Source organism: Gossypium hirsutum, chromosome A07 (genome assembly GCF_007990345.1).
Source record: "Gossypium hirsutum isolate 1008001.06 chromosome A07, Gossypium_hirsutum_v2.1, whole genome shotgun sequence".
Taxonomy (NCBI): Eukaryota; Viridiplantae; Streptophyta; class Magnoliopsida; order Malvales; family Malvaceae; genus Gossypium; species Gossypium hirsutum.
Genome location: NC_053430.1, coordinates 9,715,194 through 9,787,282, shown reverse-complemented (window position 1 = coordinate 9,787,282; position 72,089 = coordinate 9,715,194). Strand labels below are relative to the sequence as shown.

Below are 72,089 nucleotides of genomic sequence, written 5' to 3'. Positions count from 1 at the left end.
GTTCAACTGGTGATAATCAATGCACATCCGCATCGTACCATCCTTCTTTTTCACGAATAGCACCGGTGCTCCCCATGGAGACACGCTTGGCCTAATGAAGCCCATATCCAACAACTCTTGAATTTGAGCCTTTAACTCCACTAACTCCTTCGGTGCCATCCTATACGGTGCGATGGACACGGGCGCCGTTCCAAGTAACAAATCTATTCCAAACTCAACTTCTCGGTTCGGAGGCAATCCTGGAAGCTCCTCCAGAAAAACATCTTGGAACTCCTTTACAGTCCTAACTGTCGAAACCATTCTTTTGAAAACGGGGATCGACTTTGTTTGAAAGTGAAAATTAAAACGGGAGTCGCCACCAATCTTTTATCAGGTGTGATCGGATCACCTTTGTTTTAATAAATCAATTTTAGTTTACTAAAACAGGGCCTTTGGTCTACGAAACTTGAGAAAATGAGTTCGGGAGTCGGTTACGTGCGAGGAAGGATTAGCACCCTCGACACGCCCAAAAAATTGGTACCGAATTGATTAGTTAGTGTCTTAATGTCGAAAATTAAAAATCGGGAAGGGACTTGAAATACGATCTTTTCTATTAATACTGATTTTAAAATTCTTGAATTAGCTTAAAGATTTCCTTATCTCAAGATATCGGAGTATCACATCCCGTAAGTTAGGACACAATACCATGAATTCCCGAGCACAAGGTCGTCTTTTGATTTAAATTGGAAATCCGTGCATTTAAAAACTCAAAAGGATATTTAGCTATTTAGAACCAACAAGAGAACCGAAACCCCGTAAGTTAGGGCACAATTCTTCGATGTTCCAAAATGCGAAACATTGCCTTATTTATTGAAATTAGTAAAAACATAATAAAAATCTTTAAAGTAATGAACAACAGAATGATATAAAATAGGCGGGAGACAAAAATAAACGAGTTAGAAATACATTGAAACAAATAATAAATATGACAACAATATTAAAACAATAACAATGCATGTGATATATTAAACGTAATAATAGTATCCAATGTGAAATAAAAACAACGAATATATACATAATAAAGATATTAAGAGTATGTATGTAAAATATATATATTTATAAATAGTAATATTGTTAGAAATATACTATATATAGTGTTTGAAGTATATACATAAAATAGTGAAAATATAACTAGTAATGTTAAGATATATATAATATATACATATGTATAAAATAGATATAAAAAAAAATATGTACATAACATATATGAATATATATAATAATATTAAAATAAATTAATAAGTGATAATAGTGAAAATAATAGGTATAATAATAAATATGATAATGTATGAAAATAATACTATATATAAAAGTATATATATACTCATATAATAAAATATATGTACTAGTATTAACAATAAATATAATAGGAATAAAAATAGATATAATAATAATACGTACAAAATATGGTATTAAAAAGCATATTACATATATGTATATAACATAATATTTATTTATGTACATAAGATGATATAAAAAATATATACATGGAACAGCATAAGAATTATATGTAACTAATAACATTAAAATATATATAATATATAAAATACATATAATATATACATTAGAAATGATAATAATATAAAAACTATTCATACGCTATATAAATACATACATATATATAAATAATAATGATGTTAGAAATATACAATGATATTAGAAATATATATAAAATAGTGTAAAAGATGTATAACTAATAATGTTAAAATATATACACAATAATATATATAACATACAATATTGAAAACATATATACATAATATATACGAAAAATATATAGATATACATAATATAATATTAAAATATTTACATAATACATAATTATTAGGGATAAAAACGGCTAATAATAATGCTACATAAGTATATACATAAATATATTAAAAACATATACATATATATATAAAAATAAAAAAATATACACTAATATATAGTAATCATGATAATAATAATATTAAAATATAAAAAGTAAATATAATAAAGATATTAAAATAAAGTAATAAATTAACAACATATATAAATATATATACATATACGTATGTAAAATATACATTACTACATAGTAATATTAATAATAGTAATAGATTGATATTAGTAACAATAATAATAATAGGAAACAGCAGTATAAATAATAGTAAAAATGATAAAATTAACTAATTTAATGACAAAATAGCTAAACCATAAAAAAAAGAGTAAATCGAAATTAAAACAGAAAGTTTGGGGCGAATTCGCAATAAAAACAAAAAAGAAAGGACTTGATTGGACGCGCACAAAACAAATGAGGGCTAAAAACACAATTATTCCTCCCCTCAAAATAGAACACAACAAAAGGGACTGAATCACAAAGCGTTACATACTTTGTGGCCAAATTAAAAAAACTGAAAAAGTACTTTATTGTAGAAGCATGAAAAAGCGGAGGGACTAAAAATGCAATTAGCCCCTCCAATGAAAAACATGCGGATCCTTGGAGCAGGCGGGGTCAATAAACGGGTTAGGCCAAAACGACGTCGTTTTGGGGTTTAAAGGCCAACCCCAAAACGACGTCGTTTTGGGGAGCTATAAAAGGGCTAAAATTTGCAAAAAAAAAAATCATTTGGTGAGGAGAGAAAGAAAAAAAAAGAGAGAAAAGGAATAGAGAAGGGAGGGGGAAGGAGATTTCCGGCCATGGGCCGGTCACCGGCCGATCGTCGGACCACCGTCGCCGGCGCCGGCCACGGCCACCGTACACGATGGCCGGAAAAGGTAATTTTTCCTCTTTTTTTTTATGTTTGAAAATATTATTTTTATTTCTATTTATGTATTTAGATAGGAAAGAAAAAAAGATTCGAAAATGAACAAAAAATAAAAATAAAAAAATAGTAGATTCACCTTAGGGTTTGATCTGATTCGATGATATTGCACTGTTTTGGTATTTTGGAATTATTCTTGTATTTTAACCTACTAGTATTGATGCAAAAAAAAAATCCTCTTTGAATTGATAGCCAAAAATTCTTTTCTCTTTTTTTTTACATGATTTTTGAATGGCTTTTTATAGCCATCTTTTACATAATTTTCTGTTATTTCTTTTTCTATTTCTTTTGTAGGTGATGGTGGCAGACAATGGATATCAAAAATGGGAGGAAAATGGGGCAAGTGGGAAAGTGGTTAGGTGGCTAAGGTTTTTTCCTTTCTCTTTTTGGTGGAAAATGTTTAGTACTAGTGGGCTAGGTTTAGGGTTTGTGAGTTGGGTATGTAATGGACCATTGGGTTTGGGCTGTTTAACAATTGGGTTATTTGTAAATGGACTGGGCCAAAATTGGCCTATAACAGCTGCCTCTCTTTGCTCATTATCGTGTAACGGGAATAGAGCAAAGACATAAAGAAAGGCCAATTTTGCCCGGTCTTGCCAAGTATTGATTTCTCTGGTGCTCTTCTTGTTCAGGTAGTCTCATACTAGTCCACCGCATCTTGTAGCTTTGGTTCAATCCATTGCATCTTCTGACATATGCCTTATAGCTTCAACCTATTCCAATGTAGTTTTAAGGGTATGAAATTTGTGGCTTCGATCTGCTTCACTGTAACTTCTGAAAGGTGAGATCTACAACTTTAGTCTGCTCTTCTATCGCTTCAGTGAGATAAGGTTTGTGGTCTTTTCTTCTGCGACTTCAAGGGAACAAAATCTGATGTCTTCAATCAGCTCCAATCTTTATTCTTTACTTAGCATGTGATCCTGATCTCAACTCATTTCTTGCAATAGAATTGATTCCGTAGAAATAGTCATTAAAAACAGAAATTGAAAAAAATGGCTCAGCACGTGAGCAAAGGCTCAACTCACTTCTCGCAATATGAGTTGATTTTTGAAAATAGAATTTGCAAAATAGATTTTGAAAATACCTCGGCATGTGACCTGAGGCTAAACTCACCTCTCGTAATATGAGTTGATTTTTGAAAAGCATAAATTTAAAAAAACATTAATTGAAAATATCTCAGCGTGCCCCGAGGCTCAACTCACCTCTCGCAATATGAGTTGATTTTTTGAAAAACATAAATTGAACAGAAATTGAAAATACCTCAACGTGTCTTGAGGCTCAACTCATTTCTCGCAATATGAGTTGAGTTTTGAAACAAAAATTAACAATACCTCAGCGTGTCCCGAGGCTCAACTCACCTCTCGCAATATGAGTTGATTTTTTTGAAAAGCATAAATTAAAAAACATTAATTGAAAATACCTCCGCATGTGATCCTGAGGCTCAATTCACTTCTAGCACTATGAATTGATTTTTGAAAAACATAAATTGAAAAGCAGAAATTGTAAATACCTCGACATGTGACCTGAGGTTCAACTCACCTCTCATAATATGAGTTGATTTTTTTGATGAACAGAAATTAAAACTACCTCAGTGTGTCCTGAGGTTCAACTCACCTCTCGCAATATAAGTTGATTTTTTTGAAAAAATAGATTGAAAATACCTCAACGTGTCTTGAGGCTCAACGCACCTCTCGCAATATGAGTTGATTTTTTTTGAAACAGAAATAAAAAATATCAAAATACCAAAAGATGTCAACTGGTGGAACTCAGGTGTCTTTTCCTTTGATTCAGTACAGCTATCATCACATCCTCTCGCTCTACTAGAGTACCTGTAGATGTCATGCATAACATTATCATGATATGCATATATTTGTCTTAAATGCCTTTATGCCTACATGATTATGCTATGCGCCTTTGGCATGTTTGTCTTATGTCCTCTTTCGTCATGATTTTTGATGATCTGTGTTCATTGCTTTGACTCTTGACTTTTTATTTAGGCCCTGTACACATCCTCAAGCTTCATGAGTAATCTACATTTCTCAGATATCACTCTTTTGCCCCTGGTTGAACTTTGTCCTTGCGTTGAGGCTCTTGTACTTATCAAGTTCTTATCCAGGTAATGCTTAACATTTCTTTTGTTTAGAGTATGTCATTTCACTATTTATCATGAAAATAAATGACATAATGAGATGCATGAAAATGGTCAGGTAGGGACAAAGGGATACCTCACATTTATTTATTTCAAACGTGGCAAACAAAGAAAATTAACCAATGATAATGAGAAAGTGTCATAAAAAGAAAACAGATCGCATTCAATGGATACAGATACTCTAGATATTCAACACACGAACTCTTCCACGTTTCTTATCAAGAATCTTTTCTAGCATGGCTTCTTGCGTAGAAGATTTCGAGCTACTGAAAAATGCTTCAAATGTTGTAGTTTCGCTGTTTAACCCACCGTTCAACCGCCTTGCTCTTTAAGCCCGGGTTTTCTTCATTAGAATGCCCTTTTGGGTTTTCATCCTAATCTTTTGTGTTAATCAGGATGCCCTTTTTGGGTTTTCACCTTGATCCCTTTTTTTTATTTTTTCTTTTTTTTAGGCATAATATTTCTTCACAGCATCTGAATTCACTGGATTAGGTAACTCCTTCCCATCCATCTCAATGAGAATCAAAGCTCCGCCCGAGAATGCCTTCTTTACGACATATGGTCCTTCCCAATTTGGTGCCCATTTTCCTCGTAAGTCCTTTTGTATTGGAAGAATCTTTCTCAGCACGAGTTTTTTTCGTGGAATTCTCTTGGCCGTATTTTCTTGTCATGGGCCACGATCATTCTCTTTTGGTACATCTGTCTGTAACAAATTGCATTTAAACATTTTTATTCGATGAGGTTTAACTGGTCATATCGAACTCGAACCCATTCTGCCTCCTCTAGTTTCGAATCCATTAAGACTCGTAAAGAAGGGATCTCAACTTCGATAGGTAGCACAGCTTCTATTCCATAAACCAGAGAGAAAGGAGTTGCCCCCGTAGATGTCTGTACAGATGTGCGATATGCATACAAAGCAAATGGTAGCTTCTCGTGCCAATATTTATATGTCTCAGTCATTTTCCCAATAATCTTCTTAATATTCTTGTGGGCTGCTTCAACAGCTCCGTTCATTTTCGGGCGATAGGGTGACGAGTTATGATGCTTTATTTGAAACTGCTCACACACTTCCTTCATCATCTTGTTGTTGAGATTCAAGGAGTTATCTGAAATGATTCTCTCAGGCAAACCATATCGACAAATGATTTCCTTTTTCAAAAATCTGCAAACTGTAGTCTTTGTCACATTGGCAAACGAAGCAGCTTCTATCCATTTTGTGAAGTAATCAATAACCACAAAAATGAACCGGTGTCCATTAGAAGCTTTTGGGGAAATTGGCCCTATAACATCCATGCCCCACATAGAAAAGGGCCACGGAGAAGTTATGACATGAAGGGGCAAAGGGGCTACATGAATCTTATCGCCATAAATTTGACATTTGTGGCATTTTCTTGCAAAAATAATGCAGTCGCTTTCCATCGTCAGCCAGTAGTAACTGAGTCTTATAATCTTCCTAGCCATAGTGAAACCATTGGCATGTGTCCCACAAATTCCCTCGCGGACATCTTCAAGTATTTTTCTGGCTTCAACAGCATCTACGCATCTTAAGAGCACCTGATCTTTTCTTCTTTTGTACAGGATATCCCCATCAAGAACGAATCCCGCTGCCATTCTTCTGATTGTTCTTTTGTCATTCTCATTTGCTTGTTCGGGATACTTTTGATTCTTAATATATTCTAAAACATCATGGAACCATGGTCGTCCCTCTGGCTCTTTTTCAATGCTGAAACAATGTGCAGGGACTTCATATATGCTCATTTGAAGAGGCATTATTTCTGTTTCTATGTTTGCTTTGAACGTTGAAGCCAAAGTGGCCAGGGCATCAGCCAATTGGTTTTCTTCTCGTGGGTGGTAATTAAAAGTTATTTCTTCAAATTCTTTAATCAGCTCTGCCACTAGATCACTGTATTTGACCAGTTTCAAATCTCTCACTTCCCAATCTCCACGGATTTGGTATATCACCAAGGCTGAGTCTCCGTATACCTCTAAAGTTTTGATGTTTCGTCCAATTGCTGCACGAAGTCCTATGATACAAGCCTCATATTCTGCTATGTTATTGGTATAGAAAAAGTTCAGCCTGGCAGTGAGTGGGTAATGGTTCCCTTCTAGTGATATTAAGATTGCTCCAATCCCATGCCCCAATGCATTCGATGCACCATCAAAGCTCATCTTTCATGACTTCTTTTTGATGACTCGTATTCTTTTTCTGCAATGCACATCAAGTCTTCATCTAGGAAATCAAATCTCAAGGGCTCATATTCTTTTGTCGTTCGAGCAGCTAAGAAATCAGCTATTGCGCTCCCTTTTATCGACTTCTGACTTACATAGGCAATGTCGTATTCCGATAGGAGGATCTACCATCGTGCTATTCTTCCTGAGAGTGCCGGTGATTCCATCATGTACTTTATTGGATCCAGCTTTGAAATTAACCATGTTGTATAATACAACATGTATTGCCTGAGTCTCCGAGCTACCCAAACCAGAGCGCAACAGTATTTTTCAATGGATGAATACTTTGCCTCATATTCAGTGAACTTTTTTATTGAGGTAGTAGATCGCATTTTCTTTCTTTCCTGACTCGTCGTGTTGCCCCAATACGTAACCCATTGAATTTTCGAACACAATCAAATACAATATCAATGGTCTTCCCGGAGTTGGCGGTACTAGCACTGGAGGACTAGACAAATATTGTTTTATCTTATCAAATGCCACCTGGCATTCCTCATCCATTCTTCCGGGTTATATTTTCGAAGAAGCCGAAAGATTGGGTCGCATTGGTTGGTAAGTTGAGCGATGAATCGGGCGATGTAGTTTAACCTCCCTAAAAATCCTCTGACTTCTTTTTGCGTGCGCGGAGGTGGTAATTCTTGAATGGCTTTTATTTTATCCGGATCAACCTCGATACCTCTTTCACTGACAATAAAGCCTAGCAACTTTCCCGAGGTAGCCCCAAACATACATTTGGTTGGATTAAATTTTAGCTGAAACTTTCTCAGCCTTCCGAACATCTTCTTGAGGTTCACCACATGTTCTTCTTCCCCTCAGGACTTAGCGATCATATCGTCGACATAGACCTCTATTTCTTTATGCATTATGTCATGAAATAACGTCACCATAGCCCTCTGATATGTTGCCCCAGCATTTTTTAGCCTAAATGGCATCACCTTGTAGTAGAATGTTCCCCACATTGTTACGAAGGTAGTTTTCTCCATATCCTCATGAAAACAATGAATGTTTTGCTGTGTTATCTACCAACGTATCAATGTGCGGTAAGGGAAAATTATCTTTAGGACTTGCTCGATTCAAGCCACGATAATCCACGCACATTCGTACTTTGCCGTCTTTCTTTGGCACCGGGACTATGTTAGCCACCCATTCTGGATATTTGGAAGCTTGTAAGAAACCCGCATCGAATTGTTTTTTGACCTCTTCTTTTATTTTTAACAGTATCTCAAGTCTCATCCATCTTAGCTTTTGCTGAATGGGTTTGCATTCTGGTTTTAACGGGAGCTTATGAACCACTACATCTTCATCCAATCCTGGCATTTCTTGATATGACCATGCGAATACATCTTTATACTCGCGGAGCAAAGCAATCAAATTATGTCTGGTGCCCCTTGAAATAGAGGTCCCAATCTTCACTTCTTGCTTCATTTCTTCAGTTCTCAAATTTATTGTTTCAACAGATTCTTGATGAGGCAAAATCTGCTTATCCTCTTGTTCCGCCATTCTTGCTTCATTTCTTCAGTTCCCAAATTTATTGTTTCAACAGCCTTCTCAAAATCGATTTCAGGACTCGTAACGGGTTTGTTCATGCTGTTGACATCTGAGCACCTGAAAGTTGAATGAAAAAGAAGACTATAGAGGGGCATCCAAGTATTGGAACCAACAAATGAAATGTTATGGCATGACATGAGGCAAATGTGAGGATTGGCTATGAAAGGAGAAAATGATTATGAAATTAGTGATAATGTGAAAGATTATGACAAAATGTATCTTCATTGATATTCATTTGAATGATAAAGAGCGAATGCAGGCTATTACAAAAGAACTCTATTATATCTAAGGACATAATAGAATGTTAACGTTTGAGCATTACTCTGAAGACTTATAAACTACAAGAAGGTCCTCGGCAGTCCAATTGTTCAACCTGAAACCCAGGGGACAAGGGCGTATCCTTAGGACGTCTTTACTTGCGTTAGCTCCTTTTTTTAATGACATTTATACTGATGTTCTGAAAACCCTTTTCGATCATTAACATTGTGCCTTGTGCATTGTCCTACCTCGGGTATATCATTCCCGCAGACGTAAATGTTCTTGACAAAGGAGGGAATTCCATAAGCTCCCATTCTAGTTCTCAGCCTAAGGTTCTCGCGATCCTTCTTTCTTGATCTTTCTTCCACTGTCTTCTTGTTTGACGCATGTCCGGCTGGAACCCTAAACCGTATCGGGCCTTGTGGTGCACTGGTTTTAGAACCCTAACTATTCCTTGCAGATATCTCCCTAAACCTCTTCTCGCTCGAGCTCCTCTTCCTACAGTCAACTTGACACCCATTCTGGTATTTCTCGACAGTTTTGGCACCGAAATTCTATTTCCCTCAGCGACAAAAGTGGCATTGACAAATTCAAGGGATCGGAAGGAACATTCCACTGCGTCTTTGCTTACTTCAAGATATGGCGCATCAGTAGAGATAGATGCGATAATGTCTTCTTCTCCCTCGACAGTGACCAAACAACCATCCATGATGAACTTTACTTTTTGATGGAGAGAGGATAGAACTAATCCAGCAAAATGGATCCAGGGCCTTCCCAGAAGGCAGTTATACGAGGGTGTGATGTCCATGACTTGGAACTCGACATTGTAAATGTAAGGGCCCACTTCTAAAGGGATATCAATCTTTCCCATAACTTCACGCCTTGTCCCATCGAATGCCTTTACCGTGGAATGACAAGGCCTTAAATAGGATAGATCTATCGGAATTCTGGAAAGTGTGGTCAAAGGCATGACATTGAGTACCGAGCCATTATCGATAAGCACATTCGATATTATGTAGCCCTTGCAACGAGTCGTAACATGTAGTGCTTTCACGGAGCCTCTACCATTGGGTGGTATTTCGTCATCACTAAAAGAAATAAAATTATCCGCATTCAAGTTGTTCACCCATCTGTCCAGCTTCTCCACGGATATATTTTTTGCCACGTAAGCTTGATTCAACACCTTCAGCAAAGCGTTCCGATGTGGCTCCGAATTTAGCATCAGAGATAAAACTGAGATTCGTGCTAGTTGCTTATTCAATTGTTCCACCACATTGTATTCACTGTGTTTGATAAATTTCAAGAACTCCTGTGCTTCCTCCTCATCCACAGGCTTTTTAGTTTCTTGCACGGGTGGAATTTCTTACTCGACTTCGGCCTCATGCATCACTGTTTTCCCTTTTTGCTTCCAGTCACTGTTCTTCTTCACTGGTTCGACCTCTTTCGAATAACATCTTCCACTTCGGGTAAAATGACCTACCTCTCTAACATCTCCAGTTATGGCTTTGAGCTTTTCATCTTCTGGTGTGACGATATTGATGTCATATTTTCATGGTACGGCTTTGTCGTCCTTGTACGAGAAAGGAGACGTTACTTCGATTATCATTTTTGGTTTCACCGGCTCTTTCGTCGCATCGTAATAAATTACTAACGGTCGATCCGTGCTATAAGGGAGACCTGATGACTGGTTGTCAGAGGTGCATACTTCTCTTTCGTTGGTCTCTTCCCTCTTGTTAAGGACCTTAATCTCCTTACTATCCATCCGGTCATGAAGCAACCTTTTAAATTCCTCACACGACTGAATGTCGTGTCCTACAATTCCATGGAAATTGCAAAAACTTTGACCTTCTTCTCCGAGAATTCTATCAGGGTGACAAAGCAATCCTTTCTTAACCAGTACCTCCCAGATTTTCTGCAGAGGCGCTCCTTATTTCTGAAACACATCTTCTGACTTTCCATTCATCCTCTGTCCCCACTATACTCATATTCCCTTCAGCATGGTTAGGGAACGGGTTCCTAGTTGCGTTACTGGCACTATCGAATCGTAGGATACCCGCGTCAATGAGTCCTTAAACTCTCATCTTAAAGGCTAGGCAATTCTCCGTGGAATGCCCCTGGTTCCCTGCGTGGTATGCATAACTAGCATTTGGATCGTACCACTTTGGGTATGGAGGTTTAAGGGGTGCCATGTAATGGGGAGAAATCAGCTGTTTCTCGAAAAGTTTTGGGTACAATTCCCCATACGACACAGGGATAGGAGTAAATTACGGTCTCTCGGGATTAGGCATTACTGGTCTTGGTTCATTTTTGGGCTGGCTTTGAACGGGTACCGTGTTTTGTGGGAATGTGATGACGGGTCTTTTGTTGTTCGTGGCGTATACGGGGTAGGAAGGAGGTGGTGCTTGGTAGTAAGGGGTTTAATGGGATAATAGAAATTTGGAGGTGGATAACTTCAAGGTCGGAGTTGGTTTGGATATGGATTAGGGGCATAACGGCTTTCCATTCCCACCATGTGGGCTTCTGGTTCTTTCTTCTTCATAGGCACTGTCCTTTTTGAACCTTCTGAACCTTTCATTCTGTCGCTCTTGACGGTATTCTCTATGAGCTCACCGGATATTACAATATCCGTAAAATCCTTCGTGGCACTTCCCACTAGTTTATCATAAAATGGCGTTTTTAAGATGTTGATAAAGAGAACGGTTATCTCCGTTTTCGTTAGTGGGGGTTCCACTTGGGCTGAGACGTCCCTCCATCTCTGCGCGTACTGTCTAAAAGTTTCTGACGACTTTTTCTCCATCATATGTAAAGTCATCCGATCAGGCACCATATCTGATACATGCTTGTACTGCTCACAGAATGCCAACGCCAAGTCTTTCCAAGATCGGATCCTTTCCTTACTGAGCTGGTTGTACCACCGAAGAGCCGATCCTACTAGACTGTCTTGAAAATAATGTACAAGTAGCTTATCTTCATTCACGTAACCTGTCATTTTTTGGCAAAACATGACAAGATGTGCTTTTGGACATCTTGTCCCATCGTACTTTTCGAAATCAGACACCTTGAACTTCAGAGGCAGGATTAGGTTAGGTACCAAACTGAGTTCTTTAGCACCTAGTACCGAGAAGGCTTCTGTGCCTTCTATTGCCTTGAGTCTTTCTTCCAAACTCCTATACTTCTCTTGAGCCTCGTGATCATCTATTTTCAACTTGGCTATTTCAACTGGATCATCTAAATCTGGAACTACAAGATTAGCAGGGGTTGCTCCGGGATTTGACATAAATGTTCCTTGCCCTAGATGAGCAAATGGCATAGGTCGTTGTTCCAAGCCTGTGGATTCCCCTTGAGTATACCCTCTTTGTGCTACGTGGGCATGTGGTGGAGTGAATCCTGGGGGATAGAGTGGATCCTGGTCATGATTAATTCTTGATTGAGGTTCCATACTGTCGGGGTTCTGCATGGGTCATTTTCCTTTGACCAAAACTGATATCATCTCCATCATTCTAGCCATTTGATTCTTTTGTTCAAGTGATTACTCTCGAGATCTTACTATCAAATCTCTCGTTTCTTGCTGTGACTTAGCCAGTTGTTCTTGTAATTCCTTCTGGACTTTTTCCATCCTTTCGATTCTTTCATTGAACTCAGCCTCCATTGTCTAGCTTGTCGACGCGTTTTATACGAATAGCGTGGTTCCAGATTTGAAGTGTTGCAACTGCGAATTATATAATTCTAACCTTAGAGAATGATTATGGGACATGTACATGCAATGAATGAATGCAAAAAGAGGCGTTGATTCCAATTCAATTTCATTAGAAAAACTTCACTAGAAGAAAAATTTCTTTACATTGAACTGATAATTACATATGCGACTTCGCCCTAATGCCCAAAGTCTTAACTTTCCTAAGAAGCCAAGCTAAGCTTCGGCCTCGGTCTGATTTCGACTTGTACTTTAAGCTCAATATATCAACCTGAACTGTCAAGGTTTGCAAATGATCAGCTATCTCCCGAACCTGAGCTATAGCTTCGCCCATGACATAGTCTCTATCTCTAATCTGGTTTTGAGAGTGGTAAAGCTGTTCTCTGTAATGGTCATTGTTTGTCTCAAGAAGTTTCACTCGAATTTTGCTATCTTACAGCGCGGTCTCGAGTTCTTCTATTTTTCCTTTCAACTCTTCGATCCTGCTCAGACTAGCCTTTAGCTTAATTATCGAATTATGGCTACGATGTTGCTGAAGTAATCTTTCCAATTCAGCCACCTGAGCTCGTAACTTCTCCTTTTCGTTTTGGGTTTCTAACAAGCTCTTCTTCAGAGTGTCCTCTCGTACTCGGGCAACTTGAAATCTTTTCTCCCAATGGTCGGCTCTAGTCTTTTCCTCTTTAATCTTTTAACGCCATTGCTCCGACATTTTACCTAATCCGGCAGTTTTTATCGTTATACGAAGCTTCTTGTAATCGGTTTTCAGACTATCTAAATCTTCCTCAACCTTGTTCTTTCCTTTCCTTAACTTCTCGACCTCTAGCTTGTGGATATCGACGTCTAACCCCAACTTTATTTTATCTTCTTCTAGCTGCTCTATCTTCTTCCCCAACCCCGAGTTTCTTTTCTCAAAATCTTACTTAATGATCTCTAACTCGGATGGGATGACCCGTAAATGCTCCTCTATCGATTGTGTGTTCTCTTGATTCTGCCTAGGGATGTTGTCGTTGACTCTCCTATCCCACCACCATTCATACTCGGGGGTCGTCATCGGGCCTGCAGTGAATCCTTTCATTCTTCGAGTTTGGTTCCATGCATCTGATATCTCACGAGCCCTCTTTTTATAATTGTTGTCTTTATAGGGGAACTCACATTGTTGCCAAGCCTTGTGTCACTGGTATAAACTGCCTTGATCGATACTGCCTTAACACCATCAGTGGAGCGTATCCAATGGCTTCCCATATTCCAGCCAGAGGGACCCAGTCAAAATCACCGCACCTATATAAGATCTCGTCAGGAATCAACCACGGAGCCCTCCATTCAACATCTTCGGCCCGTAAATTTTGGAGAATAGTTATCCACCTCTCTTCGGAGATGTTGTCCCGCCTCTGTAACATCCCGAAATAGGGCCTAAACAGAATAGTGGTTGCGAAACCACAAATCTGAGGCAGAAAAATTTATTTTATTATTATTTTGAGGTTCATGGTATGATTGCATGATTGTGTAAAAATTTCGTGATGAAATTCTATGCATAAAGTGCTTAAGTTGAGGTTAGGGACTAAATCGAATAATTTGCAAAACTTGCATTCTAGAAGTTTTTAGTATGAAATTACTTTGGAATATTAATTAGGAGGGTTTAAATAACAATTTGACAATTTTAAGTTCATGGACAAAAATTAGGACATGGAAGTAATTTTTGAAAGTTTAGTAAGGAGGGGTAATTTGGTCATTTGGATATTAAATGAATTAAAAAGGGAAAAATAACACAAAAATGGTCATCTTTTCAATTAGTTTCTGCCGATTTTTGCTCTCCTCCATAGTTGGGGTTTCTTCAACTTTCAAGCTTCATAGTAAGTGATTCTAAGCCCCGTTTTTAATGATCTTTACGTTTTTGGAGTCCCGGTAACTTGATTAAGCTTATTCTAGCAATAATTCAACCTAGGGTTCATATTTGGAAAATACCCATGGCTAAAATTTGTGTATTTTGGTATTTTATGATAGAATATGAGGTTTTAAATTATGTTAAACAACTTATGCTACTCGGTTTTAAGTGAAAACGAGTAAAAGGGCTTAAATTGGAAAAAAATACCAATAGTCATAAGTATATGTTAGAGTGTGATTTTGATATTGCCATAGAAGGGAAAAATGATCAGCATGTCATAAAACATAAGAAAATAGGATGAAGTTTAATTTACGAGCCTTGGGGCAAAAGTGCAAATATGTGAAAGTTTATGGGTAAAAATATAATTTTTCCAAAGTTTGGGTCAAGGACTGTTTTAATAAATGTGAATATTAAATAAGTTAAATTTGCTATTATAGATCAAGAAGAACGAAATTCGGGAGTAGATCGGGGAAAAAAAAAAGTAAAGGACTAAATTGTAAAGTTTAGTCACATTTTGTATCAAGGTAAGTTACAGTAAATAAATACAATATTCTTTTATTTTACATTATTATATTCAACTTCCAGCATTTATATATTTATGTTATGAAAATATTTAAAGTCAAATTTAAGGTGAAGTGACAGAGGAAAAGTGTTAGAAAGCCCCGGTTGAACCCTAGGAATGTTAGGATATTAGGGTTGACAGGACAGAACAGAAATGAGCCACGTAAGTCCATATTAGAAATATGGCTTTGGAGACAGGATTGAGCCATGTAAGCCCATATTATATATGGCATTGGAGACAGGAATAATTCATGTAAGTCCATGTCAAAGACATGGCATTGGCAGGATATTGATAGACAGGAACGACCCTAGTATCCTTAGTATTCCGAGTGGTTCAACGGGTCAGGATACGAGTTAAATTACAGTGAATTAACATCAAAGGAAAAGTAGATTATACTTATGAAAAAGGAAAGGTCAGGTAAGAAAGAAGGTAATGGGATAAAGAAGAAGATAGAAATTGAGAAGTAAAGAAATTTATGATGTTAGATGATATTATGTATAATTATCCATTATGTTGAATGTTGTGATTTATTTGCTTGTAAGCTTACTAAGCCTAGTGCTTAATCTCTTTATTTTCTTCTTCTTATAGTATTTATCTAATCACTCGGGGATCGAAGGAAACGTCGGAGGCCGATCACACTATCAAAGAAATAACTCGGTATAATTAGACGTTTTGTTTTGGGTATGGCATATATAGAAACTTAGCTACTTTTGGTATAATATGAAAAATGAATGATGTGTAAATACTTGCTAGTGATTAGCTAATAAAATAGCCGATGATATACATGTTTATTAACATGTATGATTGAATGGTGATTATCACATGAAAATTATGAAAAAATGTGAAAGTAACCTAAAAACAGATTCAAGTAACAGAAATGACGTAACTTTGAAAAATCACTAAAAATTGTAGAAACATAGTTTGAAGATGAATAATATATGAAATTAAAGACTATTATGTATATTTTCTTATGGAATAAGCAAAAAAGGTAAAGGTATTATATTTTATGAGATATCTGAGTTTTAGTCAAATAGGGTCAGAGCGATTTTTGGATCCCCTGTTTCAACTTTGGAAATTCACCATAAATTTTAAAAAACTAATTAGAAGGTGTAATTTATATGTTTAGAATCCTTGTTGAATATAGTTTTAAGAGAAACAAACTGCTTAGTCATATAAATTTTGTATAGGAAGAAACATGGTTCGTAGTAAGAAGAGGTCAGTGCAGTCAAGTTTTGAAACAAGGGAAATTTTAACTAATAAACTGTACTAATTGGACAAGTCAAAAATTCTAGAAAAAAAATTAGTAGATATATATATGAGTCTAGTTTCAGGAAAAATTTACGGATCTTAATTTTGAGTTTTGAAAATGGATCTTAATTTGTAAGCAACCATGACGCAGAAAAACAGTTTATTCTGAAAATTAAAATAAGTGGTTTAGAGTTGTTTAAAAGGTAAGATAAGTTTAGTAACACCTCAAGCTTGACTCCGGTGATGGTTTCGAGCGTGGGGGGTGTTACATTTATTGGTATCAGAGCAGGTTTAGTCAGTTCTCGGAACAGTTAGTGTGAGAAAAAGTCTAGCGATACATGCCATACTTGTATTTTGATAGTGTGACGACTCCTGACTATTTTTAAATATTTTGTCTTATAGTAATGGATCCCGGACGAGCTGGTGATGATGATGTAGAAAGTAATGCGCCTGCTTTCGCAGAAGGGGCAGCGCCATCTGAGAATAGGCCAGTAATAGTTGATCAGGGAGGAGTGACTCGAGAAGCTCTCTTCCGAGCTTTGAATGATTTGTTTGCCGAGTTCGTTCGTAAGAATCCGGCAGTTAGACATCCACCCCCTCATGATTCTCAGGCTACCCATGTAGCTCAAGCTTCCCCAGTCACAGGTACAGTGGTAAGAGAAAAGCCACCAGTTGATAGAATCAGGAAACAGGGGGCAGAAGAGTTCCGAGCAACAAAAGATGATGATGCAGAAAGAGTATAATTTTGGTTAAAAAATACTATTAGAGTCTTTGACGAATTATCTTGTACACCCGAGGAATGTATGAAATGTGTAGTATCACTTCTTAGAGACTCAGCCTACTACTGGTGGAAGACACTTGTATCAGTTGTACCAAAGGAGAGGGTCACTTGGGATTTCTTTCAGGAGGAATTTCGTAAAAAGTACATCAGTCAGAGGTTTATTGACCAGAAGAGAAAGGAATTCCTAGAATTGAAACAAGGTAATATGACAGTGACCGATTATGAGCGCGAATTTGTCAGGCTTAGTAAATATGCTCGAGAATGTGTGTCCACAGAGGCTATCATGTGTAAAAGGTTTGAGGATGGGTTAAATGATGATATCCGACTGTCAGTGGGTGTCCTAGAAATAAAAGAGTTCGTTATTTTCGTTGAGAGAGCCTGTAAGGCAGAAGAGCTGTTAAAAAGAAAAGGCAAAGTTGAGACAGAGACACAAGATACAAAGAAGAAACAGATGAGCAGATCATTTCAGGCTACATCCAAGAGGCCCAAAGAGTTTTCGACCAGATCTAGCTTTTCGGCAGGGCAATCTAGTCAGAATAGAGGTAGCAGATTTAAGGATCCGAAGGCTCAGACCACCTCGACTACGAGTGTAGGTAATGTCAGACAGGGTAGATCAGGGTGTCCACGGTGTGGTAGACTTCATTATGGTCCTTGTAGGGTAGGCGAAAATGTTTACTATAAATGTGGTGCTCCAGATCATTTTGTACGAGAACGTCCAGAAGTGGCTAGCCGAGAGGTAACACAGAGTGCTAGATCCAGAAATGCTCCTACTAGAGGCAGATCACCGAGGCAACTGGGAGTAGGTGCAAGTAACAGAGGTACCTCTAGAGATTTGGCTGTGAGACCAGATGTTAGAGCCCCTGCAAGGACTTATGCTATTCGTGCACGCGAAGAGGCATCATTCCCCGATGTGATTACGGGTATATTTTCTCTACATGATATTAATGTCATTGCTCTGATTGATCCGGGTTCGACTCATTCTTATGTTTGTATGAAATTGATGCCTAGTATGAGTATGCCTATAGAATCTACAGAATTTGTGATTAAAGTATCGAATCCATTAGGCAAGCATGTATTAGTAGATAAAGTATGTAGAAATTGTCCTTTAATGATTAGAGGCTACTGTTTTCCGGCTGATCTCATGCTATTGCCATTTGATGAGTATGATGTGATTCTTGGTATGGATTGGTTGACTACACATGATGTGATAGTGAATTGTGAAAAGAAATTCATTGAGTTGAAGTGTGAAAATGGTGAAATTCTTCGGGTTAATTCAGAAGAGTCAGATAGTTTATTTCCCATAATTTCTGTTATGTTGCTCAGAAATATTTGAGAAAAGGGTATGAAGCTTATCTTGCTTTTGTGTTGAACACTAAAGATCCAGAATTGAAAATTGAATCAGTGCCTGTGGTATATGAGTTTCCCAATGTGTTTCCGGAAGAACTACCAGGTTTGCCTCCTATTAGAGAAGTTGAGTTTGGTATTGAGTTGATTCCAGGTACCACGCCCATTTCTATTGCTCCTTATAGAATGGCTCTGTTGGAATTGAAAGAATTGAAAGCTCAGTTGCAGGAATTAACAGATAAAGGCTTGGTAAGACCCAATAGTTCACCATGGGGTGCACCAGTGCTATTTGTGAAAAAGAAAGACGGATCGATGAGATTGTGCATAGATTATCGGCAACTTAACAAGGTAACAGTAAAGAACAAGTATCCATTGCCTAGAATTGATGATTTTTTTGATCAATTGGAGCTATTGTGTTTTCCAAGATAGATTTGAGATCTGAATACTATCAGTTGCGAGTTAAAGAGTCAGATGTCCTGAAGACTGCTTTCCAGACTAGGTATGGTCATTATGAGTTCCTTGTGATGCCATTTGGCTTGACTAATGCTCCTGCCATTTTCATGGACTTAATGAACCGAATTTTCAGATCGTACTTAGATAAGTTTGTAGTTGTGTTCATTGATGATATTTTGATTTATTCTCATGATGAGACTGAGCATGCAGAGCATTTGAGAATAGTTTTACAAATTCTGAGAGATAATCAGTTGTATGCCAAGTTCAGCAAAAGTGAGTTCTGGTTACGAGAAGTTGGTTTTCTTGGACATATTGTCTCAGGTGAAGGTATTAAGGTTGATACGAGCAAGATTTCAGCCATTGTTGATTGGAAGCCTCATAGAAATGTATCAGAAGTTAGAAGTTTTCTTGGTCTTGCCGGATATTATAGACGATTTGTGGAGGGATTTTCCATGATAGCTACCCCGTTGACGAGACTGCTACGGAAGGATGTTAAGTTTGAATGAACTGAGAAGTGCCAACAAAGTTTTGACAAGTTAAAGGTATTGTTGACGGAAGCTCCTATCTTAGTACAGCCGGAACCGGGTAAAGAATTTGTGATTTACAATGATGCATCCTTGAATGGGCTCGGTTGTGTACTCATGCAAGAAGGAAAGGTAATTGCTTATGCCTCTAGACAATTGAAGCCACATGAGAAAAATTTTCCGACACATGATTTAGAGCTAGCTGCTATTGTATTTGCATTGAAGATTTGGAGACATTATTTGTATGGTGAAAGGTTCCGGATATTTACCGATCATAAAAGCTTGAAATACTTGATGACTCAAAAAGATTTGAATTTGAGGCAAAGAAGATGGTTGGAATTGCTTAAAGATTATGAGTTAGTGATTGATTATCACACAGGTAAGGCAAATGTAGTTGCTGACGCTTTAAGTAGGAAAATTTTATTTACATTGCGAGCTTTGAATACCAATTTAGCCATGTCAAATGATGGTTCTATTTTAGCTGAATTGAGAGCTAAACCAGTACTTCTTAAAGAGATTTTTAAAGCTTAGAAAGATGATAATGAGTTACAAGCTAAAAGAGTTCAATGTGAGTCAGGCATAGGATCAGATTTCTGGGTTGGTTCTGATGGTTGTTTTATCTTTAGAGATAGAATATATGTACCAAAGAATGATGAGCTTATTCGGAAGATTTTACAAGAAGCACATAGCAGTCATTTATCTATTCATCCAGGCAGTACAAAAATGTATAATGATTTGAAGAAATTGTATTGGTGGGTAGGAATGAAAAGAGATATTTCAGAGTTTGTTTCTAGATGCTTGATTTGTCAACAGGTAAAGGCCGAACATCAGGTACCCTCAGGATTATTGCAGCCTGTGCTAGTTCCGGAATGGAAATGGGATCGAGTTACTATGGATTTTGTGACAGGATTGCCGTTTACACCGAGAAAGAAAGATGCAGTATGGGTTGTGATTGATAAGTTAACGAAGTCGGCTCATTTTATCCCAGTTCGTATGGATTATTCACTTGACAAGTTGGCCGAGTTGTATATTTCAGAGATAGTCAGGCTACATGGGGTACCATTATCGATCATTTCAGACAGAGATCTAAGATTTACTTCACGGTTTTGGAAGAAATTACAAGAGGCTTTGGGCACAAAGTTGAGTTTTAGTATAGCTTTCCATCCTCAAACCGACGGTCAGTCAGAGAGAGTTATTCAGGTACTTAAAGATAGGCTTAGATGTTGTGTATTAGAATTTCAAGGTAGTTGGGAAAAATACTTACCATTGGTAGAGTTTGCCTATAATAATAGTTACTAGTCTAGTTTGAAGATGACACCTTATGAAGCTTTGTATGGACGTAAATTTCGTACACCTTTATATTGGACAGAGCTTAAAGAAAGCCAGATTTATGGGGTTGATCTAGTTAAAGAAACAGAAGAAAAAGTGAAAGTTATCAGAAATTGTTTAAAAGCAGCTTCAAACAGGCAGAAGTCATATGCAAATTTAAAAAGAAAATAGATCGAATATCAAGTTGGTGACAAAGTTTTTTTGAAAGTATCCCCGTGGAAGACAGTTCTCAGATTTGGAAAGAAAGGAAAACTAAGTTCACGTTTTATTGGACCGTTTGAAGTAATTGAAAGAGTCGGACCATTAGCATATCGGTTAGCTTTGCCGATTGAGTTAGAGAAGATTCATAATGTATTTCATGTGTCTATGCTACGTCGTTATCGTTCAGATCTGTCACATGTGATTTCTCAAACAGAGGTTGAGATTCAGCCAGACATGACTTACGGTGAAGAACCAGTAAAGATTCTAGCTCGAGAGGTAAAGCAATTAAGGAACAAAAGTATTGCACTTGTGAAAGTACTATGGAATAGACACGGGGTAGATGAGGCTACATGAGAACCGAAGAGGCTATGCGAAAACAGTACCCAAATCTCTTCACAGGCAAGACTTTTGGGACGAAAATCCCTAAAAGGGGGAAGAAATGTAACATCCCGAAATAGGGCCTAAATGGAATAGTGGTTACGAAACCACAAATTTGAGGTAGAAAAAATTATTTTATTATTATTTTGAGGTTTATGGTATGATTGCATGATTGTGTGAAAATTTCGTGATGAAATTCTATGCATAAAGTGCTTAAGTTGAGGTTAGGGACTAAATCGAATAATTTGCAAAACTTGCATTCTAGAAGTTTTTAGTATGAAATTACTTTGGAATATTAATTAGGAGGGTTTAAATAACAATTTGACCAATTTTAAGTTCATGAACAAAAAATAGGACATGGAAGTAATTTTTGAAAGTTTAGTAAGGAGGGTTAATTTGGTCATTTGGATATTAAATGAATTAAAAAGGGAAAAATAACACAAAAATGGTCATCTTCTCAATTAGTTTCTGCCGATTTTTTCTCCCCTCCATAGTTGGGGTTTCTTCAACTTTCAAGCTTCATAGTAAGTGATTCTAAGCCCCGTTTTTAATGATCTTTACGTTTTTGGAGTCCCGGTAACTTGATTAAGCTTATTCTAGCAATAATTCAACCTAGGGTTCATATTTTGAAAAATACCCATGGCTGAAATTTGTGTATTTTGGTGTTTTATGATAGAATATGAGGTTTTAAATTATGTTAAACAACTTATGCTACTCGGTTTTAAGTGAAAACGAGTAAAAGGGCTTAAATTGGAAAAAAAATACCAATAGTAATAAGTATATGTTAGAGTGTGATTTTGATATTGCCATAGAAGGGAAAAATGATCAGCATGTCATAAAATATAAGAAAATAGAATGAAGTTTAATTTACGAGCCTTGGGGAAAAGTGCAAATATGTAAAAGTTTAGGGGTAAAAATATAATTTTGCCAAAGTTTGGGTCAAGGACTATTTTAATAAATTTGAATATTAAATAAGTTAAATTTGCTATTATAGATCAAGAAGAACGAAATTCGGGAGTAGATCGGGGAAAAGAAAAAGTAAAGGACTAAATTGTAAAGTTTAGTCACATTTTGTATCAAGGTAAGTTACAGTAAATAAATGCAATATTCTTTTATTTACATTATTACTGTCAACTTCCAGCATTTATATATTTATGTTATGAAAATATTTAAAGTCGAATTTAAGGTGAAGTGACAGAGGAAAAGTGTTAGAAAGCCCCGGTTGAACCTAGGAATGTTAGGATATTAGGGTTGACAGGACAGAACAGAAATGAGCCATGTAAGTCCATATTAGAAATATGGCTTTAGAGACAGGATTGAGCCATGTAAGTCCATATTATATATGGCATTGGAGACAGGAATACTTCATGTAAGTCCATGTCAAAGACATGGCATTGGCAGGATATTGATAGACAGGAACGACCCTAGTATCCTTAGTATTCCGAGTAGTTCAACGGGTCAAGATACGAGTTAAATTGCAGTGAATTAACATCAAAGGAAAATTAGATTATACTTATGAAAAAGGAAAGTTCAGGTAAGAAAGAAGGTAAGGGAATAAAGAAGAAGATAGAAATTGGGAAGTAAAGAAATTTATGATGTTAGATGATATTATGCATAATTATCCATTATGTTGAATGTTGTGATTTATTTGCTTGTAAGCTTACTAAGCCTAGTGCTTAATCTCTTTATTTTCTTCTTCTTATAGTACTTATCTAGTCACTCGGGGATCGAAGGAAACGTCGGAGGCCGATCACACTATCAAAGAAATAAATCGGTATAATTAGACGTTTTGTTTTGGGTATGGCATGTATAGAAACTTAGCTACTTTTGGTATAATATGAACAATGAATGATGTGTAAATACTTGCTAATTATTAGCTAATAAAATAGCCGATGATATACATGTTTATTAATATGTATGATTGAATGGTGATTATCACATGAAAATTATGAAAAAATGTGAAAGTAACCTAAAAACAGATTCAAGTAACAGAAATGACGTAACTTTTAAAAATCACTAAAACTTGTAGAAACATAGTTTGAAGATGAATAATATATGAAATTAAAGCTTATTATGTATATTTTCTTATGGAATAAGCAAAAATGTAAAGGTATTATATTTTACGAGATATCTGAGTTTTAGTGAAATAAGGTCAGAGCGATTTCTGGATCCCCTGTTTCAAATTTGAAAATTCACCATAAATTTTAAAAAACTAATTAGAAGGTGTAATTTATATGGTTAGAATCCTTGTTGAATCTAGTTTTAAGAGAAACAAACAGCTTAGTCATATGAATTTTGTACAGGAAGAAACATGGTTCGTAGTAAGAAGATGCAGTGCAGTCGAGTTTTGAAACATGGGAAACTTTAACTAATAAACTGTACTAATTGGCCAAGTCAAAAATTCTAGAAAAAAAATTAGTAGATATATATATGAGTCTAGTTTTATGAAAAATTTACGGATCTTAATTTTGAGTTTTGAAACTCGAGAAATGAATTTTTAAGCAACCATGATGCAGAAAAATAGTTTATTCCGAAAATTAAAATAAGTGGTTTAGAGTTGTTTAAAAGGTAAGATAAGTCTAGTAACACCTCAAGTTTGACTCCGGTGACGGTTTCGGGTGTGGGGGTGTTACAGCCTCGATGTGGCCACTAATTCTCTTAATAATCCTTAGAGAATACCCGATAGGAGACCTTCTCCACCTTCCAAAAATGATTGTGGAACCAAGCCAAAAGAAGCTGTGCGCAACCAATAAATCTTCCCTCACCCGCTCTCCGGCATGTATTCAAAGATCGGAATGTTTCTGCTAGGATTGCCGGGACGGGTGTGGTACCTTTAGAATAAATCTGAGATAGCTTTATCTATGTGTCCAAGTGCTTTAGAAAAGACGATCAAACCGTAGAGACTTAAGGCAAAAACATCAACCCTTTTCTTTGAATCCGGGTGCGCAAGAATAAAATTCCTCAAATTCCTCCAAGGAATACATTTACTATCCCCTTTTTGCTTGATGCGGGCCGTAACCCATTGCTCGCTCATCCCCGTGATATTCATCAATTTCTTCAAAAAGGGAGGGACATTAACAGGTCTTGAATAGGCCCTATCGGCCTGAATCTTCGGGCAATTAAGTAACGCCATGTATTCCTCTACCGTAGGTACTAAATCAACTCCTCCGAAAGTGAAGCAACTGTAAGGGAGGTTCCAAAATTGCGCGAGGGCTCGGAACAAGTACTTGTCCACCTTTACATCGAGCAAATAGGGTAGGTCGCCGTAGTTACAGTAAAAGACTTGTTTGACTTTGCCATTCCAACTATTCTATATATCCCTTAACTCTTGCAGGTCGTTCTGAGTCACACTGATGCGAGTGAAATCCCACAACTCCGATTCATATCCCTCGGTCAAACTATCTCCTTTCTCCTATTGCATTCTCTCAGACCACACTCGGACGACCGCATTATCCTCCATTCTATCAAGAAATCCTTTTTCCATGCTAAACTCTTCTAATTAGTAACCGAACGTAAATCAACACCCTTTTATGATGAAATGTCATGCGAAAATGATCAAAATACAACAAGTTAGTATTATATACAAAGAATAGAATTCAAAGCAAATAGTGAGTAAATAAGCACCTAATCAGGTAACCACTAGGGTTTGGTGTGGTTCTACCTAGGGTAGGCTCCTAGGGCTCATTACATGTAGTTTGGTTCTAAAGTAAAGGTACCTGAACCAGCAGATTCCTCGCTCCTCACCCATTATAGGTTCATACAGATCGAGTTCGATTCAGGGGAATACATTTCCCTACGGCTATACGGAGGTGAAAACCTCACGAAGACGCAGGTACGGATGTATCCCAAAAGCGATCCACTATCCTATACGGAGGTGAAAACCTCACGAAGGAGTAGTTTTTCACTTCCACTTAAGAGGGTGAAATTGACCAATAATGCGATGCGATATGCAAAGATACCTCAAAGAATTAAACCACTTAAAGCAAGCATATTACGAAGAGAGTCGCGAAAATAACAGACAACATGCAATGCAGTAAATTTAAAATCGATTTTTGATTTTTGACAAAAGACAAAAAACAATCAATTTAAGGCTCGACTCTTGAGGTCCCCAACGGAGTCGCCAAGCTGTCGAAACCATTCTTTTGAAAACGGGGATCGACTTTGTTTGAAAGTGAAAATTAAAACGGGAGTCGCCACCAATCTTTTATCAGGTGTGATCGGATCACCTTTGTTTTAATAAATCAATTTTAGTTTACTAAAACAGGGCCTTTGGTCTACGAAACTTGAGAGAATGAGTTCGGGAGTCGGTTACGTGCGAGGAAGGATTAGCACCCTCGACACGCCCAAAAATTGGTATCGAATTGATTAGTTAGTGTCTTAATGTCGAAAATTAAAAATCGGGAAGGGACTTGAAATACGATCTTTTCTATTAATACTGATTTTAAAATTCTTGAATTAGCTTAAATCGATTTGTTTAAAGATTTCCTTATCTCGAGATATCGGAGTATCACATCCCGTAAGTTAGGACACAATACCATGAATTCCCGAGCACAAGGTCGTCTTTTGATTTAAATTGGAAATCCGTGCATTTAAAAACTCAAAAGGATATTTAGCTATTTAGAACCAACAAGAGAACCGAAACCCTGTAAGTTAGGGCACAATTCTTCGATGTTCCAAAATACGAAACATTGCCTTATTTATTGAAATTAGTAAAAACATGAATAAAAATCTTTAAAGTAATGAACAACAGAATGATATAAAATAGGCGGGAGACAAAAATAAACGAGTTGGAAATACATTGAAACAAATAATAAATATGACAACAATATTAAAACAATAACAATGCATGCGATATATTAAACGTAATAATAGTATCCAATGTGAAATAAAAACAACGAATATATACATAATAAAGATATTAAGAGTATGTATGTAAAATATATATATATTTATAAATAGTAATAGTGTTAGAAATATACTATATATAGTGTTTGAAGTATATACATAAAATAGTGAAAATATAACTAGTAATGTTAAGATATATATAATATATACATATGTATAAAATAGATATAAAAAAATATGTACATAACATATATGAATATATATAATAATATTAAAATAAAATAATAAGTGATAATAGTGAAAATAATAGGTATAATAATAAATATGATAATGTATGAAAATAATACTATATATAAAAGTATATATATACTCATATAATAAAATATATGTACTAGTATTAACAATAAATATAATAGGAATAAAAATAGATATAATAATACGTACAAAATATGGTATTAAAAAGCATATTACATATATGTATATAACATAATATTTATTTATGTACATAAGATGATATAAAAAATATATACATGGAACAGCATAAGAATTATATGTAACTAATAACATTAAAATATATATATATAATATATAAAATACATATAATATATATATTAGAAATGATAATAATATAAAAACTATTCATACGCTATATAAATACATACATATATATAAATAATAATGATGTTAGAAATATACAATGATATTAGAAATATATATAAAATAGTGTAAAAGATGTATAACTAATAATGTTAAAATATATACACAATAATATATATAACATACAATATTGAAAACATATATACATAATATATACGAAAAATATATAGATATACATAATATAATATTAAAATATTTACATAATACATAATTATTAGGGATAAAAACGGCTAATAATAATGCTACATAAGTATATACATAAATATATTAAAAACATATACATATATATATAAAAATATACACTAATATATAGTAATCATGATAATAATAATATTAAAATATAAAAAGTAAATATAATAAAGATATTAAAATAAAGTAATAAATTAACAACATATATAAATATATATATACATATACGTATGTAAAATATACATTACAACATAGTAATATTAATAATAGTAATAGATTGATATTAGTAACAATAATAATAATAGGAAACAGCAGTATAAATAAGAGCAAAAATGATAAAATTAACTAATTTAATGACAAAATAGCTAAACCATAAAAAAAAGATTAAATCGAAATTAACACAGAAAGTTTGGGGCGAATTCGCAATAAAAATAAAAAGAAAGGACTTGATTGGACGCGCACAAAACAAATGAGGGCTAAAAACACAATTATTCCTCCCCTCAAAACAGAACACAACAAAAGGGACTGAATCACAAAGTGTTACATACTTTGTGGCCAAATTAAAAAAACTGAAAAAGTACTTGATTGTAGAAGCATGAAAAAGCGGAGGGACTAAAAGTTCAATTAGTCCCTCCAATGAAAAACACGCGGATCCTTGGAGCGGGCCGGGGCAATAAACGGGTTAGGCCAAAACGATGTCGTTTTGAGGTTTAAAGGCCAACCCCAAAACGACGTCGTTTTGGGGAGCTATAAAAGGGCTAAAATTTGCAAAAAAAATCATTTGGTGAGGAGAGAAAGAAAAAAAAAGAGAGAAAAGGAAGAGAGAAGGGAGGGGGAAGGAGATTTACGGCCATGGGCCGGTCACAGACCGATCGCCGAAACACCGTCGCCGGTGCCGGCGCCAGCCACCGTACACGGTGGCCGGAAAAGGTAATTTTTCCTCTTTTTTTATGTTTTAAAATATTATTTTTATTTCTATTTATGTATTTAGATAGGAAAGAAAAAAAGATTCGAAAATGAACAAAAAATAAAAATAAAAAAATAGTAGATTCACCTTAGGGTTTGATCTGATTCGATGATATTGCACTGTTTTGGTATTTTGGAATTATTCTTGTATTTTAACCTACTAGTATTGATGAAAAAAAAATCCTCTTTGTATTGATAGCCAAAAATTCTTTTCTCTTTTTTTTACATGATTTTTGCATGGCTTTTTATAGCTATCTTTTACATGATTTTCTATTATTTCTTTTTCTATTTCTTTTGTAGGTGATGGTGGCAGACAATGGATATCAAAAATGGAAGGAAAATGGGGCAAGTGTGAAAGTGGCTAAGTGGCTAGGGTTTCTTCCTTTCTCTTTTTGCTGGAAAATGTTTAGTACTAGTGGGCTAGGTTTAGGGTTTGTGAGTTGGGTATGTAATGGACCATTGGGTTTGGGCTGTTTAACAATTGGGTTATTTGTAAATGGACTGGGGCAAAATTGGCCTATAACACTAACCTTATCCACTGACAATCCCTCCCCTTTCGACTGACTTACAAATGCCAAATAGGTCTCATAACCTTTCCGAATCCACTTTTCGACTCTTAATGCTGACACCACATTGGACAAATAATCCATTCGCTCACCTATCACCATAACCTCCTCATCCTTTGTGGTCCTTAACACCATTCGTTTAGCAGCACAATCCAGGTTCGCCTTATGCTTAACAAGCCAGTCCATTCCCAAAATGAGATCAAACTCTCCGAACGGTAACTCCATCAGATCTCCAGGGAAAATCCTACCTTGAGTTTCTAAGGGTACATCCCTATACAGTTTGTCTACCCTAACCGAGTAACCCAAAGGACTTAGTACAGATACCCCACTCACAATCTCCTCAGAGCAGTCCAAGTTGTCCATAATCCGTTCTGTGGCCTCCAACCAATATTCTGCCACATTCGGGGCTATACCAGACACGCCCCTAAAGATCTCCGCTCCGTTAGCCCGAAGTCATTCAGAAATAGATCCCCGAACTCCATTGCCCGTACTTGCCCCGGTAACCCTTTCCAGAACACGAAGCATTGCCTGTGATAGGGCATCATCCTCGGCACTGCAGTCATGAGACTCTACCTCTATTGCCGGTGGTACCGGTGCATCCACCGCCAGCATATGTCTCAAAGACGAAGATCTCACTCGAGCACTTCCTCGGCTCCGTCCACGGCCTCTTGTACTCATATCGTATTATCTTGATTATGAATTTTTATGCATCAATTAATATTCCAGTGTTTATTACAAATGTTTTATGAATCAGACAGTAGTTCAGAGTTTGTTTTCGCAGAATCGAATTCTAGCTACAGTTTCAGTCTTTTATCAGATTTTCCTATGGTTTCAGTATCATCCTATCTAGAGTATCCTAATAGGGTTTCAGTACAGACAGATAATTCAGGAAAATATTCAGAAAAGTTCAGAGTAATACTTACAGACTTCAGCCGGAGATTCGGAATGCCACCTTCTAAAGATCTAAATTTTGAAAATCGAGTTTTTCGCATTCTTTATAAAATTTTCGTTTTCAAAATTCTTTGTTTTTGTGAACCCATTCCACAGCCGAGTTGTTGCAACCTGGCTCTGATACCACTAAATGTAACACCCCAAACCCGGCCCAGACGTTATGACCGGATATGGCATGGCACATCGAAGCGTTCAAAACATTTTATATTGTTGATCCAGAAAAACTTACTTAGTGTTTTAAAAGATAATTTCATTATAGGTTAAAGTGAATGGAAGTTGTGCACCAGGTAGGAAATTGGAAAAGAGGTGGTGAATCCATCGGACTCCTTAAGTACCAAGCTCCCTTCGGATCCAATCCTAGACATACATACCGCCATTGCCACACCTTAACGTCATGGATATTTCTAGGAAACCGATTTGATTAAGTCATTTTTAGGAAAAGTGATTAATTTTGGAAAATACTTTCATTGCAGAAGCTTTGCTTGTTATCGTGTTATTTTGAAATCAATTGTTGTTTTTGAAAACGCGCCCTAAAGCTATCCAATTTCAACAGTTAAAATAAGTAATACCTATCTTAGTAATACATATTAAAACCATCAAAAATAATTAAGCGGCCTTATTAAATTTAAAAACCCAAAACTTCAAACGTAAATAAAAGGATGTCCTGTAATACCCCTACCCGTATTCATTGCCGGAATAGGGTACGAGGCATTACCGGAGTTTACGAATTAATTTTTTTTTATATTCAATATAGCCCTTTTATAAATATCTAACCTTCCCTGTAATATTAAATCGAGACCAATCCACATCAACCAAATCAATTCAACATATTTTCATGATAGATTCATGCATTTATATAAGATAACGTCATCACATATCTATAACCAGGTTTGTTAACCATACTAATGGCTAACTTTACATTCATTTCACGTTAACATTTATTTTGTTAGCTTATACATGCCATTGATTTCCAAAATAAAGTTTCTTTATATACCGAAATCCTGAGGTTGACAGTGTGATGTGTCTCCGACCAAATCCGACCTCCGAGCTCTTAACACTACAAAACAGGGAAAAAGGAAACGGGGTAAGCACTTTGTGCTTAGTAAGCTCATGTAACAAGAATTATACTTACCTAATATTTTCAATACAATATAATAAACATTCATATATCCATTCAATGCATTATTACCCTAACATGCACAAACTCAACATTCAAGTTAGTACAATAATTTCCATGTATCAATAATATATATATATACCATGATTGATGTACTCATCAATACCATGATTTCATTCCCTTATTATTTTCATATTTATCCCGTTGAATTTATCGGAATTTCGATGGATTTTCAGAGGTACACTTTTAGTGTACAATTCCGGGTCCATCAATTCATATTCATGTGCGCACATTTCCATTTCAGAGAGCACACTCCCGCGAACCTCAACCTTGCAGCGGGATTACCAGTCCAGGCTAAATCCCCTGCAATATAAACTCATAGAGTATTGTCAGGATTACCAGTCCAGGCTAAATCCCTTGCAACGACAATTACTCTAATGAGCTTGGATCTGAATTACCAGTCCAGGCTAAATTCAGACCCTAATTCGGATTACCCGTCCGGGCTAAATCCATTTTACACATATTCTTCGGGAGGGCTATATCAGGATAGGATCACCCATCCGGGCTAGATCCTTTTTACCGTCAATTCCTTTTCAGAGATCCATCGAATTTTCCTTTCATTCAAACGGGATTTCTTCCCATTTTATGAAATATATCAATGTTTCATAAATTTTCATACAATGAACATTCAAATTATATTCATATCAAAAACATGCATTTGAAGCATTTAAGAATATAATTCAAGTTACATGAACTTACCTTGATACTTGTTTGTAAACAGTAAAAATCTATTAATCCCGAACTTTTTCCTTTCCTCGATCTAGCTTCGTATTTGAATCTTCTGGATCTAAATAAATAAATTTAATTATCAATTTAATACATTTCATGTTCACATGCAACATTCTCTATAATTCAACTATTATTTATAGTTCATTCAAGGCTATCTACTTGAGTCATAGTCACTAAATTATTTATAAATTGAGCTACAGAACTCCAAATTAAGATCCGTTAATTTTCCCTGAAACTAGACTCATATATATTTTTACCATAAAATTTTCAGAATTTTTTGTTTAGCCAATCAGTACAGTTTATTCTTCAAAGTCACCCCTGTTATGTTGTCTAACAGTTCTGACCCTTCTTCACTAAAAATAAATTATCTTTTTATACAGAATTCAAATGATGTTCTTGTTTGTTTTTATTAAAAATATACTCATTCATAATTCTAGACATATAAATTTAAGTCCCTAATTTTTTTTATTAAATTTTTTATAATTTTTCAAAGTCAGAACAGGGGAACCCGAATTCATTCTAACCTTGTCTCACAAAATTCATTATATCTCAAAATTTACAAATCCATTGCTTACAATATTTCTTCTATGAGAAACTAGACTCAATAAGCTTTAATTCCATATTTTGTTCATCTTCTAATTCGATTCCTACAATTTTGGTGATTTTTCAAAGTTAGTCTACTGCTGTTGTCCAAACTATTTTAGTGCAAGCTGTTTATTACCATTTTTCCCCTAAGCTTTTAATAAATGATAATTTCGTCCCTACTCAATTAGCCTCTCAATTGAGCTGATTTTTCTCAATTAACATTTTATTCTATCACCTTAAACTAGTTTACAACCTTTAGGAATCAGAATTTCAGCAATAGACTTTAATTCCAAACATTTTCACAATTAGGTCCCAAAAATCAATTTCCATTGAAATTGCCTAATAAAATCATCTCATAAACAAATTAAAGCTTTAATTTCATTCTATTTCATCATAAAATTACAGCACTCAACCATGGTGACTTTTAATTTCATCCATGAAATCAAAAACTAATGAATTTAATAGTAGGATCTAGTTGTAAAAGTCTTAGAAACACAAAAATTACAAGAAAAAGGCAAGGATTAACTCACTTGGTGCAAAAATTATGAAATACCAGCTTAGAGAACCCTCCTATGGCTGCTGGAATTGAAGAGAAATGAAGAGAAATCTAGATATTTCCTATTTAGTCCTAGTTTTATTTAGTTAATTTTGCAATATTCCAATTTTACCCTTAATTTATCAATTTTTCTGCTGATTTCATACCCTTGCCGTCCAGCCCAAATAACTTTTGGGTCTAATTGCCTTTTATATCCTTTCTCATTAGACTAATAAGCTATTTAATCACTCTAGCAACTTTTACACCTATTACAATTCAGTCCTTTTCATTTAATTGACTACCCAAACATTAAAATTTCCTAACAAAATTTTAATACCACATTAATAACATTTCATAAATATTTATAAAATTATTTTCGACTCGGTTTTACGAGATAGAGGTCCCGATACCTTATTTTACCCAATTTCTTCAATAATTTCTTTTTCTAACTAATCACTAAATTAATAAAATTTTCCTATCAATATTTTCATACGATTTTCCTATCATATAAATTTTCAAGCAAAAAAATTGAAATAAATTTCTCTTTAAATCGGATTTGTGGTTACGAAACCACTATTCCGATAACATTGAATTTACGCCATTACAACTCTCCCCCCCCCTTTTAAGGGTTTTCGTCCTCGAAAATCTTACCAGTAAAGAGGTTTGGGTATTGTTTCCTCATTGCCTCCTCCGGTTCCCATGTTGCTTCCTCAATCCCGTGCTTTTGCCACAATACTTTCACCAAATTTATCTTTTTATTTCTAAGCTCTTTTGTCTCCCGTGCCAATATCTTGACCGGTTCTTCACTGTAAGTCATATCCGGTTGAATCTCTACTTCTGTCGGAGAAATAACATGTGAAGGATCTGATCGATATCGTCGTAACATAGATACATGAAAAACATTATGGATTCTATCAAGTTCCGGTGGTAATGCCAATCGATAAGCGACCGATCTAATTCTTTCTATGATTTCATAGGGCCCGATAAATCTTGGACTCAATTTACCCTTTCGACCGAATCGAAGAACTTTCTTCCAAGGAGACGCTTTCAGAAATACCTTGTCACCGACTTGAAATTTAATCTCTTTTCGCTTAAGGTCGGCATATGATTTTTGACGATCGGAAGCTGCTTTTAGACTATCTCGAATAACCTTTACTTTTTCTTCTGTTTCCCGGATCAAATCAATCCCATGTATCTTCCTTTCACTGAGCTCTGTCCAATATAACGGTGTTCTACATTTTCTACCATACAAAGCTTCATACGGAGCCATTTTAATACTAGACTGATAACTGTTATTGTAAGCAAATTCAATCAAAGGTAGATACCTCTCCCAATTACCTTCAAACTCTAGTATACAACATCGGAGCATATCTTCCAATACTTGAATTACACGCTCAGATTGACCATCTGTCTGAGGATGAAATGCAGTGCTGAAATACAATTGAGTACCCAAGGCTTCTTGCAATTTGTCCCAGAAACGAGACGTAAACCGGGGATCTCTATCTGATATAATGGAGACAGGCACTCCATGTAACCTGACAATCTCAGATATGTACAGTTCATCTAGTTTATCTAAAGAATAATCCATACGTACCGGAATAAAGTGAGCTGACTTTGTCAATCGGTGTGTCATCAAATATTTCAAGCTTTTATGATCAGTATAAATATGACATTTCTCACCGTACAAGTAATGTCGCCATATCTTCAGCGCAAATACAATAACAGCTAATTCAAGATCATATACTGGGTAATTTCTTTTATGTGGTTTAAGTTGTCTTGAAGCATAGGCTATTACTTTACCTTCTTGCATCAAAACACAACCTAAACCATTTAATGAGGCATCACTGTAAATAACAAATTCCTTACCCGGTTCAGGCTGCACTAATACAGGTGCTTTCGTTAATAGGTCTTTCAATCGTTGAAACTTTGTTGACATTCATCAGTCCACTCGAACTTTACATCTTTCTGCAATAATCGAGTCATTGGAGAAGCTATCATAGAGAATCCCTGTACAAATCTCCGATAATAACCAGCTAAACCTAATAAACTTCTAACTTCAGATACATTCTTCGGTGGACTCCAATTGACAATAGCTGAGATTTTACTTGGATCTACCCTGATGCCTTCGGCAGATACAATGTGTCCAAGAAAACTCACTTCTCGAAGCCAAAATTCACATTTACTGAATTTAGCATACAACTGCTTCTCTCGTAGAATTTGCAACACAATTCTCAAATGTTCTGCATGTTCTTCTTCATCCCGAGAATAAACCAAAATATCATCAATGAATACTACTACAAATCTGTCTAAGTACGGTCTAAATATCCGGTTCATCAAATCCATGAATACTGCAGGTGCATTAGTTAGCCCAAACGACATAACTAGAAACTCATAATGCCCGTACCTGGTTCTAAAGGCTGTTTTTGGCACATCTGACTCCTTTACCCGTAACTGATAATAACCTGATCGAAGATCAATCTTTGAAAACATAGTAGCACCTTTCAGCTGATCAAATAAATCATCAATCCGGGGTAACGGGTACTTATTCTTTATGGTTACTTTATTAAGCTGCCGGTAGTCGATACACAATCTCAAAGACCCATCTTTCTTTTTCACAAACAGAACCGGAGCACCCCAAGGTGAATGACTCGGTCGAACAAAACCCCTGTCAACAAGCTCTTGTAATTGTGTCTTTAACTCTTTTAATTCTATAGGAGCCATCCGGTACGGAGCTATGGAGATCGGAGTAGTTCCCGGAATCAAATCTATAGAAAATTCCACTTCTCTTTCTGGTGGCAATCCTGGTAATTCTTCTGGAAACACATCAGAAAATTCACATACCACTGGAACTGCCTGTATCTTTGACTCAGATACCTTGGTGTCGAGTACATAAGCCAAGTAAGCATCATACCCCTTTTTGACATACCTCTGTGCTGCCATTACTGAAATCATATCAGATAACCCCTCTGTCTGATCAGATTTAACCCGGAGCAACTCACCATTCTGACATTTTAACACAATATATTTTTGTTTACAATTTACTACCGCATCATGCTGGGTTAACCAATCCATACCCAATATCACGTCAAATTCATCAAATGGCAGTAACATCAAATCAGCCGGGAAACAATAACCTCTTACCATCAGTGGACAATTTTTACAAATTTTATCCACTAACACAGACTGGCCCAGGGGGTTCGAGACTTTAACCACAAATTCAGTAGGTTCAACAGATAAATTTTTAACAATTGCAAGTTTAACACATATATATGAATGCGTAGAACCAGGATCAATCAATGCAGTAATATCAGTATCAAGTAAAGAAAATGTACCAGTAATAACATCGGGTGCTGAAGCATCTTCTCTGACACGAATGGCATATGTCCTAGCAGGTGCTCGTACCTCAAGCCTACCTATAGTATCTTTTGTAGCTCCTCGACTACCACTGACATTACCGGATGGTCGAGGTGGTCTGCCCCTCGAAACTAGATTACTCGGCTTCGATATATGTTCAACTTCTTTTTCAACCCTTTCTGGACAATCTCTGAGGAAATGGTCAAAAGAACCACATCGGTAACAAGCCCCACTCTTAAATCGGCATTCACCAAAATGAGCTTTATTACAGTACTGGCATCTCGGTTTAGGAGTGCCAACACTGCCAACACTGGTCACTGATGGAGTAGAAGGCCTTGGATTAGTGCGTTGAGAACCTCGTTCTTTGCCCGAATACCCAATGGCTGAAGTAGAAAGATCCTGATATTTCTTCAATTTCTTTGAAGCAGAAAATTGGGATTTTTCCATCGGTCTTTTACTAAAAATTCGAGCTTCCCTCTCAGCCTTTTTCTTTTCTTTACTCAATTCTTCTGCTTTATAAGCTCTCTCTGCCAATGTAGCAAACTCTCAAATTTCAAGAATTCCGATCAGTAACTTAATGTCTTCATTCAACCCTTCTTCGAATCGTTTGCATATTTCAGCTTCTGACTATACCCATTCTCGAGCATATTTACTCAATTGAACAAATTCTCTTTCATATTCAGATACTGATCTATTGCCCTGTTTCAGCTCAAGAAATTCTTTTCTTTTCTGGTCAAGGAACCTCTGGCTGATATATTTTTTTCTGAACTCGGTCTGAAAGAATTCCCATGTAATTTCTTCTTTCGGAACAACTGAAGCTTTAGTATTCCACCAAAGGTAAGCTGTATCTTTTAGCAGTAAGACGACACATTTCAGACATTCTTCTGGTGTACAAGATAATTCTTCCAGAACCCGAGTAGTATTTTCTAACCAGAATTCAGCCCGTTCGGAATCATCATCAACTGCTGCTCGAAATTCTTCGACCCCATATTTTCGAATTTTATCTACTGGAGCTTTCCCTTTTCTGACAGATTCAATACCTGTACCTTGTAGGATCTCGGGAACCGGTGAAGGAGCAGGAGGGGGAGCTTGAACTTGCTGCACTACAGGGTTAGTTCTTAAGTATTGATTAAACTATTCATTCATCATTTGAAAGAAGGCTATTTTTGCCTCCTCCCATCGACCCTCTGTCTCGGGCCTTCTACTGCTAGTTTCTTCTCTTTGTACTGAAGCCGGAGCATGACTCCCAGCTTCCTCAGATTGAGCTCGGTCGGATGACATTACTATAAGAAAAACACATTTTAAATGGTAGGAGATATCACACTATCAATAATAATTTAAATGGCATGTATAGCTAATCCCGTATTTGCTACATCGGTCCTAGAACCGGCTAAACCGTAGCTCTGATACCAATAAATGTAATACCCCTACCCGTATTCATTGCCGGAATAGGGTACGAGGCATTACCGGAGTTTACGAATTAATTTTTTTTATATTCAATATAGCCCTTTTATAAATATCTAACCTTCCCTGTAATATTAAATCGAGACCAATCCACATCAACCAAATCAATTCAACATATTTTCATGATAGATTCATGCATTTATATAAGATAACGTCATCACATATCTATAACCAGGTTTGTTAACCATACTAATGGCTAACTTTACATTCATTTCACGTTAACATTTACTTTGTTAGCTTATACATGCCATTGATTTCCAAAATAAAGTTTCTTTATATACCGAAATCCTGAGGTTGACAGTGTGATGTGTCTCCGACCAAATCCAACCTCCGAGCTCTTAACACTACAAAACAGGGAAAAAGGAAACGGGATAAGCACTTTGTGCTTAGTAAGCTCATGTAACAAGAATTATACTTACCTAATATTTTCAAAGCAATATAATAAACATTTATATATCCATTCAATGCATTATTACCCTAACATGCACAAACTCAACATTCAAGTTAGTACAATAATTTTCATGTATCAATAATATATATACCATGATTGATGTACTCATCAATACCATGATTTTCATTCCCTTATTATTTTTCATATTTATCCCGTTGAATTTATCAGAATTTCGATGGATTTTCAGAGGTACACTTTTAGTGTACAATTCCGGGTCCATCAATTCATATTCATGTGCGCACATTTCCATTTCAGAGAGCACACTCCCGCGAACCTCAACCTTGCAGCGGGATTACCAGTCCAGGCTAAATCCCCTGCAATATAAACTCATAGAGTATTGTCGGGATTACCAGTCCAGGCTAAATCCCTTGCAACGACAATTACTCTAATGAGCTTGGATCTGAATTACCAGTCCAGGCTAAATTCAAACCCTAATTCGGATTACCCGTCCGGGCTAAATCCATTTTACACATATTCTTCGGGAGGGCTATATCAGGATAGGATCACCCGTCCGGGCTAGATCCTTTTTACCGTCAATTCCTTTTCAGAGATCCATCGAATTTTCCTTTCATTCAAACGGGATTTCTTCCCATTTTATGAAATATATCAATGTTTCATAAATTTTCATACAATGAACATTCAAATCATATTCATATCAAAAACATGCATTTGAAGCATTTAAGAATATAATTCAAGTTACATGAACTTACCTTGATACTTGTTTGTAAACAGTAAAAATCTATTAATCCCGAACTTTTTCCTTTCCTCGATCTAGCTTCGTATTTGAATCTTCTGGATCTAAATAAATAAATTTAATTATCAATTTAATACATTTCATGTTCATATGCAACATTCTCTATAATTCAACTATTATTTATAGTTCATTCAAGGCTATCTACTTGAGTCATAGTCACTAAACTATTTATAACTTGAGATACAGGACTCCAAATTAATATCCATTAATTTTCCCTGAAACTAGACTCATATATATTTTTACCATAAAATTTTCAGAATTTTTTGTTTAGCCAATCAGTACAGTTTATTCTTCAAAATCACCACTGTTATGTTGTCTAACAGTTCTGACCCTTCTTCACTAAAAATAAATTATCTCTTTATACAAAATTCAAATGATGTTCTTGTTTGTTTCTATTAAAAATAGACTCATTCAGAATTATATACATATAAATTTAAGTCCCTAATTATTTTTATTCAATTTTTTATAATTTTTCAAAGTCAGAACAGGGGAACCCGAATTCATTCTGACCTTGTCTCACAAAATTCATTATATCTCAAAATTTACAAATCCATTGCTTACAATATTTCTTCTATGAGAAACTAGACTCAATAAGCTTTAATTCCATATTTTGTTCATCTTCTAATTCGATTCCTACAATTTTTGGTGATTTTTCAAAGTTAGTCTACTGCTGCTGTCAAAACTGTTTTAGTGCAAGCTGTTTATTACCATTTTCCCCTAAGCTTTTAATAAATGATAATTTCGTCCCTACTCAATTAGCCTCTCAATTGAGATGATTTTTCTCAATTAACATTTTATTCTATCACCTTAAACTAGTTTACAACCTTTAGGAATCAGAATTTCAGCAATAGACTTTAATTCCAAACATTTTCACAATTAGGTCCCAAAAATCAATTTCCATTGAAATTGCCTAATAAAATCATCTCATAAACAAATTAAAGCTTTAATTTCATTCTATTTCATCATAAACTTACAGCACTCAACCATGGTGACTTTAAATTTCATCCATGAAATCAAAAACTAATGAATTTAATAGTAGGATCTAGTTGTAAAAGTCTTAGAAACACAAAAATTACAAGAAAAATGCAAGGATTAACTCACTTGGTGCAAAAATTATGAAATACCAGCTTAGAGAACCCTCCTATGGCTGCTGGAATTGAAGAGAAATGAAGAGAAATCTAGATATTTCCTATTTAGTCCTAGTTTTATTTAGTTAATTTTGCAATATTCCAATTTTACCCTTAATTTATCAATTTTTCTGCTGATTTCATACCCTTGCCGTCCAGCCCAAATAACTTTTGGGTCTAATTGCCTTTTATATCCTTTCTCATTAGACTAATAAGTTATTTAATCACTCTAGCAACTTTTACACCTATTACAATTCAGTTCTTTTCATTTAATTGACTACCCAAACATTAAAATTTCCTAACGAAATTTTAATACCACATTAATAACATTTCATAAATATTTATAAAATTATTTTTGACTCGGTTTTACGAGATAGAGGCCCCGATACCTTATTTTACCCAATTTCTTCAATAATTTCTTTTTCTAACTAATCACTAAATTGATAAAATTTTCCTATCAATATTTTCATACGATTTTCCTATCATATAAATATTCAAGCAAAAATATTGAAATAAATTTCTCTTTAAATCGGATTTGTGGTTACGAAATCACTGTTCCGATAACATTGAATTTACGCCATTACATGTCCAGTTCACCAGAAGAAAATCAAACTTTCAGAACGGGTGGCCACTCCGAATTCCCTCATAGCTCCAAGCCTAGTATGGTTGGGGATTACCTGCGTGGATGAAAATAAAAGGGGTGAGTTTGGGGAAACTCAGTGTGTAAATTAACCCAACCATAGCCTATATCAGCTCAAACTACAGAAATAGAATAAGTTGGCATTAGCCCAGAACAGAATTCAGAATAAAGCCCATAGGCCCATAACAGAACAGAATAGATATTACATGTTTATGCAGAAACCCAACCCAGATTCATCCATAACACCCCCGTACCAGCCTTACACCATGTGGGGAGACTACTCGACCCACCCAACTACTACACACCACAGAAATCGCAGCGAGGCTGCCAGATATTGTGACGAAGTCACCAGATATAGATATTGTGGCAGAGCCACCAGAACAGATATATGTGGCAGAGCCACCAGATCAGATAATTGTGGCATAGCCGCCAGGACAGATATATGTGGCAGAGCCACCAGATCAGATAATTGTGGCATAGCCACCAGGACGCTTCCTCCATAGTATAACCCATGTCCCCATGCAACAGATATATAATCATGGCATACATCATACAGAATCAAATCGTCATGCTTTTCAGTCAAAATTAACCCTAAGGGTATAACAGTAATTTTCCATACATAGGGGTATTATAGTAATTTAGCTTCTTTTAGGGTTTTCATGCATATCCTAACTATTTACGTACTATCAGAACACTTACCGCGCATACTTACCGAATTGGGCCCGTTGGCCCATGAACCCGATCTTTGGCCCATTAAGCCCAAATTATCAAAATGTATGAAATCGCGCGTACTGCAGTTTATTACTTTAGATTACCAAATATACAAACCCAACTATCTTACGAGCATTCGCACACTCGCAAATTCCCAAAATACCGACTTTTAGGCATTTCAGCATTTCGGCTTTTGCCAATCTAGTCTATGAGAGGGTGTCAGTTACACACCTGTTTGCGACGATATGCTGACGAGATCCACACACGAACCGCCTACAATTGGATTATTAACACGTTAATCTAACTATTCAAATACAAACTACGTATTAACCCCTTACAATATTCGGCCAACCACACCTACAGATCATAGTAAGCTTATAAGAAAACAATAAGCAACTCATTAACAAAGTTTTGTCAATGTTTACCACATAATCATAATTTCACTGCAAGCTATCTTCCTGAGCAACAGTCTCTAAATTATTTATAACTGGAGCTACGAAACTCCAAATCAAGTGCCATTAATTTTCCCTAAAAATAGACTCATATATCTTCTATCCATAAAATTTTCAGAATTTTTGGTATGGTCAATCAATACCAGATTTTTCTTAAAGTTTCTCATGTTTCACTGTTTTACTAATCTGACCACTCTTCATTACGAATCAAATTTCTCATTGTACAGAATTCAAAATATGTTCTCGTTTATTCCATTTGAAACTAGACTCATTAAGCTTTAATTACATAATTTATGCAGCTTCTAACTCATCTCCCACAATTTATGGTGATTTTCCAAAGTCACATTACTGCTGCTGTCCTAAGCAGATTTATTACCAAATCACTCTTTCACACCTAACTTGCATGCTTGTTATTTAAACATGTATATCACCAATCAATCATCACATATCTATGATTTTACTTAAGTATAATCTCCATTTCATCATTTTAACGCACAACATGTTAACCGATTTTTCCCCTTAGCATCTAAGGCACATGCATGCTCATTTGTTTGGCTCAACTTCACCTATCTTCCATTTTTCATTAAAAGAACATAAAAAAACAACAACCATTTCCTTCATTTTAATTCATGAGTAAATGCTCACAACACAACTAAAAACCAAAATATGCTTCAAGAGTTAAGGTAGAATCAAGAAGAACTCATGAACATCAAGATAGAAGCAAACTACCATGAACTTACCTTCAATTTTCTTCCCCAAGTGACCGAACATTCAAGAGCTTTCTCCTCTCCTTTCTCTTCTCTAACTTTCGGCTATGATGAACAAAGATGGACAAAACTTTGTTCTTTTCACCCCTTTTTCTTTTAATAAAATTTCATATTTCATCCATTTAATTATTTAATACAAAAGACATGAAATGCCCATCATGGAACATTTACCTAAACCATTATCATGGAACATTTACCTAATCCATTATCATGGAATATTTACCTAATCCATTATCATGGAACATTTACCTAACCCATTATCAATTTGTACCATGAATTATGGATATCAAGTGCTCATATTGTCTACAACAACATGATGGCTAGCCACTTCATGTAAAATGGGAGGTTTGTCATGCAAATCCTCCTATTTTGCACTCCTATTTATTTGGCCACTTCAATTTAGCCTATAGCATTTTCAAACATTTTCACATAGGTTCTATTTCATAATTTCACCCCCTTTTTCTTATGGAACAAAAATTAACTAAAATTGCCGGGTTCTATCTTAAGCTTGGGCCTTCTAGAGGCCCACTAACATAATTAAACCTATGCCAACATTCACAGAATTCCCGTAAATTGAGGCGTTACAAAACCATACATGTAAATATTGTCAATAATGATATGTTAAAAGAAATAAATATCGTCAATAATAATATGTTAAGAAAAAGTTTATCAAAAATATTTTTAACCATATAACATTGTTAAAATATTTTTATTATTATATACTTTATTTAAAAAAATTGACAAAAAACAATAATTTCTAAGTAAATATAAGATTGAATTTTTTTTAAATAAGGTCGGGTAGAATTAAATTTTATATTTTTATGAAAATAAAAATACAATTTCACTATTTTAATAGTTTTTTATAATTTTTAAAAGATTGAATCAAATTTTTATCATATTTGAGGACTAAAGTGTAATTTCATCATTATCAATTTAAAATTTTATAAATTATAAAAAATAAAAAAATAAAAGGAAAATTTTCTATCCTCCAATTTTCCTAACTTTTTTGGAAAAAAATCTAAATAAAAATAACAAAAATAAAGATAGAAATGAAATTTAAAAATATATTTTATTAACCGATATCTGTAACTGTCCAAAAACCATTTGTAACACTGTCGGCAAAGGTCAACACGGAAAGACTTAAGTTTAAAATTACCCTCTAAATCTTAGTATATATAGAAAGTTGCCAACTGGCCATAGGCGGATCTCCAATTTAGCTTTTTCTTATAAATTACAAGGAAAAACGAGTTCAATTTCAGTTCATTTGGGGTTAGATCTTTGTCTATGCTCCCGAAAATGGTTTCCCTTTGGCCACTAACTTTGATTTGCTTTTTAGCTTTCTCAGTCTCCATTACTCACTCCAAAACTCTCAAGAGAGATGGTAAGTTTTCCTTCTTTTTTTTCTTTTTGTTTTGCTCTCTCTACTTAGATCTCCCTTTCTTTTTGCTCTGTTTGGTTTTTGAGAAAATATGGCTAGAAATGTTGATATAGAAGGAAAAAAAAGTTTACCATGAATGTCATTTTTTATATAAAGTAAAATCCCCAATGTTCTTTTGGGTCCAAACTAACTGTTTCTTTTGGTAATTGTGCTCTGCTTGGTTATTCACTTGTGTTTTCATCTTTTTTAGCCAACTTTTAACACACTACTCATTTAGCTTGAATTCTTCTGGAGCAGCTTAAATTGATCAATTAGAAATTTAAAGTTGGTTTTTGGGATATCTGATGTTTATTGTTACTGCAGATTTTGTGAAAATTGAAGCTATCTTCATTAAGAAAATTAAAATAGAGCATAAATATGTTTTGATGCAATGTGTTGATATTTGGTTAGTTTTATTGCAGTAAAAGCCTTAAATGAGATAAAAGCATCACTTGGATGGAGAGTTGTATATGCATGGATCGGGGACGATCCTTGTGGTGATGGTGATTTACCGCCTTGGTCTGGTGTAACATGTTCGACTCAAGGAGACTATAGAGTTGTTACTGAACTGTATGTATCATATCTGCTATGCATTCTGTTTTTGCTTAATATGCTTATTAGTGAAAGGGACGTGTCTTTGCTTCACAAATGCCATCTAATGAACAATGCAAATGCCTTTTGCTATTGATTCTTGTTCTATATTTCATTCCAACTTGTATCTATATCTTATGTTACGGTTTGGGGGGAAGATGCCAAAATGAATACTGCTCTGCCATGATTGAATTCTAATGCCTTTGTTTATCTAATGAACAATGCAAATGTATTTCGCCGTTGATTCAACATTCTATGTTTCATTCACATTTATGTTATATCTTACATTACGGATTGGGGGAAAGATGCCAAGGTTAATACTGTTCTGCCATGATTGAATTCAAACACTTTTTGGTTTCTCATTCTATGTGTTTTTTTTCCCGATTTGTATCTTATCTCATTTTAGAGGCTACTTGAAAGATATTCAAGTGGCTACTTTTCTGCCTTGATTCACTATTGTATGTTATTCTGTTGGCTTGTATTGACCCTGAGTCCCTGACCTTGAATTGTTATTATTACTATTTTCTTTTACAGGGAAGTCTATGCAGTATCCATCATTGGTCCTTTTCCTATTGCTGTAACTAATTTATTGGATTTAACAAGATTGTGAGTTCACTCTTTCTCATGTAGTAAGCTAAAATATTTGTTTCCCAGATGTGAAAAGAAACAAGTTCTTTTTTTTTTCTTGACTGTGCTCCGAAATGGTAATCAGATCCCTTGTTAACACGAACTTGGATCAAGTCCGATGCCCATAAATTCATTTTGGAGATTTTAGCATGGTTGTTGGAAGCGGGCTGGACCTACTGGTCAGAACAGAAACCGGCCAATATACCGGTCTGACAAAGGGTTTGAACTGGCTCTTAAGCGAACCACTCAGGACCGATTGAACCAAGATAAAGAACTGGTTGAATCAGTGCTTGAACCGGTTTTATAATTTTTTAAATAATTTTATTAAAAATTATTATGAATTTCTAATAATTCAGTTAATTAAAACCGGACAGGCGGTCAAACCGGGAATAAGTGGTCTGATTAGTTCAACCACTAGTCCTATTTTTAAAACCATGGTTTTTAGGAGTTAGAATGTTGCATGTACTTGGGTGTTATTTCATGCTTTTGGTCCATAGAACATGCAGATGAGATTGGCATAAAAATTGAAGAAAAAAACCCTCAATAACTCAAAAGCTTGATGCAAGCATGGAGTCTTTTTTATAACGTCCCCATAATCTTCTCACCTGCCTCTATCACCTTGCTATGCCTGATGCATATTTGCATGTCTGTATAAGTTCATGTGCACAACTTGTACATCACTCATTCGAAATCAATGCTTTCAACATTTACATAAATTACGATCCCCTGAAATAATGAAATAATCTGTCCTATGGTACCTTAGTATTTGGTTCTCACTAACTAAAAAGTACATATATATACACACACACAAAATATCATAATCGTGTAGATGGGTTATCATGTAGATGTTTTAGCTTTCAGATTTCTAAGTGGAACTATTTTTCCTTCTTGACCTTTCTAATGTGACAGGGATCTCCATAACAACAAGCTGACTGGCCCAATTCCTCCACAAATTGGCCGGCTAAGACGACTTAGAATGTTGTAAGTTTTCTTCTTTGTTATACTGTTATGTGGACGACTTTAGAGTAACTCTCTCCAAATATCTGTATGAATTGACTCATTTCACATACTTATATTGCAATTTGCCATAAGTGAAGCAATTATGGTTTCCAGGTCTTTATTGTTAGTGAAGTAATTGCTCTGAAGTATACCATGCAAACCAGCTAGGTTATAGCATGCTACTATGTTACTCGGATTCTAGTGTAAGTGTCAGATACGGGTATGTGCCTGGCATGGATATGTTTAATTTTTCCTTTTTTTTCTTAGGTTTTCCATTTTTTTGGAGGGTCATATCTCTATACTTGTTTACGAAAATGGGTTGGACACAGTACATAAAAAATAAATAAATTAATAAAATAGAGTTGGAGCAACGTAGGCATGTTGTATAAAAATATCAGAACCATGTCCACAGTTTGCTACATTATAATCATCGGTTGATCCAAGCTTCATTATTGGATATTAATCCTGTTGTGATATCTAGACCAATATTTAAAAAACGCACCATTCATTTCCATAAATGGCAGATAAAATTATTGACAAAAACAATTTATTTTCTTCAAAATATCATTATTTTTCATCCAAGAATATGTTTCTTTTAATTTCCAATGACCAACTTCTATGAATTGCACAGAAATTTGAGGTGGAATAAGCTCCAAGATGTCCTTCCTCCGGAGATTGGGGAGCTTAAAAAACTAGCCCATCTGTGAGTATTTTCTTCTTATATTTCCCAAAGTATCTCTCTCAGTGTTGAATGTGATTTTATGTGCTTGCATTTTGGAATGAGTTCGGGAATATCTAAGTGAACTTTCTTCAGGTCATTGAGCTTTAATAATTTTAAGGGCGAGATCCCGAAAGAGCTTGCAAATCTACCCGAGCTCCGTTATCTCTATCTTCAAGAAAACCGTTTCACTGGGCGAATTCCACCCGAATTGGGCACTTTACAAAACCTTAGGCACTTGTAAGCATACTGTCTGCTATTTGCTTTACCTTTCTATGAAAACTTTTTTTTTTTTTTCATTATTAAGCCAAACGATTGTGTTTGTTTCTCCAGGGATGTTGGTAATAACCATTTGGTTGGTACCATTCGGGAGCTTATTCGTATTGAAGGCTGCTTCCCAGTTCTACGAAATCTGTATGTTATATTTAGTTGGTTAATGTGCTATGGATCTCATCCATTATTTTTGTGCAATGATTTGTTTTTCCATGTGATCCGATTCAAAGTTGCTTAAGGCTTGCATTTGATGCAGATATCTGAATAACAATTATTTGACCGGAGGAGTTCCGGCTCAGCTCGCAAATGTGACAAATTTGGAGATATTGTAAGTAACAATAATATATTGATTTTGTATTTTATGAGACTCTTCGGCTTTTTTTTTTTCTTTACTTTCTTTTTATTGGTTTCAGATACCTTTCATACAACAAGATGTCTGGAGTGATACCAACGGCAGTCGCCGATATTCCGAAGCTAACATATTTGTGAGATTTTCTAACACACTTGAGTCTAGTTTGACTTAGAAATACGGACTCTTTTTCATGTTTAACTTATGAAATACGGGTTTTGCATGAATGCATACATTCTTGCGATATTTAACATGTGGTCTCAATCGTCGACGATAACAGGTACTTGGATCATAACCAATTCTCAGGCAGAATTCCGAATGCACTCTATAAGCATCCTTTCTTGAAAGAACTGTGAGTGGTTTTCATCACTTAATTTACATACAAAAGTAGGCAGTTACAAGAAACAAATATCTAACCCCTTTCTTTATGCCAATTCCAGGTATATTGAAGGGAACGGGTTCCGGCCCGGAGTAGACCCCATTGGTGCTCACAAGGTCCTTGAACTTTCGGATACCGATTTCTTGGTTTAATGTTACCCTCCAGAAAATCAACTTGATTACCACAATTTTCATTTAACACTGTATTCTTTAGCATTATCTGCTGCTTTTACTTGTATCATTATTATATGTATACATATGGTGTTTTATGTAAACAGCTGAAAGCTGGAATTCAAGATAGAGAAATTATCAAAAAATGTCACATTTTGTATTAATGAAATTTCAAGTTTTGAAGAAGAATAAGATTATATAACTCATGATTTCATCAAACGCTTAAACTGCCTCACTTCGGTTATTTCCCTTGAATTTTTGGGTAATCAAAAATAAAGGAAAGGAAGGTTAAAAGAAAATAAGCAAATATTATTTCTGAAATTAATAAAATAAATGTTTAAATAGTTTTTTTAATTATAACCTTACTTAAGTAACATGTAATAATTAAATTAAGTTATAAAATTAATGTTCTTCATAAAATGATAATTACAAGTTTTAATTAAAAAAAAAGTGTAAATTAATTTGATACAAACTGTTAAAAAATAAAGAGTCTTAACAATTCAAATATGTAGAAAATAATTTTGATAGTTTATCAATTTGATACAAAGTTAAAATGTAAAAAGAGTTCTAATATACTTGAAAAAGTTGTAATAATTCAGAAGAATGTAACTTTTTTTTTTTTGAAAAAATACAACCATTCACAACAAAGTAATAAGAAAATATTTTCAATGCATTAAATAGAGAAAATTCAAAGTAAAAAAAAAGTAATCAAAAAATAAATAAAAGAATAAAAATGACATTTAATAAATAAAAAATTATTAATCTTCTTTTCCTCTCACCTCGCCGGATTGGGTATTAAAAAATAAGGATAAATAAGTGAAAGTGAGGGATTCTCACGAAAAAAATGTGTTGTCCAAACAAGGGAAAGAAAAATAATTTCTGTTTAACTTACTTAACTTTCTTTTCTCTTACTGCAATCAAAACATGGTGTACAGAAGTATAAATGAAAATATGATCTTGAGAAAACCTTAATGAAATCTCCAACACAAGTTAGAATACTTTTCTTGATTTTAAATGTACATCTTTGAAAGGTTTATTATTAATAGAGTATATGTGTATGTTTCAAACAATTATAATATACAATCAAGGTATAATAATTTTTCTGGCCCTCTAATTCTATATGAAAAATTATTTTAACTATTTATTTAGTTTGTCGTCTCTTTTAGTCTTTGAACTTGAATTGCTTATCAAATTATCCCTAAATGATGAAAATTTTAATATTTGTTAACTTTGCTGACATGACAGTTCACGTGTATTTCGCGTTAGTAATTAATTAATTTTTTAAAAAATAAATAATATAATTAATTAATTACTAATATGACACACATGTGGACTGTCATGTCTGCAAAGTTAATAAACATTAATTTTTCCATCCATTTTGGGGTGATTTAATAAATAATATAAATTTAAGGTCTAAAAGAGATGAAAAATTAAATGGAGGGTTAAATTAAATTTTTTTATAAAGTTGGACGGTCAAATAAATCATTATGCCTAAAATCAAATCAGTATAAATATAACAACAGAAAAAATAAAAAAATCGAATAAAATTCATACATAGCATGTAACACCTCAAAAATCTCAGTGCCATTAATAATAGTATTCCAAAAAATAAATAGCAATTTTTCTCAAAACAATTGAATAATGATAGTAAAATCAAAATTTTGAAATTGGAAAAGAAATAATGCATAGTAAAATGTTAATAAAAATTAAATTAAAAATTTGTGAAAGATGAACTAAAAGTGCACATTTATTTTTTTTAAAGAAAAATATATTTTTTAGTGTGACATGGATATAAATTGATAGGTGGTGTCAGAAAATTGAGATAGAACTTAATTATAATTATACCATAAATAAATAATATCAACATAAGTAATAATTGCTTAGAACACATAAGTATATCACATGTCAAACAAATAAGTGACGGAAAAAATGTCAAATACATTTTATCATTATGTCTTAAATATGACAAGATATTTTAAAGAGCAATTTAGTCATTTTGTCATTAAATATAATTTTAGAATTTTAAATTATAAAAAGAGAGATAGAAATTATAGCCATTGGATTAAAATCATGTGATTAAATGTGAACCATTGATTTTATTAATTAAATATTAAATAAAGAAAAGTCTAGAGATGTAAAGAGAAATTATTCTCTTCTTTAAAACAAAAGTTTTCCATTTATTTCAATTTGGTTCGTTTTTTATTCAAGCGTATTTCTAACCTCAAATTCTTTAAAATTAAAGTAAGATATTACATCTAATTCTAATTCAAGGGTGCCTTTTCATATGAAACTATCCATGGAGGCTTTAAGATGTGAATGGAAGTGGGAGAAAACATGGGTAAGTTGTTCCAATTATTATGTTATGTTTATTTGAATATATAATTTGATGCGAAATTGTAATGAGTAGGTGTGTATAATTATTTTCTATGTTCTAAGTGGTGAAAGTTAGGCTCATGTATGATGTGAACGGTGAATGATTTTAAGTGGTTAATTTAATAAAATTTTAAGTAAGGACTAAATTGTAAATTATGTAAAATTTAAAAATCAAGGAATTAAATAGAGAAATTAAAATTTTGGGTTTTTATTATAAGACTATAAGAATATGATATCTAAAGTATTAGAAAAATTGTACTTAAATTAGAAGGACCAAATTGTAAATATTTCAAAAAATGAGTTTTTAGGATGATTATATGATTTGAGAATTTAAAATTCTGAAAATAGAATATGAAAGTTTAATGGTTCAAAAATCAAGGACTAATTTGTGGAAATTTTGACAATTTTAGTTGTAGGGACTAAATTGTGATATAAAAATTTTAGAAAAGGGACTGTTTTGAAAAAATGTGTTAACTGGGATTTAGGGCTGAACTGTAAAATAAGAATATCCAATTTTTAGGTACTGAATTGTAAAACTATGTAAATTTAGGATTTTAGGGATTGAATCGTAAAAACTATAAAATTTGAATTTCAAGGATTGTTTTGTGAAAACGGTAAAACCTGAGGAATAGGGGCTGTTTTGTAAATTTTGAAACATTTAAGTATGAATATGGACATAATTATTATATACTTGATTACATAAAATATTTGATAAATAAATATGTATGAAATTAAATGATAGAAATTTGAAATTAATAAGTTAAATTGGTATGTGATTTGGAATATTTGTTTAAGTTATAAAAATAAATTTGTGATGAATTAATGAGAATAAATAAAATTAAATTTGAAGACTATGAAATAAGCTGGGATGGTAGATATAACAAACACAAAAAGATTTTTCAAAGGTAGAAATTGAGTCAACTTCATTTGTTTAGGCCCTAAGTAAAACAATAAATCGTGTCCTTAAAAATAAAAAATGTAATACAATAAAATAAAAAAATTGGAACCGCTTTTCTTTTTTTTTGTATGCAATGAAGCAATGATAATAAAACTTAAAAGGTTGGAATCCAACAATTGTATATTAAGTGTTAAAATATTTTAAAAGATTTTTAAAAGTTTTACTGTAATATTCCTTATTATTGAATTGGATAAAGGATGCTACATAGTATACATATTATATAACTGAAAATCCAATTTCAGGTAAAGTTGGGTTGAGTAAACTAAATAAAATTACATATAGTTTCATAGAAATAACAAATTTTGCTATAAATATAATTTGAAAGTAACAATAAAAATAATAAAAAAATACAAACTTAGGTGTTAAAAATAAAAATTAAGTAAAATGAAGTTTTGGGATAGTAGTATAGTTATAAAGAGAAAGATAGGTCGATCATGCCACAGCAGGCATGTTCTTAAGCCAAGGATCAAGCGGCTTCCCAATGGAATACACAATAAAACCAATGTCCCTCAACATCTCCACATTCACCACATTCCGGCCATCAAACACAAATGCCGGTTTCTGCATATTGTCGAAAATTCTCCGGTAATCAAGCGTCTTGAATTCATCCCATTCAGTAAGAATACACAAAGCATGAGCATCCTTGCTTGCTTCATAAGCATCCCAAGCAATACTTACTTGCTTCACACCGGTTGGACTCATGGGCTGACGATGAATTGGATGATCCCAACCAAACTTGTTCATCGTCAAATCCCGCTGAATCTGATCCGCAGTCACCTGCGGATCGTAAATACTCAACCGAGCCTTATCCCCCAACAAGCCTTTACATACGTCAATAGCCGGAGTCTCCCGTGTATCACCCGTATCTTTCTTGAATGCAAACCCCATTATACCAATTTTCTTGCCGGCAACCGTGTTGAACATCGACGAGACCACCCTGTTTACAAATCGATTCTTTTGATAATCATTCACTTTAATCACTTGTTTCCAATAATTTGCAACTTCAGCTAATCCATTACATTCACATATATATACTAAATTCAATATATCCTTTTGAAAACAAGATCCACCAAACCCAACACTAGCATTCAAGAACTTTGGTCCAATCCTCGAGTCCTTACCGACGGCATGGGAAACCTGTGAAACATCGGCACCGGTAGCTTCACATAGAGCTGACATTGCATTAACCGATGAAATCCGTTGAGCTAAAAATGCATTAGCCGCAAGCTTAGAAAGCTCGGCAGACCAAAGATTAGTCGTAATGATACGATCTTCAGGTACCCAATGAGCATAAACATCTTTCAATGCTTGAATTGCCTTTAAACCATCAGGGGTTTCCCTTCCACCAATAAGAACCCTGTCTGGTTTAAACAGATCTTGAATTGCAGTCCCTTCGGCAAGAAATTCTGGGTTGGATAGAATTTGATATTTGATCCCTTTGCTGTTATGCGTCAAGATCCGTTCGATGGCTTCCGCTGTTTTGACCGGAACCGTCGATTTCTCGACGACGATTTTGTTGGATTTTGATACATCAGCAATCATCCTTGCTGCGCTTTCCCAATATGTAAGGTCCGCAGCTTTGCCAGCACCGAGACCTCGGGTTTTGGTGGGCGTGTTTACAGAAACAAAGATTATGTCTGCTTCGGAGACATGTTTTTCTATGTCGGTGCTGAAGAACAGGTTCCTTCCCTTGCATTGTTTGACCACTTCATTAAGACCTGGCTCATAGATTGGTAATTGGTCACTGTTCCAGGCTGAGATTCGAGTAACCGAGATGTCAACAACGACAACTTCAATGGAGGGACAGTTGAGTGCAATGACTGCCATTGTTGGACCTCCAACATAACCAGCTCCAATACAACAAATCTTCACCATTTCTTCACTTTCCTACAACCTTAAAACAAGGAAAAACCTTTATGTTAAGACTTAAATTATCTTGGGGAAACAAGCATAAACCAACAACCTACTGAAACAGTGCATGCAATGATAAAAAGAAGTACCTTGAAAGTATGAAGAATTGAGAGAAATCAAAGAAAGGGGGAAGAAGATAATTTCATGATAAGAAAGACCCAAGGGAGAGAGGTCAAATAGCCAGAAAAAAGAAACATGTATCTATTACTTTAGATCTAATATGTTTGTTTTCACACATCAAAAGCAAAGTGATTTTCACAGAAAAAGGTAGAACTAGGAATGTTCAACACGTTTCCAAAGCCACACCAATGACTGTCACCTGTCTATTTTACGAAACTATGGAAATTTATTCTGTAACTTTCATTTTTCCTTTTTCCTTAAAAAATTACTTTATAAATATTGGGTTTTAGGGATTAAATTCCATTTTTCTACAAATCTCATTTTGAGTACTATGATCAATTTTAGGGAACAAGAATTCATGTTATAACCCTGAAAACGAAATTATTCCATCTTAATATTAATTATAAAACGCACGTAAAAAATTTAAAAAATTTTTAACGAAACAGGAGTTTGCCTGTTTTGAATTATCGATGTTCTGACAGCTTATGAATATCAATGGGCAGGCAACTGGGCAAACGGCTTCACTTCTTACACTGAAACGCGTTTGGCGATGCAACGTTTCTTTAGGGTTTTAATTCTGCTCTGAGTCCTTACACTTTTCAGAATTTTGGAATTTAACACTTGGTTTAATTTTCCTATTACTCCCTATACTTAACAAAAGTTATGGATTTAATCCTATTACTTTTATTTGGTCATTTTTAGTATCTATACTTTCCAAATTTTGAAATTTCGATCCTCACCAAACAATATTTGTTAAATTCATTTAGTAAACTTCTGTTATTTTCAAAATATGATGCTTCAAACATATTTTCATATGTATAATATTATGTCAGCTTATTATTTTCACATATTACTCACTAAAATTCCAATCAATAGATTACCGACTACCATCATATTTAGAAAAGTATAGGACTTAGAATGATCCAATTAGATAAAATGGACTAAATCTACAACTGTATACATACTACAAGATTTAACTGCTACTGTCTGAGCCAAGACCAATATTTCAAAAATTGAAAAGTACAATGACTAAAATTTACCAATTCAAAAAGTATAACGATTAAAATTGATCATATAAAAATATAGGGACTAAATCCACAACTTTCATAAAGACAAGAACTCACAGTAGAATTTAATATTTTTACTTTTAATTCCAAGAATTTAGCTAACTACTTAACTCTATTTATTTTATTTAAATTTGAAGTTCAATTGACAACACTATTAGTAGATTTTTATTTTAAATTTGAGTATCGAATTTCTAACTCAAAGTCCTAATTTAAAAATTGAACTCGAACTGATAACATGTATTTATATTTAATGAAATTCAATTAATATACTATCAATTGGGCATTAATTTTTGAATTAAGACGAGCGGAGAAATTGAACTAAAAATAAATGGACTAAATTGTGAACGTCTGAAGAGTAAAGGGGTAGAGAAAGATTAGACCTTTCTTTAGTTTTGGCACTTTTTCAGACGTAATTATCTCGTAAAAGAAGGGTCAAATAGATAAGTGCCTATAAAAAAACTAAAAATATATATTTTTCATTTTTTAAATATATAACTGTTCGAGACATAAAATTAAAAATTAATTTCATTATATATAAAATAATAGAATGGAATTCTTCAGCAAATTAATTCGATCAATTATATTGATTTATTTTTATATATTTTATATTTAAATATTACTTTGTGTCAAAAAAATATTAAATATAATTTATAATTATGGAAATAATATTTACTTTTTTGCAAAAAATATCAATTACACATCAATAAATAATATAATATAATATATGAAAGCACGAATTTGGAAAAACTTTTAATCTGTCCGATATCATCTTAGTTGTTCATTATATTATTATATTTTACATTTTAAAATATTGTTATTATTTATAAAATTTATCACATTTATAAATAAAAATTTTAATTGAACTAAAATATTTGGTTAAATAAATTTATTTGATAAGAAAACTAATCAAAGGGTCTTGATTTCATTAAAGTACTTTTATTAAATGAAATTAAAATAAATAAAAATTAAATTCTATATTGAATTTCTTTATTTTTTTAATTATTATGTTTTCACTAACCAAAATATTTAGAATAATTATATTACTTTAATTTTAATTATTTATGTTGTATATTTAAAATTTTTAGAACTAATATATTTATATCATCTAATCTAGTATAATTTTAATTATATATTATCTTACAAACTATTATGGTCAATTTATTAAATATTATAAAAAAAAGTAAAAATTGAATAGTGAAGAGCTTAATTTCCAATTATATCATTAGTTTGTAAAAATGCTTTAATAGAAATTAGAAATTTTCACTATATTTAATGAGCAAATTAATTGATATATATTAATTATGTTTTTTAACTATTATTTTGAGTAATTTAGATATGATAAAAATGATTTAATTATTATTTGAAAAATATTTATTACTATAATATTTGAATTGATAAATAAATTAATAAATTTTAATTATGTTGAACAATTCATAGAATAATGTTTAAAAAATTAAGTAAAAGATTAAGCACATAAAATCATATGTGATGTTAGAAATAATATGATTTAATGATATAAAAAGTAAAAATAAATGATTTTTTTATCAATCCAATATGATTTTAGACCTACTTTCATTAGAAAAACCTAAACTTTAGGCCAAAACCCATGTTCCCTGGTAAGTCAGAACCTTATGCCTATATGTATTTTTTACAAGTTTTCTTTTAAGATTTTAAAAAATGTATTAAAAATATATCTTATGTCTCATTTTTAATTAATTTGTCAGTAATTATTATTTTTTTAAAAGCAAGTTTAATATTTATTTGGGCTTTTATATTAGAGGGAAATTCTCATTTTCACATTTTATTATTTTTTAGTTATTTTACCTCTACTTTTATTATGTTCATCACATTAACTTTTTGATCATTTCCGTTGGTTCACATTTTTACTCCTTGACAATAGACTTAATATCTATTTTGGCTCTTGTCTTGTGGTGAAATTCTCACTTTCACACTTTTACTGTTATCCACGTGTTCACATTTGATTGATTTAAAATAATCACGTAACATTTTTTTTTAATGAAAATAGTCAAGGGGCTAACGTGATGTACAAAATAAAAGTAAAGGGATAAAATAATTGAAAAAATAGAGAAAAAAAAGTGAAATAGAGAAAAATAATAATTTATCATATTTTTAATTTAATTATTAATGGTTTTCCTTTTTGCCTAAAATTAAGAAAATTACTTTCGTTAAGTAATAGATTTGAAAATTGTATATTTTATTGTATAATTATTTTTAATTATTTATATAAATCTTAATACGTTAATATTTTATATTATATAAAATTTAAAATTCATGCATTGATATCTATATTTATTATTTAAAAAGATTAACTGAGTTAGTGTCATTTATAAATAGGATTACAACTAAGTGTGAAATTATCAACAGTACATTATTTTGATTAAATAACAAGCATTACTATGAAAATATTTTTAACTTAAAACAACATGATGTTTAATATTTTTTATTTTATAGTTTCAAATAACACCTTGTTTTTTTATAATGTTAAATTTTTTTATAAATATTTATTTGTTACATAAAATTTTTCCTTTAATTGTATATAAATAATACGACTTTTAAGCAAAAATTCAGGTGAAAAGGAAGCTTAAATATTGAGAAACAACGTGGTTCTTGAGTAGGAAAGTTGTTTTCTGGTAGCAGCTTTACTTTTTTCTAAAGAAAACAACGTTTTAAAATAAAATTAAGTTTTTTTTAGAAGATATTTTTTTTCATACAAATAATATGACTTGAAGCAAAATTCCGGTAAAAAGGAAGCTTAAATGTTGAGAAACAACGTGGTTCTTGAGTAAGGAAAGGTTTTTTTTCTCTCTTTTTTAAAATTTAAGTTAATTTGTTTTTTACTATAAATTTTAATATTAGGTCTCGTCATATAAGTAAATCTTAAATTTATTTTTCAAAACATGTTTTTTTAAAAGTTACTTTGACATCTGTGTATGGAGTCTTGTATATTTGTTGAATTATATGTACAAAAATTAAAATCTAGTAACACTTTCATCACAAGCATCTGTTTAGGGGCGTAAATGAACAGAACGTTCGATAAATTGTTCGTGAACCGTTCGTATAATGTTTGTTTATGTTCGTTTATTAAGCTAAATAAATGAGTATGAACAAAATTTTTGTGTTCGTTTAATAAATGAACAAGCTCATTTACAAACCTACATCCGCTTAAACAAAATATAAGAGTCAAAAGATTGTGCGATATTTATGAAATGATGTGCGCGGTCTATTTCTCTTACTAAAATTGTGACCAACTTCTTTTACCCAACGCTCTCTCATAAGTGCAAGGCAGCCCCCCACCAAACGCACATCGACGTCAATGAGCCTTTATGCCTCCCCACAATTCAAAACGCAAACTATGAGCTCGACCAATTTTAAGCAGAAACCCGGCAATCCAAGCCCCATTATGGTCGCCAATGAGACCACCTGCTGAGGCTATACCCAAATCTAACTTCACTGCACCATCCGAGTTAAGGATCACCGAACCCGCAAGAGGCTTTTTCCAGTTTACCCATTGAAATCCCTTCGGAACCATTTGAGTTGTATTCGACATGGCTTGGTAAGTATCAGCTGTAAGTCTCTTAGCAAAACGCAAAATGTCTCCAGTAGTCCGAGATTTATGTTGTTCCAATAGGGTCGGAAGCGTGTAAATTATTGTACTAAAAAATCACACAAAGTTCAATGCCCAAGAAAGAGAGGTGGATCACAAGGATCTCTTAAGTACCAAGTCTTTCCTTAGTCAGAATATCCCTTCTATCGTAATTTAATAGTACAATTAAATACTACTATTATACCCTCAAATATTGAAAGAAAAATAGGACAAGAAAAAACACAAGAGTTTTAACGAGGTTCGGTAAATTATACCTACGTCCTCGGGCACTAACACCAGATGACAACTTTATTATCTCCAAAATATTACAAACAAATAGAATTCCTTAAGAATTCTCAAATGGGAGAAGAGAGAAAACTAAGAGAGAAAGATTGGTTGGGATGGTTGAAATGAAAAATAAGAAGGTCTATTTATAGTTGAAGTTCAGGGACTAGCTTGCAAATGGCCTAAAAATTAGGGACCAAAATTGTAATTATCCCATTCAACTTTAAATAACTTGCCATCACTTTTTCTTTCGGTGCCAATTGCACCTCCCATTTTTGACTTTTCAACACCCCCTTAATTGACTTTTCAACAATCTCCACCTTGAAGATTTGATTAGGATAATCACATCTTCACACACTTCCTTCAACTCCCCATATTCGATAAAGCTATCTTTTGTAGTGCCTCGAAATGCGCTCTCGAACACTATACACCTAAAGGTGCTCAAATTCTCAGGATGTTAATCAAGTTCAAACAATGATTAAACTTGATTGTTGTTACCACATTGGTCATCATATCTGCGGGATTATCTGCTGTCGGAATCTTCTGAAATAGAATTTTTCCTTTTTCAAAGACTTCCCGCACAAAGTGATATCTTACGTCGATATGCTTGGCTCTTGAATGATAGACTTGATTTTTCGCTAAATGAATAGCGCTCTGACTGTCACAATATAGACTAATGTGACTTTGAACAACTCCCAAGTCTTTCAACAATCCATTAAGCCAAATAGCCTCCTTAACAGCTTCTGTAAGTGCCATATATTCTGCCTCTGTAGTAGACACAGCTACTGTAGACTGTAAGGTAGACTTCCAACTCACTGGGGCTTTCGCAAGAATAAACAGATACCCCGTAATTGAATGACGTTTATCTAAATCACCAGCAAAGTCGGAATCAACATATCCAACTACAAACTGACCAAGTGCTTTATCCTGTTCAAAAATTAAACAACATCTACGGTTTTTTCGAAGATACCGTAGAATCCATTTCACAGCTTGCCAATGTCCTTTTCCAGGATCATGCATATACCTGCTCACAACTCCAACAGCTTGTGAAATGTCAGGCCGCGTACACACCATCGCATACATCAAACTCCCAACTGCATTAGCATATGGGACTTTTGCCATATATTCTTTTTCTTCTTCAGTCTTCGGAGATAATTGAGCACTAAGTTTCAAATGAGAAGCAAGTGGGGTACTTACATGTTTTGTGTTTTCATTTACACCAAAATATTGTAATACATTTTTCAGATATTGCTTCTGATTCAAGCAAAGCTTGCCTCTCTGTCTATCTCTACTTATCTCTATACCAAGAATCTTCTTGGCCTCACCTAGATCTTTCATCTCAAACTCTTGATTCAACTGAGCCTTCAGCTTGTCTATCTCCTTTTGGCTCTTCGAAGCAATTAACATGTCATCAACATATAAGAGTAGATAAATGAAAGATCCGTCATGCAGCTTCTGCAAATACACACAATTGTCATATTTGCTTCTTGTGTACTTCTGCCTTCTCATAAAGCTATCAAATCGCTTGTACCACTGCCTCGGGGATTGCTTCAATCCATATAGCGATTTGTTCAACTTACAAACCCAATTTCTACCACCAGCATCTTTGTATCCTTCGGGCTGAGTCATATAGATCTCCTCTTCTAACTCACCATGCAAGAAAATCGTCTTAACATCAAGTTGAGCTAGCTCCAAATTCAACTGTGCTACCAAGGCTAACAAAATTCTAATGGAGGAATGCTTCACAACAAGGGAAAATACATCATTGTAGTCAATTCCCTCCTTCTAAGCGTAGCCTTTAGCTACCAATCTTGCCTTGTAGCGAACATCTTTCTTGCTAGGAGATCAATCTTTCTTTGTGAATACCCGCTTGCATCCGATTGCCCTTTTACCTTTCGGTAATTGCGCCAATTCCCAAGTATTGTTCTTCCGGAGAGACTGCATTTCTTCATCCATGGCGCTTTTCCATTTATCACTTTCTAAGCTTTGGATTGCTTCTTGATAAGTGACAGGAATATCATCATCAACAACAGGAAGGGCGTAGGCCACCATATCAGTAAATCGAGCAGGTCTACGAATTTCTCTCCGTGGCCTTGCAACTACAACTGGTTCTAGTGTACTTAACGGTTCTTGGGTCAGAACCTCTTCAACCTCTAATTCCTCCGTTGTGGCTGGAGAATTAGACTTATTAACTGGGCAAATCCCCATCTGCTCAAACTCCACCTGTTTTGGAGTACACTCCACCTGCTGTGGAGTATCGCTCGTCTAAATATCTTCATCTGCTACCTTTTTCAATGTGATAGATTCATCAAAGGTGACATCTCTGCTACAGATCATTTTCTTTGTGTCTAAGCACCAAAGACGAATCCCTTCACTCCAGAAGTGATTCCCATAAAGAGAGCTTTCTTTGCTCTCGGATCTAACTTTGACTCATTCACATGGTAATATGCAGTGGATCCAAACACATGTAATGAATCATAATCTGTAACCGGTTTTCCAGACCATACCTCCATAGGAGTTTTTCTTTCTAATGCAGATGAAGGCAAACGATTAACAAGATGGCCAGCGTATGTCACAGCCTCAGCGCAAAATTGCTTGCCCAACCCAGCATTGGACAACATACATCAAACTTTCTCCAGCAATGTTCGATTCATAGGCTCTGCCACTCCATTCTGCTGTGGTGTATCCCTAACTGTGAAGTGTCGAACAATACCATACTCTTGGCACACATCGAAGAACGGATCACTTCTATATTCCCCTCCATTGTCCGTCCTAAGCCACTTGATTTTCTTGCCAGTCTGGTTTTCGATCATAGTTTTCCATTTAAGAAAAACTCCAAGCACTTCATCCTTAGTTTTCATGGTATACACCCAAACTCTTCTGGAAAAGTCATCAACAAAAGTAACAAAGTAGTGTTTTCCTCCCAACGAATGTGTTTTGGAAGGCCCCCACACATCTAAGTGAACATATTCCAAAATACCTTTTGTATTATGGATAGCAGTGCCGAATTTCACTCTCTTTTGCTTTCCCAGAACACAATGCTCGCAAAATTTTAATTTGCAAGCCTTTGCACCTTTCAACAATCCTTGCTTTTCCAGAATTTGCAAGGATTTTTCACTGGCATGTCCTAACTTCATATGCCACAACTGCATTGAGTCCAATTCTTTGTTAACGGAAGTTGCAGCGACTGCTCCAATAACTGTACTGCCTTGGTAGTAATACAAGTTATTTTTCCTGATGCCCTTCAATATCACAAGTGCGTCAGATGTCACTTTTAAAACCCCATCTCTCATAGTAACAACTGAACTATTGGATTCCAAGGCTCCCAATGAGATGAGATTTTTCTTCAAACTAGGCACGTACCGAACATCAGTCAGAACTCTAGTTGATCCATCTTGATTCTTTAATTGGATTGAACCTATCCCAACAGTTTTACAGGCATTTTCATTGCCCATATAAACAACTCCTCCATTTAGTTCTACTAAATCAGAGAACCACTCCCGGTTAGGGGACATATGATAGGTACAACCCGAATCCAATATCTACTTATCTGAATGGAACGACGATGATGATGCAACCAGTGATAGTTCAGAGTCACTGGTATCATGCTTTGCAACACAAGCATCTACAGCAGCTTTTCCCTTATTCTTCAGCTTTGGACAATTTTTCTTCCAGTGGCCTTTCTCATGACAAAAGGCACATTCATCTTTCCCAAGTCTGAACTTTGACTTTGATCTCCCCTTCTGAGTTTTCTTCCGAGTGTATGAACGATCTCGGACTACTAAAGCTTCTGTATCTCCGATTGAGTTTTTCTGTTTGTCCTTTTTTCTTTGTTCATAACTATATAAGGCTGCACAGACTTCGCTCAGAGATATATCACTCCTGTCATGAAGTAGAGTAGTTTCTAGGAACTCAAACTCCTCAGGAAGTGACCCCAACAGCATCAAAGCCAAATCTTCATCTTTGAATGTCTCATCCATATTTAGCAAATCAGTGACTAACTGATTAAATTTGGTGATGTGATCATTCATTGTGGTACATGGGACGTAAGTGAAGCGAAACAGTCTTTTCTTCAAGTGGAGCTTATTTTGACTATTTTTCTTCAAAAAAATTTCTTCAAGTGCCACCCACAACTTATTTGCAGAAGTCTCCTTTGAAAAAGTATACCTCTGCTCTCGAGAAAGGCATGAACGAATTGTGCCACATACCAACCGATTGATTGCCTTCCAATCTTTCTCCTGTACATCATCTGGTTTCTCTTCATCAATGGCAATGTCTAGACCCTACTGAAAAAGGGCATCTAAAACCTCACTTTGCCACATACCAAAATGTCCCGTGCCATCAAAGATCTCCACAGTCATCTTTTATTTGCAATTATCGGTCTTGTCCACATGGACGATGTTGAAGCTCCTAAATCGTCCTTTTTATCCATAATCTTTCAATATACCTAAGGGAATCTTTTTTAATGTGGAAGATCAATTTAAACTGCAACCACAGAGCATACTACAATTAACCTTCGGCTCTGATACCACTTGTTGTTCCAATAGGGTCAGAAGCGTGTAAATTATTGTACTAAAAAATCACACAAAGTTCAATTCCCAAGAAAGAGAGGTGGATCACAAGGATCTCTTAAGTACCAAGTCTTTCCTTAGTCAGAATATACCTTCTATCGTAATTTAATAGTACAATTAAATACTACTATTATACCGTCAAATATTGAAAGAAAAATAGGACAAGAAAAAACACAAGAGTTTTAACGAGGTTCGGTAAATTATACCTACGTCCTCGGGCACTAACACCAGATGATAACTTTATTATCTCCAAAATATTACAAGCAAATAGAATTCCTTAAGAATTCTCAAATGGGAGAAGAGAGAAAACTAAGAGAGAAAGATTGGTTGGGATGGTTGAAATGAAAAATGAGAAGGTCTATTTATAGTTAAAGTTCAGGGACTAACTTGCAAATGGCCTAAAAAATTAGAGACCAAAATTACAATTATCCCATTCAACTTTAAACAACTTGCCTATCACTTTTTCTTTCGATGCCAATTGCACCTCCCATTTTTGACTTTTCAACAATTTATTCAGGAAGATTCTGTCGTTTCTATTCTTCCATAATCCACCCCAACGCATCATTCCAGTCACATATCGGGTTGATTTTGCATTCCACTTGAAAGAAATCATGCTGTATGCTACAGGCTCTAAGATCATTCCAAACTTCAACAGCAATCTGACATTTTCGCATAATATGATCTATCGACTCAACACTAGTGCGGCAATAACTACAACTTGCATCAGTTGACATTCTCTTACGAACGCTGATTTGATTAGTATTAATCTTATCAAGAAAGACAAGCCAAATAAAAAGCGGATACGCTCTAGGCACTTTAAATGCCAACGCCTCCCAAATTGATTGCTTCCATGCAAGGAAGTAAGCAAAGAAGACTATGTCGATCCAACTGAAAATTTTCGATTACTCTCATAGCCCCAATATAGATTATCCTCCATCGAATTCATTTGCGGCACAGGGGTAGCTGTAGTCTCCAACAGAATATTTGTAGGAAGAATATATTCAAGTGTAGACAAATTTCAACCTCCTGAACCGGTGATAAAATCTGCAACTGTAGCATCAGAAAAAGCCAAGTCTCCGTTTGAACCTGCGTACACAACGGACCCAATCCTACCCACCAATCATACTAGAATTTTATACTTATTCTCATTCCCACTCGCTATTTGCAACCTGCCAGAATCGCCTCCCTAGCTCTTATAATACTTCTCCAAGTCGAAGAACAATTTGGTTTTAATTGATCTGAATGAAAATCGGTGTTGAAAATATATTTATTACGGAAAACCGAAGCGCACCAAGACTCATGATTCCTGAGGAGTCGCCAACTAGACTTGGCTAACATTGCCACATTGTTAAAAGGTGCTAGGCACAAACCCAACTAGACTTGGCCAACAATGAGTCCCATGGGTGTTGAGGTGCTCCTCCCATGAGTAAAGTGAAGAGAGAAAGAGTAAGTTAACATACAGTTGCCGTAGAAACTAATGTGAGCCATAAAGTTAAACTAAAAAAATACAAATGGATTTTTTTCAAAAAATAGTTTATCTCATGAAAAAAAACAAAAAAAATAAAGAAATGAATTTCAGATTTCTTACCTTGTCTTGAATTAGGTTGAGAAAAGAAGAGTAACAGAGAAGTTATAGGGTTTCTATCATTTATTCAAAATCACACCAAAATTTCACAAATTTACCAAAGTTTCTCACTTTTTTTTTTTTTAGAAATTTGAGTACTGGTATAAGTTAGAAATTTGGTTTAATATGAGAGATTTTAATAAATTTGAAAAATAAAAAAAATCAGATCATTAATTTACATTTCTACCAATTACATGGTTATTTGTAAGTTAGGTAATATTGACATATTAAATAATACAATAAGTAAGTATCAACCCAACCAAATGCATCTATGAGTTAAAACTAATCAAATGGATATTATGGGCAAACTTAAGTAAATGAGATAAATAATAAACTTATACATAAACTTTGATCTAATGTGCAATTTGATACATAAACTTTGATTTGGTGTCATTATATAGATGAAACTTAAATTGCAGTTCATAATATATACATGAAACATTGATTTTGATTCAACTGTACATATTAAAGAAATGAATATATATACATTTATTTTCATATTAGATTAATATAATTATTTTTCTATACAATATATCAATATAAAATGGTGTTAATTCGATAATATTATCAATTATTTGTGAAAATTGAACCAAATCAAAATTTCATTTATAAAATTGCACAAAATTAAAAATCCTATGTGATAATACACATTAAATTAAAATAGAATAATGTGGTTTGAGTAGGCTGAAACATATTATCTTCTTATTTTCGGATTGGGGAGGACTATAAATAATATAGACATTAAATTAAAAAGAACAGATATGATCCGGACATATAATGGGATTGTTAAAAAAACACTTAAAATCAATCAAACAAAATGGATATTTTTTGTGGAGGGTTACTTGATGCATGTGGGTAAATCAGTAATGGCATAAATCAAGGAAAGAAAGCTATAGAGAGGATATGCCTTTAGGAACCGCTATTACTCCTTTATGCTCTCATATCAAATGCCATGCATCAAAAATTAAGGTTTAATGGTGTTATAAACTATTGAATTATTTCAAAAATAAAAAAAGTTTATAAGTTTAATCTTAATTAATTATTTTTAAATAATTTATAGTTTTTTTTAAATATTAATTTTATTATAATTTTTTATTATATCTACTCTTGAGAAGTTTTAACCCTCAGCCAAAAATGGTTAGTACCTACAAAAATCAATTTCTTTAATGAAAAATGAATAAATAAAGGTAATAAAAACCCTTTTTTTTTCATGGATTTAGGTTAAAAAGAAGGAAAAAATGCAAAAGAGAAAAAAGAAAACCAAAAGTTTTTTTTGTAATATTGGTTTCATTATATATATATATATATATATATTATCCCTCGTAGAGAAAGGTTATCCAACTCTAATAGTGTATTTTTCATGGAAAATGACTAACAAAATATATCTTTTAAAAAATACAAGTCATATTTAAAAAAAAACTCATTTATAAGTAATTTGGTTTTATACAAAAATTAATTTGAACAAAGCCTAATATTATTATATTAATAATAAAATTTTAATTTTAACAATATTTAAATATTGATATCAAATATTATAATATTCAATATTATTAAAAATACATATTTCATTATTTATAATTAATAATATAAGAAATGATTAATTTTAATAAATTATTTAATATTACAATTTTATTATAATATTTATAGTAATTTTGAATTTTAAATAATCTTTTTATATTTTATTGAAAAATATTTATATTAATATATTAATATTAAATAAATATTAAAAGTTACATATGTTTAATAATAAATATGAATATTTTAATAATATAAATATAAGTATTTATTTAAACTATCTTAAACAATATAACAATAATAAAATAGAAAAAGTTTAAATAATAGAAAGAAATTAAAACTTCAATAACATTGCAATATTTTTAAATTCAACACAAGGAGTGGGGCATGAAATTTAAAACTCTAACGCAATTGGATTATAATTTTACCTATATTTTAGTATATATGTGTTGATATCTGGTATCAACGGTAGTGATAAAAGAAGGAAAGAGTCCTAATCTAACAGGAGAAGAAGAAGATAATAAAGATGGAATCTTTTTTAGTATCGCCCCCAAAATAACGAAGATGGGTTCCTTTTTTAATACTTGCATTATAGGTATATTGGGTCAGATTATTTTTATTATAATTATATATAACAATATGTTAGCAATAAATTAATTTACTTTGTAATATTTAATCACTCTCATGCTTTATTTTTAGCAAAGAGAAAGAAAAAATTCCTCTTATTTTGAAGAGATTTTGTTTTTTATAAAAAAATTTACTTATCTTTAATTTATTCTTTTAAAACAACTAATTTAATATAATTACATTCATATATATATATATGATAACCTCATGCATCACACGAGTACGCAAATTAGTGAATTCTTATATTTTTTATTTGGGATAAAATATGCTTTGAGTCTCTATAGTTTTTGTACATTTGGAATTAATCATTCTATCTTTATTTTAAGAAATTTAATTTTTTTATTTTTTATTTTTTATTTAAATATGCAATTGTTAAAATTCTTTTATTAAGTTTGGGTTCATTACATCATTATTTTTCTTATTACACGACGACTAATTGAGTATTCATTTATTTCAAAGTGTCAGACTATCAAATCTTAACAGTGTTAACAATCGGACCTAAGCTTTGAAATCTAAAAAATAAAAAAAAATCAAATTTTTGAAAATTAAAATTAAAAAATTAAATTCAAAAAATATAAATAGTATAAAAATTTAGAAGAAAAGTTTTAAATTTCCAAAAGAAAGGTCAAAGTTTGGTTGGAGACATTGACATAATTTCAAAGGCTTTAAATTTAGGAGTATTTTGTTGGTTGGCTGGTCAATATAAGGTGAAGGAAGACCAGACTTGTTTCTTTGAAAGGAAAATAATACATTGAATTGATTGAATTTTGATTAGTGGGTCGTGAATATATGAAAAAGTTTCGGAGCAATATTTGGCTTAATTCGTTCATCGTTATTTTAGGTTAAACCTAATAATAATAACGCCAAAAATAAATAATAATAAAATTTCTAAAAAAAAAAACAAGTCTAAAAATATAAGTGGTTTTTATTTACTCTTTAAAATAAATCTAATTCTAATTCTCTTTTCAAATAAAAATAATGAAAATTACTATTAAAATAAAAAAAAATTAAAATCGAAACGTAAGCTTCTTGAGTTTACAATAAAATTATATTTTAATACTTTGAGCATGTATTCTACATAGAAAATAATCAATAAACTATTAAAATTAGTAACATCTATATCCAAAAGTAATTAGAATAAATCATTGAAAGCCTACAATTCATGAAGCTCAAAAAAAGCATTAATGCCAAAAAAATTCTTGTACTTGTGGATAAAGGCTCAACTCACAATTTTGCAGTTGAAAATATTGTTGACGACCTTAATCTATTAGTCCAATTTCTTCCCTTTTTTTAATGTCTAAATTGGTAATAGAGAGGTGATCCATTGAAACTGAATACGTTGAAATTGTCGAAGTTCAATAATCAAATCACAATTACCTTCTTTTCTCCATTAGGGGAACTGGGTTCTCAATCTCTTGCATCTCTTCATACTATCTAAGCTAATTGGAATGAGATGTTGCTTATTTCCATTTAAATGGATGGAAATGTAAGTTGCAAGGCAGATGCCACATTCCAGCTTTTAGCTAAGGAGAATTGGAAACTAGGTGCACACCATCGTAACGTTGGGACCTTTACTGGATGAATTTGCGTCTTTTTTTTTAGGACCAAAATCTATACTACCTTTTCACTCCCGCACCCATCCTATGCATCTCATCCCGAATTCCAATTCCAAAACATTATTCATGGATCAGATTAAGTTCAAATTTAGTTTAAGTAAAATATTAACATATTTTATACTTGTTTAAATTAGGTTCAACTTGAAATGTGGACCTAAAATTTTGTCAAAACTTGTTCATATTTACAAATGACTAACTCAAACTTATTTTAAATCCGACTGTATTATCTTTTAAAATATTTATATTATTTTAATTTAATATTTAATAATTTTACATATTCTTTTATTTATTGAAATTGTTTATATAGTCTATCTTAACATTATTTTAATATTTTACATAAGAGTAGTATTATATATTTAGTATAGATTTATTTTTTAATGTGTAATAAATTACATAATAATAAAAATAATATAATATAAAGTATTATAAACTTAAAAATGGACCAGGTTAAGTAGGACTCAAGCCTTAAATGTTTAAACCCAATCCCGACTCATATTTTAAACATGCTTATTTTTTTTACCTAAACCCATTTTTCAAACATGACATTTTTACCTAAACCCTCTTAAATTTTGAATAGACTATCAGACCTGAACAGGTAACCCGGTCCATGAACAAACCTACTTACTATACCCATCTTTTTAGAAATATAAAACTGAATATTGGAACCCACCCATTGTTTGAAAAGTCAAAAAGGGTGGGCACCGAAAGTAGAAAGTAAAATTGGTTGGCAAGTTGGGTTAAAAGTTGGCATGGGATAATTGCAATTTTGGTCCCTAATTGTATAGGGACATTGCAAGTTGATCCTTGAACCTCAACTATAAATAGGCCTAACCATTTCTTACTTTCTTCATCCCACACTTGCCATTCTCTACTTAAGGCAATTGTTCTCTCTCCCTATTTGTAAACTTTCACTTGTATTTTTGGAGTGAAATATATTTGGTAGTGCCCGAGGACGTAGGCAAAATTTGCTGAACCTCGTTAAAATTCTAGTGTTCTTTATTTTTATTCTGCATATTTTGCAAGTGTCATTGTAGTGATTTATTGTGCTATTAAATTACGATAGAGGGATATTCTGGCTAGGAAAGATCTGGTATGTAAGCGATCCTCGTGATCCACCTCTCTTTCCTGGGAATTGAACTTAGTGTGATTTTTCAGTACAATAATTTTACTCTTTCACACGCTTCCGCGCAACAATTGGTACCAGAGCCAGGTTCGTACTTGGGGAATACGACCGTTTACAGTACTATTCACGTATACGGCACTATTTACGTATACAGTACTATTCACGTATACGGCACTATTCACGTATACGGGACTGTTCACGTATACAGTAGTTGGGACTGAGGAGAAAAATGGCAGCAGCATCGTCATCAGCAAGGACTACTGTGACAAATGCAAAATTTGAAGTAGAGAAATTTGACGGTACCAATAATTTTGGTATGTGGCAGTGTGAGATCCTGGATGTCTTATGTCAGCAAGAGCTGGATATAGCCCTTGAAGAAAAACCTGACAAGATGGATGACAAGGAGTGGGCCAAGATCAATAGACAGGCGTGTGGTACAATCCGCCTATGTTTGGCCAAAGAGCAGAAGTACTCCGTCATGAGGGAGACATCAGCGAAGAAGCTGTGGGATACATTGGAAGAAAAGTTTCTAATGAAAAGTCTTGAAAATAGGCTTTATATGAAAAAGAAACTTTTTCGGTTCACGTATGCACCCGGTATGTCGATGAATGACCATGTGAACTCATTCAATAAAATTTTAGCAGACTTGCTAAATTTGGATGAGAAATTTGAAGATGAAGACAAGGCATTATTGTTGTTGAATTCCCTTCCTGATGAATATGATCATCTTACCACCACATTGCTTCATGGGAAAGATTCAATCACATTTGATGCAGTCTGTAGTGCGTTGTATAGATCTGAGACTCGAAAGAAAGATAAAAGAGATCACAGAGATACAACTGCAGAAGTCTTAACAGTAAGAGGTCGTTCACACAGTAGCAAACCTGGTAGAAGGGGTAAGTCCAAAGGGAGACCCGCCAAAGATGAATGTGCCTTTTGTCGTGAGAAAGGGCATTGGAAAAAGAATTGTCCTAAGTTACAAAAGGGCAAGTCTATTTCTAATGCATGTGTAGCGGAGCATGATGAGGAGTCAGACTTTAGCTTGGTTGGCATGGCAATGGCATGTCAAACGGATGAGTGGATATTGGATTCGGGATGTACTTACCATATGTGTCCTAATAAGGACTGGTTTTCTAGTCTTGAAGAACTAGAAGGTGGAGTTATTTTTATGGGCAATGATAGTGCCTGTAAGACATTTGGGTGTAGGTACAATCAAATTGAAGAACCATGACGGCTCAATCCAAGTTCTGACAGATGTTCGCTATGTACCCAGCTTGAAGAAAAATCTCATCTCATTAGGGGCCCTAGAATCTAAAGGGCTCACAATCACTTTGAGAGATGGATTACTAAAGGTAGTAGCTGGGGTATTGACGGTGATGAAAGGCACTAGAAGAAATAACTTGTACTATTTAAATGGAAGTACAGTTATTGGATCAACATCAACAGCTTCTGCGGAAGATGCAGATTCAGAGGCTACCAGGTTATGGCATAGGCGATTGGGACATGCTGGTGAAAAAGCTTTGCAGACTTTGGCGAAGCAAGGCTTGTTGAAAGGTGCAAATTCTTGCAAATTGGAATTCTGTGAACATTGTGTTCTGGGCAAGCAGACGAGGGTAAAATTTGGTTCAGCAATTCACAATACGAAAGGAATTCTGGACTATGTTCACAGTGATGTGTGGGGACCTACCAAAGTGGCTTCTTTGGGAGGTATGCACTATTTTGTCACTTTTCTTGATGATTATTCAAGAAAAGTATGGGTGTATCTAATGAAAAGAAAAAATGAAGTTTTGGATGCATTTCTGAAGTGGAAGAAGATGGTGGAGACTCAGACAGGTCGAAAGGTCAAACGACTTCGATCAGATAATGGTACTGAGTACAAAAATGATCCATTTCTACAAGTATGTCAAGATGAGGGCATTGTGCGACACTTCACTGTTCGAGATACACCACAGCAGAATGGGGTGGCAGAACGCATAAATCGGACTATACTGGAGAAAGTTCGATGTATGTTGTCCAATGCTGGATTGGGCAAAGAATTTTGGGCTGAGGCAGTTACATATGCGTGCCATCTAATTAACCGATTGCCATCAGCTGCAATAAATGGAAAAACTCCTATGGAGATGTGGACTGGTAAACCTGCTACTGATTATGATTCTTTACATGTTTTTGGTTCCACTGCATATTATCATGTAAAAGAATCTAAGTTAGACCCAAGAGCAAAGAAAGCATTATTCATGGGTATAACTGGTGGTGTAAAAGGATACCGTCTCTGGTGTCCTGATACAAGGAAGATTGTTTTCAGTAGAGATGTAACTTTTGATGAATCAACCATGATGAAGAACGAGGATTCACAAAAGGATGACAAAACCAGTAGTACTTTGCAGCAGGTGGAGTTTGAAAAGGTTAATGATGATCCAGCTAATATTGAAAGAACAAATGATGAAGAAGTTTCGACCCAAGAACTTCTACAGCAACAAGATTCAATTGCATATAGGAGGCCAAGAAGAGAGATTCGTAAGCCTGCTCGCTTTGACGATATGGTGGCCTATGCACTTCCAATTGCAGATGATGATGTTCCTTCCACTTACACAGAAGCAATAAGTAACTCTGATGGTGTAAAGTGGAAGCAAGCTATGAATGAAGAAATGCAGTCTCTTCATAAAAATAGGACTTGGGAGTTGGTGAGACTGCCCAAGGGAAAGAAGGCAATTGGATGCAAATGGGTATATGCAAAGAAGGAAGGATTTCCTGGTAAAAATGAAATTCGATACAAGGCTAGATTGGTAGCAAAGGGTTACGCTCAGAAAGAAGGAATAGACTACAATGAAGTGTTTTCTCCAGTTGTGA

General features: G+C 34.0%; 2 protein-coding genes across 2 annotated transcripts; one reads left to right on the top strand and one right to left on the bottom strand.

The window, feature by feature from the left end:
- The first annotated feature begins 43,420 nt into the window (after nucleotides 1-43,420).
- Nucleotides 43,421-47,999, top strand: LOC107943823 (DNA damage-repair/toleration protein DRT100). The gene is made up of 11 exons (XM_016877644.2): nucleotides 43,421-43,706; nucleotides 44,165-44,312; nucleotides 44,868-44,939; nucleotides 45,870-45,941; nucleotides 46,591-46,662; nucleotides 46,774-46,917; nucleotides 47,011-47,091; nucleotides 47,207-47,278; nucleotides 47,364-47,435; nucleotides 47,580-47,651; nucleotides 47,740-47,999. Exons 1-11 carry the CDS (start codon nucleotides 43,610-43,612, stop codon nucleotides 47,828-47,830), a joined length of 993 nt encoding a protein of 330 aa, XP_016733133.1. The 5' UTR covers nucleotides 43,421-43,609; the 3' UTR covers nucleotides 47,831-47,999.
- Nucleotides 48,000-51,415: 3,416 nt separating this feature from the next.
- LOC107943824 (UDP-glucose 6-dehydrogenase 5) lies at nucleotides 51,416-53,406 on the bottom strand. The gene is made up of 2 exons (XM_016877645.2): nucleotides 53,180-53,406; nucleotides 51,416-53,073 (listed from the first exon to the last, which is right to left on the bottom strand). The coding sequence occupies exon 2, from the start codon at nucleotides 53,052-53,054 to the stop codon at nucleotides 51,612-51,614; it is 1,443 nt and encodes a 480-aa protein (XP_016733134.1). The 5' UTR covers nucleotides 53,055-53,073; nucleotides 53,180-53,406; the 3' UTR covers nucleotides 51,416-51,611.
- Nucleotides 53,407-72,089: the final 18,683 nt, after the last annotated feature.

What these genes read in the sequence shown, in the direction of transcription:
- LOC107943823 (XM_016877644.2), top strand. Translation starts at nt 43,610, where the DNA reads ATGCTCCCGAAAATGGTTTCCCTTTGGCCACTAACTTTGATTTGCTTT. An exon ending in TTATTGGATTTAACAAGATT is followed by an intron (nt 44,940 to 45,869) that starts GTGAGTTCACTC and finishes CTAATGTGACAG; the next exon opens with GGATCTCCATAACAACAAGC. An exon ending in TTACAAAACCTTAGGCACTT is followed by an intron (nt 46,918 to 47,010) that starts GTAAGCATACTG and finishes TTGTTTCTCCAG; the next exon opens with GGATGTTGGTAATAACCATT.
- LOC107943824 (XM_016877645.2), bottom strand. Translation starts at nt 53,054, where the DNA reads ATGGTGAAGATTTGTTGTATTGGAGCTGGTTATGTTGGAGGTCCAACA.